Raw genomic sequence first — 72,089 nt, 5'->3', positions numbered from 1 at the left:
CATAGTTCCATGAAGTGATGATAGAAAACCATAGATTGAAGTATACTTTCATACCACACCCAAATCTAGATGCCTAAGCAACCAAGTAAGAGAAACCCTCATCATTCATGCATGAATTAGACATGAATCAAACATACACATCAATACAAATTCTAAGTGGCCATAGCAAGAAGGATTTGAGCTTACCTTGAATTCAATCCTACACCTCTAACAATTTTGCCAAGCTTCCTTGTGGAATCCCTTCTCCCCCGATTTCTCCTCTTTTCCCCCAAAAATGGTATTCTCGTTTGCTTGTTTTTTTGATCAAGGCTCCTAAAGGCTTAGATATATATATATATATATATATATATATATATGTAAGGCATAAGTAAGGCATATAAGACAAAAATGAATCGTTTAATTATTCCAAAATTAAAATTTCACGAACATGCTTAATATTACCTAAAAATCATGCTGATTACGGATATATAATCAATTTCAGCTAATTAAGCTGTTAAGGCTTCCAATTTCTAATTCAAACGCGTTAATGGTGACAGATAGTTTCCTTGTGAGACAGATAGACATTCATAGACATGGATTTCACTTCCTTAATCATAATTTTTCACGGAACTACACAGTAAGTATTTAAGAAATCATGTACGAGGGTCGGGTTATTACATTTTGGCTCACCCTATGTGGGAAAAACAATTTAGGTGTTGGTGATATATTTCCGCCAAGGTAGTGACTTGGAAGGATTTGGAGCAAGAGCTTCTCTTTTGGTGTAATTAGTTTGTATAGCCAGGGGTTTTAAATGTATTGGACTTAAAGTTTATTTTTGTTGTAACCAAGGACCTACCTTGGGAAGTTGTAAGCTTTTAGGACATTTAATATTTGTTTCACTTGTTGTTTCTATCTCATGCTGTGATATATCGGGGATAGACTCATGAATGTATAATTGCATATGTCATTTTCTTGTACAATTAGATTATACATAATGAAAGGATTTTACACTTTAATTCTCCTTGTCATTTATTTATTGTCTTGATTGGCATATTATTTTATTTCGAGGCGTTACAACTTGGTATCAGAGTGTACCGGGGTTGGATACTTTGGGTACGTGGAAAGTGGTTATTACCACAATGGATTTGTCTCGGTTGATAGAAACTTTGGTATGTACAATGTGTTTACATTATAACATGCTTATGTGGTATGAGATTTAATTTCTAGGATGTTTATTGAGTCTACGGGTTTCTAAAAGTCCTATTAGAAGAGCACTTGATCACTGTTGTTACTAATTGGAACTCTAGTAACGTCGCGGGACTGTCATTATCCAGAAAAGAAATTCGTATGTGTTTATGTGATAACGTGCTTATGTGGAGTGAATTACTGTTGTCCACTACTTTAGGACGCGAGTGAATTAACTTCGGCACATTTGTAAATGTGTTAATGTATTTTGTCACCTTCATTAGGATGTCAAGATGTGGACGTGGTAGTGATAGGCGTGGTAGGCCTAGAAGGCATAAGGTGTCTTTACTGGATGAAATTTCGACGCAAGAAGAAGAGGTTAGTCTGGTCAATGTGGCTGAACTAGTTGGTCAACAAGCCGTGGGTGCCTTGGCTTGCGAAATGGCCGGAGCATTGCAGGAGTCTATAGACATTCTCAGGGCTGAGAATCAAGTCCAGGCCCAAGTGTCTAAGGCAGGGCCGTCTTTCTTGAAGCGAGAGTTTTTCCGATTGAATCCGGAGGAGTTTCTGGGTGAAACCAAGGAGCTACTGAAAGCAGATGAGTGGCTAGAGCAGATGGTAAAAACGTTCGAGACGCTTGGCATTGAAGACGACCAGTTGAGAGCGACCTTGGCATCCTTCCAGTTGAAGAGAGGGGCAGGTTAGTGGTGGAAGTATGCGTGTGGGCGCATTGGGGTGACTTGGGAGGCTTTTGTAAGCGCCTTCCAAGACAAGTTTCAACCTCTCACGGTAAGGGAGAAATTGAAGGACCAGTTTTCCAAGCTGGTGCAGTTGAACACTCTGGTGGCAGAGTTTGAGGCCATATTCACTAGCTTGTCGAGGTTTGCACCAGAACTCGTGGCGACTGAGGAATGTCGTTGTATGGAGTTTGAGAAGAGGTTGAGGACTGGACTCATGTTCAAAGTGGCCCGGTCGATGATGAGAGATTATGGACGCCTTGTGGAGGCGGCGGCTCATCTGGAGACCGTAATGCAGATAGAGGAGGAGATGATGAGGGGCTCTAGGAGGAGTCAAGATGTTCAGGGGGACAGTAAGAGGTAGAGGGGTTCTAACCACAGCCATCCCAAGAAACACAGTCAAGATCCACATTTCCAGTACTGAGTTTAAGTTCTGTGAGAGGTGGTCAAGGAGATGTCACTTGTTACAAGTGTGATCAGTTGGGCCACAAGTCTCCAAGTTGCCCGCAGAAAGGAGAAGAGCAAGGATCTGCATCGTCTTCGACTCATTCTCAGAGCCAGAGCTAAGGGAGATACCATCCACTCATTTATTATCAATGTAGGTAGGCAGGGAACATGAAGAGGTTTTACCCACAGTTGGGTGGTACACCCGGTGCATCTGGTTCGAGGTAAACACAAAGCCACCAATCGACACAGTCAGCATAGGCCTCGAGAGCCAATCAAGAGCCACTTTGGCTCAGTCAGTGTATTAGGCTTATGCTCCGAGGGATGAGCAAGTTGAGCAGAGACCTGCAGGGCATGTGTATGCTGTTACAGCGCCAGATCTTGTACCAGCTCCTTTGGTAGTGAAAGGTACCTTCTTGTTTTGTAATTCAGTTGCTAATGTGTTGATTGATACAAGTGCATTCCATTCATTTATTTTATCTGTATTTGCATCAGTTTTGGGGTTAGAGTTGGCTCAGTTAGTATCTCCTATCTGTGTAGAATCACAAATTGGTGATGAGGTTGTTTTAAAGCAGAAGTGTCGGGGTTGTGACATAGAGATTGCCGGCCGTCGACTTCATTTTGCATTTGTGTTGATTGATATGTCTACCTTTGATGTTATATTGGGTATGGACTGGTTGTCATCCTATCGGGCTGTTATAGACTGCTACCGTCAGAGGGTTACTGTATGTACCTTGAGCGGTGAGTGCTTTTATTTCTTGGGTGACCGGGTTAATAGAGTCTTATTACCGGTGTATGAACCGCGTGGGCAGAGTGAATTTAGGTGCCTTCTTGCTAACTTCTTGAGTACTAAGTGTGATGAAGTCCGAGTTGAGTTGCCAAGGGTGGTTTGTAAGTACCCGGATGTTTTTCCTGAGGATCTTACTAGTTTACCACCTCACCGAGAGATCGAGTTCTCCATTGACTTAGTGTTTGGCACGACACCGATTTCTATGGCACTGTATAGGTTTGCACCTGTCGAGTTAAGTGAGTTGAATATTCAACTCCAGGGTTTGTTAGATAAGGGTTTTATGCGCCTTAGTACTTCACCTTAGGGTGCACCGACTCTGTTTGCCAAAAAGAAAGATGATGCGTTGTGATTTTGTATAGATGACTAGAAGTTGAACCGAGTGACTGTTAAGAACAAGTACCCAATGCCTCGTATAGATGATTTGTTTAATCAGTTAAAGGGGCCTTGTTACTTTTCTAAGATAGACCTAAGATCGGGTTATCACCAATTGAGAGTAAGGAAGGAGGATATCCCGAAGACGGCATTTTGTACGTGGTATGGCCATTACGAGTTTCTAGTGATGCCCTTTGGGCTAACCAATGCACCAGCTGTGTTTATGGATTTGATGAATTAGATCTTCCGTGAGTTCTTAGACTGTTTCCTCATCTTTGTGAACGACATCTTAATTTACTCACCTTCTGAGGAGAAGCACGAGAAACACTTACGAGTAGTACTTGAGTTGCTTAGAGCTGATATATGTAATGTTTGGAAAGTGTGAATTATGGCTAAGAGAAGTTCAGTTCTTAGATCATGTGGTATCTGGGGAAGGGGTAACTGTAGATTCATCTAAGATATAGGCAATGCAAAATTGGGAACAACTTAAGAACACTTTTGAGATTCGTAGTTTCTTGAGATTGGCCAGGTACTACCGTCGCTTTGTGAAAGATTTCTCTAGATTAGCATCACCGTTAACTAGCCTGACGAGGAAGGGAGTTAAGTTTGTGTGGGATGAGACTTGTAAGAAGTCTTTTCAAGAGCTTAAGGTTAGACTTACCATTGCTCCAGTATTGATTATTCCAGAGAGAGGTTTGAGTTATTTAGTGTATTGTGATGCCTCACGGAAAGGTTTGGAATGTATGTTGATGTAAGAGAGGAAGGTAGTAGTCTATGGCTCGCAGCAATTGAAAACACATAAGAGAAATTACCCTACTCATGACCTAGAGTTAGCTGTGGTAATCTTCGCCTTAAATATTTGGAGGCATTACTTGTACGGTGAGAAGTTTGAAGTATTTTCTGATCATAAGAGTCTAAAATATCTGTTTACACAGAAAGACTTGAATTTGAGACAGAGAAGGTAGATCGAGTTTATAGAAGATTATGATTTTGAGTTACATTATCATCCGAAAAAGGCCAATGTTGTGGCCGATGCGTTGAGTAGGAAATCCATTGGTAGCGCGGCTAGTATTGCCATTTAGGAATGGGAGATGTTGGGTACTATTGGGGAGTTTGACTCGCATCTTGGTGAGTCTGTTGAGTCAGCAACTTTATTTTCGGTAGTTGCACAACCTACACTTGTAAATCGAGTAATAGAAGCACAAAAGGGTGACCTTGAGGTGGAATCCCCAGGAGAAGATCTCCAGTGGAAAGGTAGAGAGGGGCTTGAATGTGTAGCCTAACCTGAGTGTGAGATACCGTGACCATTTGTTCGTGCCAGAGTCTTGCCGAGAGGAAGTACTCCGAGAGTTTCACCATTCATGCCTTAAGGTGCATCCGAGAGGTACAAAGATGTACTATGACCTTAGTTGCCAGTTTTAGTGGAAGGGTATGAAGAAGGATATGGTTGTGTTTGTATTGAGGTGCTTTACTTGTCAGCAAGTGAAGGCCAAACATCAGAGGCCAGCGGGTTTATTGCAACCCTTGCCTATAGCCGAGTGAAAGTGAAAGCATGTCACGATGGACTTTATTGTGGGCCTTCCAAGAACTCAACGGGGCAGTGATGCCATTTGGGTGGTAGTTGACAAATTGACCAAGTCGGCACACTTCATACATATGCGTGTGAGTGACTTGGTAAATTATCTAGTCGACCTTTACATTAGGGACATAATGAGATTGCACGGGGTCCTAGTGACGATTGTTTCGGATAAGGATCTACGTTTCACTGCTCGGTTGTGGTAGAGTCTACAGAGTGCCTTGGGCACGAGATTGACCTTTAGCACGGCGTATCATCCTCAGGCTGACGGGTAATCAGAGTGCACCATTCAAATTTTAGAGGATATGCTTCGGGATTGTGTCCTTGAATTTAAGGGTTCGTGGAAGAAGCACTTGCCCTAAGTGGAGTTTGCCTACAATAACAGTTTCCTGTCGAGTATTGGCATGGCACTATTTGAAGCCTTGTATAGTCGACCGTGTAGACCTCCTGTGTATTGGGTAAAGGTGGGTGATGCACCTATGTTGAATTCGGAGTTAGTCTGGGAAACAATGAAAAAAATTACACTTATCCATAAAGAGGTTAGTTATGACCCAGAGTTGCCAGAAAAGTTATGCCAACCGTAGGAGGAGACCTTTGTCTTTTGAGGTGGAAAACTATATGTTCTTGAAGATATCACTTAGGAGAGATTTGATGAGGTTTGGAAAGAGTGGAAAGTTATCCTTTTAATTCATTGAACTTTTTGAGATCCTTGAGCAGATTGGAAAGGTAGCTTATCGTTTGGCCTTAGCTCTACAGCTTTCCGGGGTTCATGATATGTTTCATATTAGCATGCATCAGAAGTATGAGTCGGATCCATCGCACGTGTTGGATTGGACCGATTTAGAGGCAGATAAAGATGTCTCATATGAAGAGAGACCAGTGAGAGTCTTGGACACTCAGGACCAAGTCTTGCGAGGCAAGACAATTCCCTTGGTTAAGGTATTGTGGAAATATAACAGGGTTGAAGAAACAACTTAAGAACGTGAGTTAGAAGCCCGTGAGAAATATCGGAACCTATTTGTTGACGTTTGAGCGTGTAATGAAATTTTGTTATGTTTTGAGAATATGAAACATTGTATATGTTCTATATGTTTTGGAAATATGAATTTAATGTAAACATTGTAAATGTTTTGGGAAAATGTGAATTATACTTTCTATGTTGGAACTTGTGTATCGAGTTGAAGAGAATGGATAACCGGAGAATGAGTCATGGTATTAGAATTGATTAACTATCATTATTGTGTTTGGTTTAAGCATAACTGTAAAACTTGATTTGAAATTTGAGGACAAAATTCTTTAAGGAGGAGAGGTTATAGCGATTTCCATTTTGACTTAACCCTTGTTGTATCCCCGACTCGAGTTTCATCGTTTCATATTGTCGTTTACCTTGTGTTTCCCTTGTATCTCCTTAAATTTGACTATTGGATTGTTGTGGTTGCGTTTGGGACAAGTTGGTTGCTTAGTTTTCAAACTCTTGTTTTGCTCCTCCGCTCGAGTGGTACTTCTTGCGCTCGAGCGGGCTTTGTGAACTCTTAGTATTTTTGCAAGTCTACAAAACTATTGTATTGAAAATGATTACCGGTGTAGATATGAGGTTCTGTGGTGTTAAATTGGTTGATTTTGTCACGTAGATTGGATTTTGGAAGGGAATGGAGTTTTGTCTTAAAATGTTTCAAATAATTATTTATATAAATGATGAAATTGGTATTTGGAATGTGAAATTGAATAGATATTATGTAAAAGGGTGGAATCGGATATGTATTACCTCCCATCTACGGAAATTTGGTTAATTTATCTGTTTTAGAGATTGTATATCTGTTTAGAAATATTTGTTTTGGGTTATCGGTGAAAGATAGCTATGATTGTTGTAGAAATTGCATGAGGATTAAGTAAATTGAAACTAATCTCTTATTGGTTGTCATTGAATATGATTATGTTTTAATACATTGTATATGTATAATGTTTGGGATGAGAAATATGATGTACTCCATGTTTTGGGATGAGAAAATGGATGGATTCCAGTGAATTAAGTTGGCCTGTGTGTCCAATGTGAAAGTCTCGAAAACCGTTTGTATATATGAGTGTCGATCCCGCGGATGAAATTTTCATAAAATGACAAATTAAAGTGTTTGTGTAATGATTGTATTGATTAAACACTGAGTTGTAACATCAGTTGGGTTGTTTGGATAACAATGAATGTGACTCATGAGTTGAGGCGAAATGAATTGACTTGAAACGAAGTGAGATAAAATGGATTGAGACATAAAACTTGGCATATTATGATCTTGCAAATTATGAATGATTTTATCACAGGCATTGTATATTTACATCATACTTATATCTTTGTTAAGATTTATAGATTATATTAGATTGTTTCTACTGGGCTTTGGCTCACCTTATGTAGGAAAAACATTTCAGGTGCTGGTGATATGTTTCTGCCAAGGTAGTGACTTTGAAGGATTGAGAGCAAGATCTTATCTTTTGGTGTAATTATTTTGTATAACCAAGGGCTTTAAAATGTGTTGGACTTAAAATTCATTTTTGTTATAACCAAGGACCTACCTTGGGAAGTTGTAAGCTTTTAGGGCATATAATATTTGCTTTACTTCAAGTTTCTATCTCATGCTGTGATATAGCAGTGATAGACTCATGAATGTATAATTACATATGTCACTCTCTTGTACAATTGGATTATATATAATGAAGGATTTTACACTCTGATTTTCCTTGTCATTTATTTATTGTCTTGATTGGCATATTGTTTTATTTTGAGGCGTTACAATATTTTTTTACAACTGGTCTGATCTATAAAAACCTAAAATTAAGCCTAACATAAAATAAAAATTAAATCTTACATCTAGATTCTCTCTCTATTTCATAATTAAACACAATTTTATTCCCAAATAAATTTAAGCATATCTATACTATATAAATCTCATAATTTATTATTTTTTATAATGATTCCATGATTTATAATTTAGAAAAAGAAAGATGAAAAAAATTATTCTTGTGCACTCTTTCTCTAACCAATTCTTTTTTCTATCCAAAAATCATAGTCATCATACATTATATTTTTTCCAAGCTATTCATGTCTTCCTCGCCCTATAAATATTACATTCAGGGAACGATGGGACTCATTAATTTTTTAACTTTCTTTTTATGAGACAATTTCGAGGTTAGTTTATATTTAATCTATTACAATATTTGAACAGACTTTTATCCTTTAGGTACATCATTTTTTCTTTTTTATCATTGACCTTTTTTTTATTTTTTATTTCATATTTTATGTGTCACTTCTCCTTCCTCTCTACCAACCGTTATCTATTTTTTGTTTATAACTATTTTTTATTGGTTAATATTGTTTTAGTAGAATTTTTATACTAAAATGGCGTGATAGGGTCATTTGTATAATAAAAAATATATCACTCATTATAAAGTGATAGATCAAAATTCAAACAAAATCATCATTAATAAGTTTTTGTATTGATTTTATATTTGTATATCATTATTTTTTAAAAAAAACTTATTTTGAATATTTTTTTGATATCATGATATGTGTTAATTAACAATTGGTGCAGAGCATTACTTCAAAGGCATATAATAGTTTTTCAAAGTTATAAAAAGAAAATATTAATTTTAATCATTTTTTTCAAAACTATTAAAGGTGTTATTCAATTATTTAATTATTTATCTTTAATATGTACAGTTTCTCTCTTTCTTTATGGTACTTCTCTCTCTACTCCACTGTGAGTTCATATGTTTTTAGAAAAAAATTATATGTAATTTAAATTTTTGAATCTTGTTATATAGGAAGTTAAAAAATAAATTTTAGAATTTAAAATATAGCTATACAAAACTATATCCTTTTAAATATAGCTATATTTATCTACTTTTTTTTTTCAAAATTTAAAATTGTTAAAATGAATATATTGTAATATCATTAATTTCTTCCTATTTTAAATTTTATTTTAAATCTTATAAGATTTGTTCAACGACTAATATTCAATTTTTGTAAAAAAAATTCAATATATTCCTTCCAAAAGTTAATATAGCAAGTCTACAAAATCATATTTTAAAATTCAAAATTATAAATATTTTTTATATATATATATTTTAAAAAAAGCATGATAAAGTATAAATAGATATCCAAATAAAATTATACTTATTAATAAACATGACATTAGTTTTAATTGTAATCGCGTCTTTTTAAAATTTTTATTCATTTTTTAACTTGTTTTTGATATTTCAAATTACATGTTACGTTAATTATTTCTTACTCATTAAGTTTTTAAAATTTCTTTAATTATTTCCCTTTCAAAAGCCAAAACAATTTTTTAAAATTCATATATTTTTATTCTAAAATTGTGAAGTATTAGAACTATGCCATTTTTTTTTATAACAAAGCATAATTTTAATTGTTAATTGTCAATACGACAATTTTAATCTATTTATACTATATATTATAATAAAACAAATATTTGAAACAAAACTCTTAAACTTATATATAAAATTTTATTTACGAGAGATAAAATATAAAAAATTAAATATAATTATCTTATTTTTGATAAATAGTATATTATTTTATCCTGTACAAAGCACAAGGGACCTACTAATTATAAAATTATATACAAACATATACGATAAATTATACCCAAAATTGTCGAAGGTAGAGGACCCACTGTTAAAGAAATTATCCACTCAACTTATTTCACTTCTATTTTTGTGATCAATTCGATAATTCATTTTATGATTATAAAATTATATACAGACATACATGACAAGATTGCTAAATGGAGAATTTTGGTTATACCTAAAACCATCTCTTTCACATGGGTGGATAGAGAAAAAGATACCTAAAACCTAAGCTTGTGATTTTGGTGATCTTTTTTATAGGTAGGAAATAAATATAGTGTGTTGGTGTAATAATTAAAAATAAATATGCACCAACATAGTAAAATTTCTCTATTCAAAATAAATTGAACTAGCAAAAGAAATTTTGAGAAATTATTACGTTTGATGGAGAAATCTACGTTTTCAACAGAGAGATTGATTGTTTAAGCTCATTTCAAAGGGATGTTTGGTGGAGTTTTTTTTAGCCAACTTATGATTTATGGCTTTTAAAAAATTATTTTGGACTGTTTGGTTAAACTTATTTCAAATAGCTTCTGATTCTAATAACTTATTTTAAGTCAAAAAAGCTGATTCTGAGAAGCTGTTCACCCATTGCTTCTGATTATCAGCTTCTGGTGTAGATATGTTAATTCACAGTTATACTTTTAGATTTTTTTATTTTTATTTTTTTAAAAATAGAAAAAGACGTTGTTATTTTTTATGAGAAATGTAGACAGGTAATGAATAAGAAAAAATAAAAGTTAATTGAAAAACCTACTTCACAGCTTATTTAACAAATACTACTCAACAACTTAAATCTATAATCCAACAGTTATACCAAATAGATTAACAGTTTCTTATTAAAATCATAATCTATAATCTGTTAAGTCATAATCTATAATATGTTTTAATAGTTACATCAAACAGTACCAAAACCAATTGATTTAACTTCTTTTTTTACTTGTTCCTTGTTCAATAACAAAGAAATTTGAATGGTTGTGCATACCTCAAATTAAAATTGAAATGATAGAAACAAAAAATAAAATAAATGGAACGTACTAATTATATTTTTCTTATACTTATAGGAGTGGTGATCAAGTGTTGTACTTTGATTCTCCAACTGAAAGATGACCATGACATGATTTATTCATGAGTTTGCAATAAGAAACATGTGTTATTGAAAATAGCCATTTTTCTAGCACATGCAAAATGGAACCTTCTATTCTTTTTCACCACCTACTACCAATTATTTGAAGTTTGAAGGTGTGTTCGTATCAAAAAATTAAAGAGAAATTTGAAGAGATAATAGAGAAAAGAAAGAAAAAAAAAAAGAAGGAAAAGTTAAATGAAATAGAAACTAGAAACTAATTTTTGTCACTTTTTCTCCAAGCAAAACCAACAAAATCTTTGATTGATTTTAAACGATAATGAAATTAACCAATCGAAAGTGATCCTTCATTCTTAAAGTTTACAGTTTTACATTCTCTATGGATTTCAATCCACGGCGGAGTCAAAAAAATTAAATCAGAGGGAGTATTTATTAATTACAATATTAAAAATTTTTACAAAAATATTTCACATAAATTTTTGCGATTGACTTCACGAAAGATATATATATATATATATATATATATATATTTTATTTGTAACTAGTATATCATGGACAATATATAAAATAAAAAGTCATGGATATAAGTTTTAAAATAAATTATATAATGATAAAGTATTTTTTTATACAAAATTTCAGTAAAAATTCAATATAATAGTAATACTACGTCATCATTGACATATGATATCACCAACCAATAATAAAGAAACACATAGAGGATAAACCTCACATGCTAAATGTAACTAACAATTCAATAAATTTTATATTTTCATTGAGATTAATTATAATTGCATGTTTACGATGATGGACATCACCATTATATTGAAATTTTCATAGATAATAATATGACTTATCGTAATATCTTTATTTTCAATAAAAAAACAACCATTATTATTCTTATAATTTTAAAAATGTCATTGATATTTCACTCTAAATAATATTTTATAATTTTTTTTATTTAAAATGTTTTCTTTATATTTAAAAAAAAATTCCAAAACCACAGGACACGTGACCCCTAGACCAGGTGTTACACTAATTTCAATCACACAATCATGTCTTGAATTTTTATTTTTTTTGAAATTCTCATCCTATCATATGGCAGGAAGCCCAATTGTATCGGACATTAGGAATCTTACATTGTGAAGGGGGTAGGTGTTATTTGGTCCAGCTTATTAGAATGAAAATTTGATAATCAGAAAGTAGAGATCAAAAGCACATCTTTCATAGTTTCTAAATAATCAAATTTTCTTAATTTATTTAAATTATTTTTGCCTAAAAAACTATAAGCAGAAACTATACCAAACAGTCTGACACAAATACTCAAATTAAAATAAACTATAATAATTCCTTATAATCCACATCAAACACCCGCAGTAGCCAAACTTCTTCCAACACCTGCGGTAGGCAAAGCATGGGAGGTAAATGTCAACCCCTCAAAGGCCATATGAGCTGGTAAGTAGATATACTCCCCCCCAGTATTGATGACAGTTCATGCACCTTTTCGTTTGTTTAGGAGTTGTTTGGAATGATTTAAATAAATATATTTTTTAACTTTTTATAAAATATGGATTGGGTTTAAAGTGATGTGGTAGAGAGGTAATGTGATTTAAATAAGATGATGTGATTTAAATGCCAGTTTGACACTTTAAAAATAATTTAAAAAGTCAAAAAGTTACACAAAAAGCAAAAAAGACATTTGCTTGTTTCCACTTTTCAAAAAACACTTATCAGAAAATTCTACTTTCTTATTTTTCGTGTTTTTTTGTTTTTACTGATTTTTTTTAATATTTTAAGCATTTTTTTTAAACTTTTTAGACACCTAAAAAGTAAGAAAATTGTAAAAAAAAAATTAAAAAAATTCACTAAATACCAAAAATACAAAAAAAAAATACAAGAATTCAGTACATTTTTTGTATTTTTATATATTTATTAATTTTTTAAAATATTTTTTCACAAATTTTTTAGTTTTTAGATACATCTAAGTAAGGTGCATCTAAAAAAGTAAAAAATAATGTTTAAAATTTAAAAAATATTCACTAAAAATAAAAAAATACAAAAACCATAAAAGTCAGTTTTCAAAAAACTGAATCCAGAAAACTCAAACCAAACACATTACTATTTACAAATAAAAAATATTAAAAAATATTTTTATATATTACAATACTACAAATGGACTGAGTAGCTGTTCTCAGCCATCTTGTGATAAAGACAGGCATTACATACACGCTTTGTTTGGGGCAAAAAAAAAATTATATATGTATAGTCACAAAAATGTTGGGCCTATGGGGGCCCACTAAGGACTCCCTTTTGACAATCCGAACGGTTCAACATATAGAACTCGTCGATTAATATATTTTTATAAAAAATTATGTTAATCGGATATCGTTAACTATATAATCAAATCAGTTTTGTATAAACAAAATGGATGGTGTGATAGTTAACTGTTGAAAAAAAACTAATCTGATCATATAACTATCGATATCCGATCAACGTGATTTTTTACAGGCATATAATACTCGACGAATTGTACATATTGAACGGTTCAAATTATTAAAATGGGACCCATGGTGGCCCCCACAGACCGACCATCACTATCCAAAAGTTATTTACCTCGAAGGAGTTGATTATTTTTCTGTATAGACATGCTGGGCAGCCGCAGGCAGCCGTACAATTAATCACCTTTCTTCCACTACATACTTTATTTATATAATTTTTTATTACACATTTTTTTTATAAAAAGACAAAAAGTTAACTCAAACATCCATCTTTTTTTCCTCAACTTTTTAGTTCAAAAAGACAAAAAGTACACTTATTTAGGACACCCCAAACAAGATAATGACTTTTTAACTTTTTAACTTTTTTAAGATATGTCAAACCTAACCTTAGTTCAGCAGTTTAGGAGGTGACTTTTGAATCTCGAGTTTATTTTCTTATTAGTTTGTGCAAAAGGGTTTTCCCTAGGATGAATTCTCTATTCTGAAACCAAAAAATTAAAATAAAAAGGAAGATATAAATAATATTTTATTAAAAACACTACAAATGAAATGAGATACGGATATAAATCTTTCACTTGTGTTAGATAACCTTTTGACAAAAACAAAGATGTTATAACAAATGCTACAATTCAACGCATAGTGCATGGCAACAAGTTCTTGTTTAGCATTTAGTGAGGGAAAAAAAATCAAAATTGAGAACATCATATTTATTTAACTCAATAGTTAGAACGTATTTTAATTAATATCATAATGATAATATGGAAAAAAATATATATATATTAAAAAGAAGAAGAAACAATTGCATCTCTGATAAATGCACAAATGAGTTTGCATCTATTACAAATAAAAATGGTGACATAAAACCCAATTTTTATTATCTTTACAAATTTAGTGATGTTTTGAAATTAGGTTATTTTAATTAAAAAGTTAAAAAATTATTATTAGAAATTCAATTTTTCTTTTCAATTTTGTGCATATTTTTTGCATAAAATGTTAAAAAAATTAATTAAATAATCACTTTTCAAAAAAAAATTTAATTACTTTTATTTTTTATTTTTGTAATTTTTTCAAAAAAAAAAAACAAAAACAAAAAATACCAAGTGTAAAATCTTATGGAGAGATACATGGAAGGTTGAGGGTTTGACCATAGTTACAGAGAGAGAGAGAGAGAGAGCTGTCATTGATGGTGATGGTATTTTGGAAAAGTTATTGTTTGGTTTTAGTACCATCATGTGTATTTTAATAATTGATAGAAAAGAAAAAATTTATAAGTTTATATTAAATAATTAAAAAAATATAATAAATTATAATTAATAAAATTATGACCAATCATGTACCAACTATTTTTCGGTGTTCTGAGTTTTGAAACCAGGTAAGTCAAATCAAATGCAGATCCATACACACATTTCCGAACCTTAAGCAACCCGAAACAAAAGTTTTTTTATTTTTATTTTTACAGCAATGCTAGAGGGCTATAAAATCAGTTGCTCAAATGGTTTAAAACTGCCAAAGCAACGCAAAATAACGTCACTTTGACAGTTTTAAGCCATTTGAGCCACTGATTTTGTGGCTCTCGAACATTTTCCTTATTTTTATTTTATTTTCTTTTAACTTGTTCAGAGGCAAAAATGTGAACATCTTTTCAAAGATTTGAACTTGTACTTCCATTTAAAGGCCCTAAGCAGATCTTAAAATCAAAAGCGTGGGATTTATGCATGCATCAGAGCTTTATAGTACAAACATTGACCCAAAAATCATGGGGAAACCACACGTGGGCAAGTTTGCATTTAAATTTTAAATTATTTTTTAAAAAATTTTCGTTTGTCTTTATTAATTTTTTTTATATATATTTTAATCAAATTCTTTTATTTTGTAAATACATCAAAATTATATACATCTAAAAAAATATATAGAAAAATCACTGAATATAAAAATACTAAAAATAAATGCAAATTCAAAAAAAAATGCACATAAATTTTTATTTATTTTTAGTGAATTTTTTTAATATTTTAGTGAATTTACTTTTTAGATACACCTAAATTAAGTATTATTAAAAAGTACAAAAAAATTGACTAAAATATGAAAAAAAATTCACTAAACATAAACGATAATTTATTTAAAAATAATTTTTAAAAAATCAAATCAAATAGAGCCCACATAGGTAAATTACACCCATCTCTATTAATGTTTAAAGAAAATACAACAACTCACAATTTCGATATAATTATATCGAACTCTCTTACAATTTTAATTTATATAATATTCAGTTTCATTTTCATTAATAATTCATTAGTTAAATGAATAAAAAATTGATATTGTCATATTTTATATACTGAAATGTATAAATTTATTTGTTTATCTTTATATTTTCACATTATTTACATTAATTCTGATTCATAGCTTTACTAAAAAAGAAATTAGTATAATTATACCAAAAATATGAAGCTTCTTGTATTTTTTAGGGGTGCAACTCGGGTGGGTTCAACCTGAGAAACCCGTGTCCAGCCCGAGTTTTTTTAGTGCTTGAACAATAATATCTTATAATTTGGACTGGCCTGGGTAGATTTTTTATGCCCGAATTGTAATTCAGGCTGGGCCTAGGCAGAGTTTATGGGTAACCCGAGCAACCCGAACCCAAATTACATTTAATATATTATATAAATTATATAATATATGTATAAATTAAATAGGCGGCCTTTAATTTCTTTTTTTGTTTTTTTTTTTTGGCTGCTCTTTGGCCCTTGGATTAGAATCTTTAGCAAATTTTTGTTTTTATGTTTCTGTGGTTTTGTTATATATATGATTATATAAAGAAGATGATTAGCAGCTGATTTATTTGGTGGCCATATTTATTTGTTTGTTTGCTTGTAATGCATTGATCTTAGATTTTCTTGAGAAAAGGCAAAAAGAAAGAGGCATATTATTATTTTTTGTTGGTGGGTTTGTTTGAGGTCATTTTCCTTTCAATAAAGTTATATGTGCTTTTTAACTTTAGTGTTTGTTGCCTTGTGAAATTCGGACAATTTAGACTAACCCGAGTTTAAATTATAAAGCTTTTCAGGCTTGGGTATTGCCAAACATAATTTGGGCTGGGCTTGGGCAAACTTCCAACCCGATTGAACCTGCCCGAATTACGCCCCTAGTATTTTTTTCCAAATTTCACTGGAAGTCATAATTTATCCTTAGAAGACATATTATTAGTAAGGTTTAACAAATCTCTTTTAATAGTTTTTTTTTTTCTTTTAGGAAAACTAAATATTACAAAAAAAAATTGATGTATTTGATGAAAATATTTAAAAAGTTATTTGTTTTAGTGGTAAAGTTGAGTGAGAGAGTTACTCTTTTTTTTATCAGTTAAATCAGCCATTCGCAGACAGATTTTTTTTTAGGATAAATTATAAATATATCTTTTAAAATTTGTTTAAAATACAGATTATATTTTGTGATTTTGAAAATTACAAATACCCCTTTGTCAGAATTAATTATTTAACAAAATTAATTGAAAAAAAAATTTCTAACTATTCTTCTATACAATACTAAAAATTAGTTGAATTATTAATTGAAATAAATTTCTGACATCATTAAAAATTATTAATTAACTTGATAATTTATTAACAAAAGAGACTATTTGTTATGAACTTAAAAATTTCAAGGTGGGAGATGATTTCCATAATCACAAAGAGCAATTTATATTTTAAGCAAATATTAAAATATGTATTTTTAATTTACCCATTTTTTTAATTGAAATATTCAAAAAGTGAGTACTCAAGCCATTGCCAAACAGGCAGTGGCTTTACTTTTTTGCTGCTTAACTTTTTGGTCTTGATTTGTTAATAGCCTACGGGAGGTTTAGTCACTCTTACAAGCAAGAGTCTTCTTATACACAGTACTCTCTTTATGTATAAAATATTTGTAAGTCTTTGTAATAACTTAGGAACTTTATTAGTACTAAAGTTCTTATTTGGAAACAAAGCAAAAGAAAATATTCTAAGCCATTTCCATAGGTATACCATGTGGGACAAAGCCATTTGAATAGCTTTTCTTTTTTTCAGAATAAATCAACTTTCAAGAGCTCTACGAAACAAATGGGTCACAAGTTTTAGGTAAGAATCTGAAATGGAAATGCCAAGTTGAGCATTTAGAGAGCTTTTCTACACCAACAAGTTTTAGGTAAGAATGTGAAATGTAAATGCCAATTTGAGCATTTAGAGAGCTCTTCTACACACACCACACATACACTCACTTGTCCATCAACAAACTGTAGCCATGTGCTATGTTAGTGCAGCTATTCTATTTCACCTTTTTCTTCTGTATCTGAGGCTCCCCTTCCCACCACCTTCCACTTTTCTATCCCACCATCAAAGTCATCATTCAAACAAATCCAAGGGTTGAATTCGGTGCTAAATGTATTTCTAAAACTCTGACCGGATTAAATGTTGTTCACATGTTACGATTGAATTTTGTTAATTTTTTAATTGAGTAATTCTATACAAATTAACCAATTTTTCTTACTAATGTGGCACTTATTTTAAAGGTGATCATGTTTTTTATTCTAAAGTTTCTTTGTTGCATAATACAATGTTAGTAAAAAAGTTTGTAAGATTTGTTAATTTGTATAACATTTTTATTTTCAAATTAATGTATAAAGACTTTCATGGAAACTTGTAGAATAACACAATAAGAGAAATGATGAAGGCAACTCTATAAATGAAGCTCTCCTTAGTCTCTATTAAAATATATGTATTATTGGCCAGTTATCTTTTCCTTTTTCTTTTTCTTTTTTTTAAGATAGGAGCCAGATATCTTTTAGTGCTCAAATAATTATACTATAAAAGTATTTAAGTACAATATTTCGGTCTATTCGCTTAGTATCAATGTAAAATTTTTCAAATTGAAATAGACTATACATTGTGAAAAACTGATCGAAAATCAAAATTTCAATCATTCTCTAGCGGTCAGTCCAGTTCTCCCATTTTTTTCGTCCTTAATCATTTATTCTATATTATCAAGGACGGAACCAGGATTTCATTACTAGAGGGGTCAAAAGAAGAATAATTTTTTTTGCCATAAACACAAAACACACATGTATATAAGATATATAAATTATATATATATATATATATATATAAAAGAATTAAATACCATAGAAGCAATTTCTAATAGGATGAATAATTTTATTTTATTTTTTAATGTAAAATACAAAGAAAACTCAAAATGGAAGAAGAATGACATATATATTTTTTTAAATTGGGGGTCATTTTATATATAAAATGATATATATATATATATATATATGTATATTTAAAAGTTTTATAACAAACAATAATGTTCACAGAAATAGGGGGCCATGACCCTCCCATAGTCTTCTCCTAATTTCGTCCTTGTATATTATGGGTTGGTTTGGGATGTTATAAAAAAGTGTACTTTTTGACTTATTGACTTATATGGATTGGGTTTGGGTTGGGTTTGATGTGATGTATCAGAGAGATGATGTAAACACTCTATTTGATAAAAACATTCTGACTCTTATTTTTTCAAGAATGTCCTCATCCAATGATTGCTAAAATATTTTTTCTCATTCATCAAACAGCTCAAAATTATTAAACGATTTTTCTCATTCATCAAACTACTTAAAAATTTAAAGGGTTAATTGCACTTCTAATTCCTTTAGTTTGACTCGAGTTTTACGTTGGCCTTTATCGTTTCAAATTAAACAATTTAGTCTCTACACTATAAATCTAGTTTCAATTTGGTCTTCTGCTCAAGTTGAAGGTTAAAAGTAATTATTTTAGGACATTTGTCGTTCTCTTAAAGTGTACACATAGAAAAAGTTAATAGAAATTTAACAGAATAACCAAAGTGAAACTGCACTAAAAGTGTATGAACCAGATTAATCAAATTTAAACTATACAAATTAAAATAAAATTTGAATCACACCCATTGTTGTATGAATATATGTAAACGGAGATGAGAAAGTAAACAGAAGGAAGAGAAGAAAGAAAATGCAAGTTGATGTACAAGTTTTTTAAGTCAAAATGAAATTGGAAAACACCTTTGAAAATGAATGAATATAACTTTGTTCTAGAGCCCCGTTAATCATCTTCCCCAACTGCAAATCAAATCCAGGGTGCGCGGGAACGAATCTTTAGAAATAAAAAGTCCAATGAGCTTAGCTTATTGTTTGTCTCGACCTTTCTTAAAACTCAAGTTTTGTTTATTTTATAAAAAGTACTGAGATTTTGTGGGAAATTGAAATTGTTATTTTTTTATAATGTTTAAGTTACTCCTTATATTTAAAGTAAGTAAAATAAGGTATGTGTTCTCCTTTATGATGGTCTGGTTCATTTTTTTAGTGACTGATAGTAGCTCATCTCAAGACCCCATCTTTTCTACACTGTAATATCAACTATTCTTCTCGTAGGCCTTGAAGAAAAAAAATGTATATGTAAAAAATCAACTTTATCAAAAATCGATAGACACACTAACTAATTGTGTTTTATTTTATGAAATTGAAGGTAAATATGATGTTAAACTAAAATCATTCATTTTATAAAATAAAATATGCTAAGTTGGTACACTTATCAATGTTTAAGAGTAAGCTATTTTTTTACATATATATTATTCTCTTTGAAACTTACAAGTTAAACAGTTCGAATTACTATCGTAGGGCTCTACGAGGCCCACAAAATAAAGTGTTATGGAGAAAATGGAGTCTTTGAGGGAGGTGCTCCCTAAATGGCCTCCCTAATGTGGAGAGTTGCATGTTGGATTGTGTATTCATTTTTTTATTTACTTTTTGCATTTTTGGCAACAAAATAATTATTTATTTATTTATTATTTACTATTCTTATAGTCAATAGGAAAATAATAGGAGGAAAAAAAACTGCATTTCCAGCGACAAGGCTCAAACCCCTTGAATTGGTTAATACCTAAACCAGTCATGTAAAGTATAACAAAGATACCAAGTCTCCACATTCAATCAAGAACTAGGTAGAAGGATCAAAAACTGCTAACTCATATGAGCCATTGACCCTTGCCAACTACTTTTATAGGTCATTGGACAAGATAAAAAGCTAGTTTTTGAATAACTGATTCCTAGTTTAGAGGCTACTGTACCGAGTTCTTTTGCCGTAGATGTTCCTAGTTCGAGCTCTGTAGTCAAGGACAAGGCCTTACTAGAGGTTATGACCCCATAAAAGATCCATTGTTTTCATATCATTTTCATCATTGTGAGAACAATTTTTGAAATCTTGAAAACAACTTTTCATAAGATAAAAATAAATAAATAAATTCTCAAAATAACTTTTGGAAAGTTTGACGAACAAATTTTTTTTAAAAAAAAATAGAAAACAGAAACAGAAGAAGAAAATATAACAGGAGAGCCCTAGGCCAAATCCAAGGGGGAAAAGGAGAGAATATATAAGAGTACCACAGCCCCTTTTGGCCTGTAGGGATCTCCTTTGGCTGGACACTGCAAATAAGTTATTGGACAAGGGAAGGACTCAGAGCAAGCGACAAGCCCTAAAACATTTTATTTACAAAGGCAATGCACTAAAAGTAGTTCAAATAAGATAATGAACTAGAGTAGGTAAAGCCCTAACCAAGAGGGACTGGACTATGTGGGGTTTGAGAGGAGATTTAAAGGGCATAGTCAATAAAGGAAGCTAAGTACTAATATAAAACTTGAATTCATAATGACACTCATGCCAACTTTTTCTCTCTCTTTCTGTTGTTCTTAAAGTGAAAGAGAAGCTGATGGAATTTTAAAAAAAGAAGCCGCAGATCTTGGGATATTGGTAAGCTATATAAAGTGTAAGCAAACAGTACATGGTCCCCCGCAACTTAGCTATACTTCCTTTGCATTCTCTTTGCTCTTCACTGCCCCATGCTCATTCACCTACCAATTGCTACTACTCCTAAGAATCCGAAGCACCTAATCAAGATCAGTAAGATAAAAAAATAAAATAAAATAAAATAAAACAAAAAACAAAACAAAACAAAACAAAAAAGAACAAATTCACACGAATTGTAAATCACGCATGCATAAGAACATAAGATTTGCGTGATTCATACTAAAATTAGGGCTACATCTACTATTGCTGAAATTTCATTATGATCAAGAAAGTTACAAGAGATGTAGAGATAACGACACCCTTAACTAGGGCCAGCCCTAACCCAAGGCTAGCAAGGCGGTCGCCTTGGGCCCCCAAATTTTGTCAAATTTAAGGGCTCTCAAATAATTTTAGCTCTTATGATATTAGTAGGTTTAAAAATAAAATTTCAAATTAATTAATTTAACTTCACAATCTAAATTAAAGATCCTTAAGCCTTCGTTTGGCATGCCAGGCTTTTTGGTTATTTTAGCCATAAAAAGACAAATAGATTTTTTAGCTTAATAAGACAAAATATCACATTTAACCCATAATCATTTCATTTTTTCTCTCACAAAAGTCAAAAAAATCAAAAAATCAACTCACATCCCAAACGAATCCTAAAGCATTTTCAAAACCATTTTAAAAATTCTTCTTTGACAACAAATTTTCGTTTTCATCAAATTTGATGAAAAACATGTTGCCAATGCTTTATCTTTTTTAATTTTCATCAAATACAAATTTGATAAAAAAAAAAATATGTATATATATGTAGGGAGTTTTTTTGATAAATCCATTTTCTAAGAGTTTTATTTTATCCAACCCATATTCTTTTTCACTATTCCATTAGGTCCAATTTCATATAAGAAGACCAAAATACCCTTTTCATCTACTTATGTTCAATTTAGTTCACATTATTTTCTTATGTTTCAATAAGTCCTATGGGTGACATAATTACCAAAATACCCTTAATGTGAATGTTCACACCGTCAATGTAAATATTCATATCATCAATGTGTAGGGGCCCGGCCCATGTCGATCCTCGTGGGTGCCCGGAAAAATTCGAGTCGGGCTGGGTCGAGCCACAGGCCAAAAAATAGGCCCAGCCCGTTGATAATATGAATATTCACATTGACAAGTTAACATTCACATTGATAGGAGTGTAAAATTGGCCTGCGGCCCGTGGGCGGCCCAAAACCAACCCGCCGCCCAGGGCGGGCCCGGGCCTGCCCGTTCACAATGTGAATATTCACATTGACATATTACCATTAACATTAACATTAACATTGACAAGAGTGTAAAATTAGCCCGTGACCCGTGGGCAGCCCGAAGCCCGGGCCCGGGTCTGGGCGGGCCTGGCCCGGCCCGGCCCGGCTCGTTAACAATGTGAATATTTATATTGACATGTTAACATTCACATTGATAGGAGTATAAAATTAGCCCGCGGCCTGTGGCCGGCCTGAAACCCGCTCGCGACTCGTGGGCTGCCCTAGGCGGGCCCGGCCCGACCCGTTGATAATGTAAATATTCACATTAATATGCTAACATTCACATTGATAAGAGTATAAAATTAGCCGCACCCCGTGGCTACCCGAAACTAGCCCACGGCCCGTGGGCTGCCTGGGGCGGGCCCGGCCCGGCCTGTTGACAATGTGAATATTCACATTGACATGTTAACATTCACATTGATAAGAGTGTAAAATTGACTCGCGTCCCATGGGCGGCCCGGGGCGAGCCCGGTCCAGCCCGTTGACAATGTGAATATTCACATTGACATATTAACATTCACATTGACATATTAACATTCACATTGATAAGAGTGTAACATTAGCCCGTGCCCCGTGGCTACCCGAAACACGCCCACGACCCGTGGGCGGCTCGAGGCAGGCTCGGCCCGACCTGTTGACAATGTGAATATTCACATTGACATGTTAACATTCACATTGATAAAAGTGTAAAATTGACTCGCATCCCATGGGCGGCCCGAAGCCCGTGGGCCGCCCGAGGCGGCCCGGGTTTGGGTCCGGGCCTACCCCGGGCAACGGACAAATTTTACACTCCTATCAATGTTAATGTTAATATGTCAATGTGAATATTCACATTGTCACGGGTCGGGCCAAGCCCGCCTCGGGCTGCAGTCGGGCTTCGGGCTGCAGTCGGGCTTCGGGCTGCCCATGGGCTGCGAGCCAATTTTACACTCCTATCAATGTGAATGTTAACATGTCAATGTGAATATTCACATTGCCAACGAGCCGGGCCCGCCCCGGCCCGAGGTCGGGTTTCGGGCTGCCCACGGGTCACGAGCCAATTGCACACACTTATCAATGTGAATGTTAACATGTCAATGTGAATATTCACATTGTCAACAGGCCGGGCTGGGCCCGCCCAGGCCGTGGGCGGGTTTCGGGCAGCCATGGAGCGCGGGCTAATTTTACACTCCTATCAATGTGCATGTTAACATGTCAATGTGAATATTCACATTGTCATGGGTCGGGCCAAGCCCGCCTCGGGCTGCGGTCGGATTCGGGCCGCCCACGGGCTGCGGCCCAATTTTACACTCTTATCAATGTGAATGTTAACATGTCAATGTGAATATTCACATTATCAACGGGCCAGGCTCGCCCCGGGCCGCGGGCGGGCTTTTGGCAGTCCATGGGCCGCGGGCCAATTTTATACTCTTATCAATGTGAATGTTAACATGTCAATGTGAATATCCACATTGTCAACGGGCCGGACCGGGCTAACCCCGGGCCGCCTATGGGCCGCAGACGGGTTTCGCACCCCCACGGGACGGGGGCCAATTTTACACTCCTATTAATATGAATGTTAACATGTCAATGTGAATATTCACATTGTCAACGGGCCGGACCGGGTCGGGCCCGCCTTGGGGTGCTATCCAGTTTTATACTCTTATCAATGTGAATGTTAATATGTCAATGTGAACATTCACATTGTCAACAGGTCGGGCCGGGCCCGCCCACGGGCCGTGGGCGGGTTTCGGGCAGCCACGAGGCGCGGGCTAATTTTACACTCCTATCTATGTGAATGTTAACATGTCAATGTGAATATTCACATTGTCAACGGGCCGACCGGGCCCGCCTCGTGCCGCGGGCGGGCTTTTGGCCACCCATGGGCCGCGGCCCAATTTTATACTCTTATCAATGTGAATGTTAACATGCCAATGTGAATATTCACATTGTCAACGAGCCGGACCGGGCCCACCCCGGGCCGCCCATGGGCCACGGGCGGGTTTCGCGCCGCCACGGGACAAGGGCCAATTTTACACTCCTATTAATGTAAATGTTAACATGTCAATGTGAATATTCACATTGTCAACGGGCCGGGCTCGCCCTGGCTCGCGAGCGGGTTTCGGGCCGCCCACGGGCCAATTTTACATTCCTACCAATGTGAATTTTAAAATATGAATGTTCAAGTCATTAAATTGCTAATCGTTCAAAAAATATTTATAAGGGTATCAAAATTAAATATAAGGGCATAAGTGTCCAAGAAAATAGTGTAAATCAAGAAAATGGACTTTATGGAATAAAACTATACATACATGGGACTAAATGGGTTAAAAAATTCCTTCATGGACTTCTTGGGTTAAAACACTTCTAAATTGGACTTATCAATAAAAATTTCATATATATATATATATATATATATTTCTTCATTGATTTAATAAACATTTGATAAAAAGGTGTGCTATTAGTTTAAAAAAAAAAAAAAAAACTACAAGTACTTAATTACCATTTTTCTACAATTGTTTTAATAATTATGTATATATTAATACTATATACTCTTAAAAATTAACTCAAAAAATATATTTATATATCTCATTCATTTTAAGCATGACTGACATTAAATTAATTTTAAATTTACGTTATACACCTTCAAAGTAAAATTTTGAATAAATAATTTTATTATATATAAAGGGCCCCAATTTAAGATTTCACCTTGGGCTGTAGAAATCTCAAGGCCAGCCCTACTCTCAACTATTCATAGAATTAAGGCAACAAGTCATAAATTCGATTCATAGTCGAGTGGTTAGTGTCAAGTACTACTTAGAATCCACACTACCCTAACAACCCCTTTCCATTTTTGTGAAAAGAAAATTTTTTAAACACTAGGGATTTTGCTTTTTGCTGGATATGCTCAGTTTAATTAAGTTTATGTTTTCACTGAGTTGAATTTGACTGGTCAGATGATGGGTAACACATGTATTCCTGCAAAATACACATTAATCTCAAGAACTTATACTTGGAAAGCTTCAATATACTTCAGCATTATATTTAAACACATATAAAATTTTCAATGAAAGCCTACGTCAATGTCAATGTCAATATCAACAAAGATACAACATTGAAGCTATCAAAGAAAGGTATAATTGCTTGAGGTTTATTCAATAAAAAAAAAATTGTTTCACTAATGATGGTTTGGTTATGAGATTTGAAAAATGAAAGGGAAAAAAAGTGTGAAACTAGATGAAATGTAAATATATTTTATTCACATTTCACTTAAATTTTTTCTCTCTTTCTTAATCCCTTCCCAAATCCTCCAACCAAACATAGCGTAAGTGTTTATAATTTGCCTAAATAGATGTAAATTTTAAATATTGATGGACAAATCAGCTGAAAATAAAATGAAAAGGAAACATAATGCTGTGGATAGGCTTGAATGAAGTAACAGTGGTCAGGTAATGTGTAAACATGTAGTTATGAGAAAAGTTCTTCAAATGTCTAGGAGATCCAAGAATGGACTAAACCAAACAATCAAATTCAGGTTTATGGCATATCAGCTCAAAGCTCAAGCACAGCATCTCAGATAGCTTCTTCTCAAGAAATCTTTTTAATATTGAATTACCAATTTTAAAAGATGAAGGGCAAATTACATATACACCCCTCGAGGTTTGACTAAATTACAGATACCCCCTGAGGTTTCGGAAATTACATCCCGCCCCCTGAGGTTTGTATTTTCATAACAATTTACCCCTGAGGTTTATATTTCATAACAAATTACCCCCTAATTTCTTATGCAAATATAGCATTCAGGGGGGAATTCGTAATTTCTCAAACCTCAGGGGGGTATTTGTAATTTAGTCAAACCTCGAGGGGTGTATATGTAATTTGCCCTAAAGAGGAAAGTATGTTAGGTTCAATGGAGAAGCCATACCTTGCATAGTAGGATGTCATGTTCATCTTGTGCACAAGATGATTTCAAGTTGGTTTTACTGAACAAGAGGAATTAAACTTGCACCATACATAGATTTGCAAAACATGAACTTGTTAGGAATTGATATACCTAACCAGAATCGATGTGAGACAAAACACAAACAACAATAAAACAGGAAAGGAAATTAAGCACACAAGAACACAAATATTTATGTGGTTCACTCAAAATACAGCTACGTCTACGGTTGTTGTAATTTTACTATGTATTTAGGGACAACAAGCAGCACTGTGTGAAATACCAAACGTAACCTTACCGCAAAGTTAGATCCATGATCGAGTGGTTAGTGTTCAGTACTTATCAAGATCCGCACTACCCAACAAAGCTATTATGTTCAATATATCTCCACCGGAAAAGCATCATCCTTTGTCATTTCAGTTACAAATTCTCATAAATAAAGAAAAAGATCATTATATTAGACCTAGAAAAAGGATAACTGATTAAGCAGTGAAAAAATTCTTCATACCTATCATTTTTCCTCCGCTCTTCATTCTGTAACAACAAATTATCAATCGGAAAAGAGGCAATTTACAAAAATACATAACATAAACCACAATTGTCAATAGTCATACTTAGAAAGATATAAGGGAGAACCAAATATGGAAAATGAAGATAATCATACTTATTGTGGTGATAAATCTATCCACTACAATGTAATAGGGAGCTCTTTTATGGCTTTGTACAAAAATGCTTTTATGGTTTTGTACAAAGATGTACGAGTCAATGTTCAAATTTCAGAATATAACCGGACTAAGCATAAGGAATCGAAGGGTGTGTTCAACCGCCACTCCCGTTGCTTTTTGTTAAGTGGTCTTCCTTTCCCTGCTTTTTCCCTATTAACCCTAACATCTGCTAAACCCCAGATGCAACAGTTGGTTTCCAAATCAAAAGAAACAAGCCTGAAAACACCATCATTTTTGGTGGAAGAACCAGTCACATCTACCTCACTGACATATTTCACATACATAGGGCGATCCTTGAACCGGTCAAGGTCTTGTGGAATGTGTACAACCCTTTCAACGCCCGGTGAAGACACCTAAAAAGAAACAGATTGTTTCAGATGCAATGGGTAATGAGCTTATAACAAGAATGTACGTATGGTCAATTTCAGAAATTATTCTGCAGATGTCATTGCCAATAAAACCTACAATTGATGGCACAACTTTAATTTAAGCAATTAAACCTTCTCTGTCTATAGGCTAAAGTCTCACATACAATGTCCTAGCCCACATATGAAGCACATATTCAGCCCAACTGAACTGCTAAATGTTATTAGGAAAAATTATAATGACCACCCTTGAGGTTTAGAAAAATACAATAAGCCTCACAAGTTTGGCATAATTACATTGTCCTGCCTTTTAGTAAAGCTAAAGAGACTAAAACTAATGTAGATGGTGTTAAGACACGGAAAAATATACAATTCAATGGAAAAAAATATGAGGACATCATTTTTTTTTTATCCATATAACTAACAAATTACTAATGAAAATGGAGCTAAGTATTATGTGAATTAAAACTTTAAGGGAGCCTAAAGTAATTATACTAAATTTGTGGAGCAAAATGTATTCTCTCCAAACCTCAAAGGAGGTAATTCTAATTTACTCATGTTATTCTTATGCTAGTAAGCATAAAGGGACATCTTTCCCAAACCACCAGTAATGGCTGTAGAATTGACAAAACACTGGGAGAGGAAGATCTATAAAAAGAAAGTAATACCTCCAGAGAGATGTTATTGGGAATAGATCCAGAAAGTTCAGCTTCATCTAACCGTTTTCTATAGGCTAACGAGAAAGCTTCAATATCAGTAATACTGGGGGAACCAGACCTGCGAAATATCACTGAAGATCAGAGCCTTCAAGAAACCTCACATTACGTGGAGAGGTTGGCACAATTTCAACGTGAATTCAGAAGTGGGACAAGATGGTCACAGGCACGTAAAAACAAAATCAAGACAATTTTTTTTTTTAAAATTAGATCTGTGTTGATTCAATATTGAAAATGGTTGAAACCATTTGAACAGGGACCATTGTTTAGAGCACTAGTAAAATATTGACTAGCATGAAAACTCAGCTTCAACTATGAGGTCAACCTCTTTATGCAAAGAAAGCCTGGTAAGGTCTATAACATCCATAGTTATCAATCCAATACCGGCCAGCATATCATTTTTGTTGTTGACAAGGCACTTATTCCATTTTGGATTTATCACTACAAGTATGGTACATTTATCAAAACAAGATATTTGCGCATAAAATTTAATGTAGTTAAAGATATACATAATGTTAAACCTAACAAGAATTGTTTAAGATCTGCATAAAAACTCATTTATCAAGCTAATAACATAATTATATTGCCCAATACAGATTCACTGTGAAATATACAAAAATATATCACTAAACTATAGCAAGCTTAAGTTCTCAGTACTTCAAAAAAGGATTTAAAGAACTTTACCATTATAAGTTTCTATTTAGTTTATTTATTACTTAATATATTAGTGGTTCAATTTTTGTTTAAATACAATTAAACTGACCTCATCTTGGGTATCAGATTTCTGGGGTATGGGCCAAAACTGTCAGTACAACCAAGACAGGCCAGTATAAGGCTTGTTAAATTAGTTGGAACAGTATTAAACTTTAATTGTACTTATCGAGAAAAAAAAAGTATTAAACTTTAATTGTACCATTTTTCCAGTGAAACTTTACATACAACCTGGGTGTTAATAACTATGTAACCATCGACCCCTCCAATGATCATAGCATTTGAGTTTGATGGGATCAAAACTTGGTTATGGCCTCGATCAGGATCATTTGAAAAAACGAAATGGAAAGACTTCAAGAATATAAAGAACTAGTATAGTTATTTGACAAATTTTGCCAAAATGGAAAATAGAATAGAAGAAAATAAACACAGCATTACTTTCTTCCCAACATGCATCCAATGAAATCCAAGCTTAATAGAACCAGCATTGGGCATACCAAACCTTCCAGTGATTTAGAGAATAAGGAAGGATGGGACAAAGGACCCACTTTGTGAAAGACAGCAGGAATTTACCACAAACCTCTCAGAGCAATTGTTATGCAAAGCCTATGCTCCTTTACTATTTTGTAAAGTTCAAATGAGAAATAATCAAAGTTCATTGGGAAAAAAAAATTAAATAAAAGAAAAAAGCAGGATAAATAACCTTAACAAAAAAAAGGAAATCCTTTAACAAACAGAAAGAGAAGAAACAAAACTTGTTTATGTAGATCCACGAGAGAGAAAACATTGTCAATTTGTCACATTTTGGACATATAATTCACTCACAAGTCATCCATTTCATTTGAACTCAAATATTGACCAATCTATTTTTAGGTTTGGATTTGTTACGAGCAAAAAGAGAGTAACTATTCATGTTCCATTTTTACCTCCTCTATTTTTTTTTCTTTTCTTTTTAACATTACATTAAAAAAGTCAATGTTCCATTTTTCTACAAATTTTTGGGAGAATGTGGTGTGAATTGCACATTGGCGGTGCAGAGTCCAATTTCATTTCTCTTCAATAGTGTCATAGATGCTTACTTGTTTGAGGACTTCTCAATGCGCACCCGAATGATGGAATTTGGTAATGTCTTAAAGGCATATATTTTCAAGTCACCATCAAATGATAGAGAAACCTCTTCAGCTATTGCTAATGCTTCTTTATCCCACAATGTCCCAGCAAGTGAGATTCCACCTCCTCCATCTCCATCCCCAACCTTCAAAAGAAAGGACAATGGTTACATAAAATGTCAACTTCCCTCATTTACTAGAAAATGGTAAAAATCATTCTACTTCACAACACTTACATAGGGTTCAACATCTTCTGGCAAATACTCATCCTCAAAATAATTATCATCATTCCCCAAGTCCCCTGTACAACAATAAGGAAGAGTGACATGGTCACCATAAATGGAGATGCTAGAAGAAGGGAAGACCTAAGCTAACATGAGATGCAACAATGAAAAAATATGTGAATTTATTTAATTTAACTGAGCATATAGCCCTTGATGGAACATAATGGCAAAAAAAGATTATGCAGCCAATGACCACACTTGATTAGGACACAAGGCTTAGTTTGGTTTAGTTAGTTTGATTTTGACAGATCCTTAAGCTTTTAATATGTGATTATCTGAAAACAAGAATAAATTCACTGCTTGAATAAATTGCTGAACAAATTCATAATAATAGCAGTTAGTCCTGATTCTGAAGCCAACCAAAATATTTATAGGGAAAAACATTATTTTAAAATGTCTAAACTGCAAACAATACATATCAAATGAAATGGTTCTGCAAAACCACTGGATATTAAGTCATATTAAAAGATCTCTTAAAGATTTCTACTCCATTTTTTCTTTTCAAAGAATGCAACAGAATCTTTTGCAGAACTCAAGGTTAAATACTATCCATCTAAACAAACATAACTTACCAAAATTGTATCACATGGGTATTATGTATCACATGGGCATCCATAATATCTTACACCTATCCATTCTAATGACACACCTCAATTGTATCATAAGGGCATCCATTGCTCCTCTCTTTTAGGTTAATCACCTTGAGTCACATCAAATAAATGTTGAACCACAATTTTAACTCCCCAAGTTTCAGATAGCGTTTCATAACCTTCTCTTATGATAAAAGCCTAAAATACCCAAGCCTTTTCCACTTGCACCATGGATTGACCCCTGTGCGAGTTTTTTAATTCATATTTTCTGAAATAAGTCTCCTCTCCAACCTTGACCCCCTAAATAAGAACTAATGCACTTGCCTGGTTAAAATTGATAACCCCAAAATTAAAAATAACAAAAAAAGAAGAAAAAAAAGAAAAAAGAAAAAAAAGGAGAACAAAATTTGAGGACTTGCTGATATTTTTGTACTCATTATGTATAACTCCCACAAAATTGGCCAAATATGTGTTAAGCTTAAGCTTTTTGGAAATAGGCCCAACAATGTGTAAGACATATAATAATTATTTATCTTTATATATGACATGATAAATATATAAAATTATATATTTTTTGAAAATTGATGTCTCGTGTGTCCGTACTTGTTAGATTTTGTGCTTTGAAATTTCATCCCAGCCTCAAAAGGACGAACATTGTGGAAAAGAAAGGAGGGAGTAACTAATTACAGAGTAGGCAATATTCACCCCCTCTGGGCACAAACATGCACACTTTCATAAACAATGCCCAACTTTATGAACCAAAAAAAAAAAAAAAAACAAAAATTCAATCGCCCAAAATACCATCAAAACAAACAAACAAACAAACTTGAGAACAAAAATATTCAGAAACTCGAAGGAAATATATGAGGGCAGTTAATCAAAGGAAGAAACAAAAGAATTTTTTGGTATTTCTTAAACAAAAGAAAGATAAGAAGTGATTACCATCTTCAAATTCATCGAAGAGGAGGTGGTCTTCGTCGTCCATTGACACTTCTTGGACGATGGTTGGCTTCAAAACTGGCTGGGAATGTGAATTTTTCTTCCCGGCGTGGACAACAAAGGACTTGGAGGGAATTTGGGCAAATGGGTATGACCAAAACGGGAAGGAGAAATCATGGCAAATCCTGAGAAAGCAAACATTGTTGGGCCTAGTTGCTATTGTTGAACCCCAAACCCCACCACAAGCTTCCCTCAAGCTCCATGCCGTTAAATCCATTTTCTTCTCTCTCAGTCCAAGTGTAGTTTTTGCTGAGGATTTATACGATAATTTTTATCTTGAAGATAAGAGTTTTTTTTTTTTTTGAAAAAAATATTATAATAAATAAAATGTGAATAAAAGTAAATTTATTTTAGAGAGACTTATTTTAGACACTTATGTAGGTTAAGTTTCGTGTAATTTTTTATAGAGTCTCAAGTCCTATTTAGATAGGAATGTATTACATAAGATTCTACATAAACGTAACGTGACGTGACACTTACATAAACGTAACGTAACGTGACACCTACATAAACGTAACGTAACGTAACGTGTCACGTAACGTAACGTAACGTGTCACGTTACGTTTCGCAAACTTAATGAATTTTTATTTTTTTAAATTAAATGTGAAAATGTTGTTGGTTTATGTTGGTGTCACGTTACGTTTCATATGTTGAATGTTGCCATAGATCATAGGTGTCATATTACGTTTATATAGATGTCATGTTATGTTCATGTAGATGTGATCTATAATAACATACAATTTCTTATATAAGTAATTGAATGTTGTCATAAATCATAGATGTCACGTTACGTTTATGTAGGTGCCACGTTACATTTATGTAGGTGCCACGTTACGTTACGTTTATGTAGATATGATCTATGGTAACATATAGAAATTTCATATTACCATAGATCATAGGTGTCACGTTACGTTTATGTAGGTGTCACGTTCCGTTACGTTTATATAAATATGATCTATGGTAACATTCAATTTCTTATATATAGTTTTAGTATTATTTATGATATTAACAATTAATATTGAGAGTAAATGTGTCAACAAACTTCCCACATGACTTATGGGAACGTAAGTTTTTTAGTAGGACCATATGTAACATAAGGCCTCGTTTGGCAAGAGGCTATTTTAGCCAATTAGTCAAAAAGTTACTAAATTAGCCAAAAAGCCAACAACCCATACCAAAAAGTCAAAGATTCTTTTTTCTCTCTACTTTTTGCACATTTTTTCGTAATTAGCCAAAAAGTCATCCCAAACATACAAGTTTTTTTTACCTAACTTTTTAGCCAAATAGCCAAAAAGTTACTAAATTAGCCTGTTCCCAAACGAGGCCTAAGTCTCTCAAACAGGACTTATAAATAACTTTCCTTTTAATTTATTTTATATTTTTATATTTTTTAAATCTATATCTAAATTTATGATTGTTTAAATTTTTATATAAATTCACAATTGAAACACAGGGACAATATCCTTGCAAATTTTACTTTTCCATTCATGCATCATTAATAAGGCTGACCGAAGTAAATAAGCAGAGAGACCAAAATAAAATTTTGATAAAAAAGGCTGACCGAAGTAAATAAGCAGAGACACCAAAATAAAATTTTGATAAAAATACGAAGATTAAAGTGAAATTCTAATAAAAATATAAGACTGCCAATAAAATAAGAAAAAAGTATAATATATGATTCAAATGATAACTTCGGTTAATTTTATTAATAATTGATAGATAAAGAGTTAACATTACAACTTAACTTAAATTATAAGAATTAATTATCACCACAATTAAAAGTGGATGAACCAAAATTAAATTTTAATAAAAACAAAGGATTCAGGCACCAAACCCATAGGAGAGTGTCAAAGCCCTGTTCGGCTTAAATTTTAAATAGAAATCAGTAACATTTGACCTGTTTGGTAATTATTTCATTTTTAATTTTTAATTTATATTTATAAAAATTTTAAAAATTGTCATCAAAATTTGTTTAATAATTTTTTTAGTTTATAAATGATTGTCTCAGTTTGTAAATTTAAAGAAAAAACATAAACTCAAAAAATGACTTTACGTTGATTTTTAAACAGAAATTAAAAAATTTGAATAACCAATTTTTTTAAAATAATTTTTTTTTCAATTGATTGTTTTTAACTAATTTTTTTTTCAATTATAATGTGTATGATCTCAATGTCATAAATAATAAAAAAATAAATATAAATATTTTAGGCATGAACAAACATATTTTTTATATTTTCAAACATTTTGTTCAAACCAAATGCATTTGTAGTTTATGTTTTTTTAAAAATAAACAAAAACCAATTTATAAGATTTTTATAAACATAAACAAAAAACGTAAACGTTACCAAACGTTACCTTGACACACCTTTTTTTTTTTTTTTTGGACAAAACATGTTTTAATGTTTTCAACGTTTATGGTGTGTTTGGTTGGAAGATTTGAGAAGGAATTTGAAAAGGGAAAGGAAAAAGGAGTATGAAACTATGTGAAATGTAAGTATATTTTATTCATATTTCACCTAACTTTTCATTTTTCCTTTCCAAATCTCTCCTCAAATCCCCCAACTAAACACAGCGTTAGTACACCAAAAAAATAAAAATAAAAATAAAAATTAACAAAAAGAATCAGTGAAAAATAAATTCATGTGGGAGCAAAACATTTCCCATTTTGAAAATGTGAAACATTTTCCTCACAACACCACCACCAACACTAACCTGCTACTATAACTGAGCTCTACATAACATACCACCACCGGTTAAATTAACTTCCTTTCAAATAGTGGGTGACATTTAAACCAGGATCAGCAGCAGCACATACACGCCCAAACCAAGCATTCCAACACATCCATATACGCATGACTATGAGCTAAACAGATACCATGCAATTCATATATTAGGTCATGCCAACACATTCATATATGCATAATCAAATATGCTAGAGATTCAAAAAATTATATAAAAAATTATCTACCAAATGCCTCGCATGGATATGAGACTCTCATGAAACCCACATTGTGTAAATTCCACACCCATGTGAGATTTGGTAGAACTTTTAATAAAATTTTTAGAACCTCTAGCATTACTCATGCATAATAATGGGGCACAAATTTAAAACTCAATTACAGAGCTCACTTATCCACCCCATACTAGGCAGCAGAACAAGAAAAAACCATAAGCCTCACAAAATGCTGTGCAAATGAATGACGACCTGAACTTGAAAATTCCATCAAAAAGCCAAAGATGAGGTTTGTAATGGGGAAAAGAAACAAAAGCTAAAAAAAATGAAAATCTCGTTCTAAAAGAAATTCAATCCACACCAGTGACACCCAAATACATGTCATCTAGAAGACAAGACCATGTGGGAATCAATTACGTCTGATCTGAATCAACAATAGACAAAGACTACAGTGGAAATCCACAACTGAACAATACCAGGGGATGATCAACTAACTCTGAATCTATCATGGAAATATGACACCAATAATGAGAAGATAAATCAACAGAAATTTTCCAGGAGAACAAGGACTGTAAAGAACAGTTTGACTGAAGCAAGAAACATGAGATGTACTTCACACAAAATAGAAAATGAAATAAATAAAAAATGGGGAGAAGAAAAAGGAAAAGACGATGATATGAACCCGTAGGTGGAACTGCTCGAAGGGTGGAGACATCAAGGTGCCCGCAGAGACACATAGCTAGATGGGTGCAAAGAATTCAAGCTAGACCAAAAAACAATGACAAGCTCCATCTTGATAGAGCAAAAGTCAAGCATGTATGATGCAGATAACTGAAATAAAAGCAGCATTTAGAAAAGATAACCACCAAGTACCCATCATCATTGTATCTTTAACAATATCTACAAGTAAGAGAGAAGTAACGCCTATCAAACTCCAAAAACATAAACTACACAAATTGCAAAAAATATTTAGAAACAAAAACATAAACTACACAATTCATGGAAGCTCCGGGAAAAAACCACATATACACAATGAAACTCAATGTTTAGCCCATCGAAAGTTTAATATAATGAGGGGAAATATCAGCAGCACTAGGTGTTTTAAGCACTCTTCAAAAATCTCTCTGTGTATGCCTGCAAGAGAAAAATCAAGCTTTAGTATAACACAGCATTTTACATAAAATAATCAACTTAGATTTATGTTTTCCTAGGAATTCAATATTTTTCACAAATATCAAATTCATCAGATATTATCACAAATAAGCAACTTAATTATGAAAAGCAACACCAATAGTGTTACTGGTTCACACGGGCCAAGTGCCAAATTCAAGAAAACAACACTGCCAATTTGCTTCTGCACTTAAACAAATACCTGACAAAACTCTACTGATGGCTGACAAAACAGATTAGACCTAGCAATTGAATGGACACAAGAACAAATTATCTATTGGGTTGACCAGCTGAACGTATAATCTGTCAGAAAAATAGAGACAGCCAACTAGGAACTCACCTCGACGAGTTTGGCAAGCTTGGGTTTAGAATATGAAAGATACTGATCAATTTTATCTTGCGTCTTCGGGACATTAACTCCTTGAATGGTACTGGTCACTTTATCAACCACCTTCTTTACAATAGTTTTGTGAACTTCCCTGCTCAGCTGGCCTTCCTTCCATTTGGGCTTTAAAAGCTCCTTAACAAATTCCACGAGTGCAATTTTAAACAGCCGCATTGCCTTTTCATCCTTCCCATTAGCGCCATCCCCAATGCTGGCATCTGCATTCACATTTTCTGCGGGATTTTTTTCCGGCTCTTGCTTGCATTTCTCAGCTATTGGTTTACTGTCTTCCTCGACACCTGAATTCTCAACTGGCTTTTGCTGTCTCAACTCTGGACTTCTGTGATCATTTTCCACAGGACAGCCATTATTGTCGAGTTTGTCACTGTCAAGACCAACAGCGGCTGATGCAGTTGAATGTTCCAAGAGCATTTTGTTTTTCTGTTCAACAGAATTAGACAAAAACCCAGGTGGTTGGCTATAGTTGCCAGGCTTGTTAGGCTCTGTGCTATCACCTAAGGGGTTTTGGGACATTGTAGCTTTATCAGGCTGAGCATCCATTAAAGTAATGGGGGGAAGAAGGGTCACAGCATCAGGAAGAGAAGGCGCCAATTCTGTGGAATTTGGGAGGTTTAGTGCAGCATATAGTTGAGGGAGTTGTCCATTCCCAAATATCTGCGTCAGAGATGCTTGAAGGTTAGTTATTTGAGCAACCTGCTCACTGTCCACAATGTTCAGAGGCAAGCCGGAGTTCACCATTGGTTTGAGAGATTCTCCATGTTGAATCTGTGTCTGATTTTGCAGATTGGATGGAGAGAAGTTCTGTTGCAGTGACCAATTCGAATCAATATTATGTCCTTTTGAGGGGTTTATAGAAATCATGTGCTTACTTTGATCAACTCCACCAAAACTTGGCGGTTGAGGGCCAAAACTATCAGGATTTTGATTGAAATTCTGTACAGGCACAAGAGCAGGATGACTAGCATTTCCATAGATGTCTAGACTGTTGACTGAATTTAAATCATCTGCTTTTGCATTATTGTCCCTCATCTTTGTGTGGTGATGCTGCTGCTGAATCTGAGAATTTACAGGAAAAACTGAATGCATGACTGTGGTAGCAAGCTGCCGGCCTGAAGCTTCTTGCATCTGATTTTGTTCATGAACATTTTCAGGGATTCCATATGGAGTTTGAGATTGCAAACCATGGGAAGTAAGTCGGGACTCTTCCCTATCAAATGATTTTGCCACATCTTTTGATCCAGTACTTCCTATGTTCACAACATGACTACCACCCCCCAATTGACGGGACACATTTTCATCTCTGTCAACAACCTTATCTTTCCATAATGGACTGCCCCACATTCGATTCCCATTATCCAAACTATCATCAGCACATTTCTCAGCATTCATTGAATCAGTTAAATTCACATTTTCAACATTACCGATACACCACCCAGTGGATTTCGCATTCTCTGACACATCAGTTGCATCACCCCATTTGGGATCATTCCACTGTTTGTTCTTGTCATCCAAACAGTGGCTCCGTCTATCATCAGTCTGTTTCTCAGCAGTTATGGGACCAATTGAAGTCCCTTTTCCAACATCACCCCACCCAGTGGACTCTGCAATGTCTGAGACAGCAGCTGCTTCACCCCATTTTGGACCATTCCATGATTTGTTCATGTCATTAAAATCATGGCCCCTTCTATCATCAGCGTGTTTCTCAGCAGTTATGGAACCAATGGAAGTCCCTTTTCCAACATTAACCCACCTAGTAGACTGTGCAATGTCCGAGACAGCAGTTGCTTCACCCCATTTTGGACCATCCCACAATTTGTTCATGTCATCAAAATCATGGCCCTGCCTATCATCCTGTGGCATTCCTTCAAGATTAATGGGAGCAGGACAATCATGAGAAAACCTGCAGTTATCCCTTTGGCATTTCCCCATCATAAAAAACTTGCAAGGAGGATTGAAATTCTTGCGCGGTTGTCGCCTGTAATCATGATCAACAGATGAATGTCGATTGCCTCTTTCACTGTTATCACCAGAAGCATCGTGATGGAGATATTTGCATGATGATCCCCTCTGACACCTACCTTTCAGAAAATCATTACAGAGCATTGTAGATTTGCTGCTATTCATCGGACGCTCATCCTTCTGTCCATCATAAAAATTTCCTCCACGTTCCTCTCTAATTCTCCATCTTTCTGCTTGGTCTCTCTCTAATCGTCCCCCATCCCTGTGACTGAGGTTGTCCTGATGAAGGAACCTACATTCATTGCCTCTCCTGCATTTACCAAGAGTAAAGTCTCTACATGGTTGAGATGATACCCCCGATCCACTTCTTCTGTCACTCGATCTGTACGACTCTCGTCTATAATCACCAAGTGGGCTCCTGCACCTACCCCAGTTCCTGTCCCTGCTCCTGCTCCTACTTCTGCTCGTGCCTCTGCCTTGGCTCCGGCTCCTACTCCTGTCCCTCGCTCGGCTCCTACTCCTGCTTCTGCTCTGGCTCCTGCTCCTCCTGTACCTAATGAGGATGATAAAAATAATCAAAGTTCAATTACAAAAACTATGCCAACTAAAAATATTAAGGAAAAAATGTGGGAACTTTTTTTTAGGAAAAAAATATAAGAAATAGAAACGTATTTATATAGTATCAAAAAATAAATTAAAAAGCAACATTTGTAAATACAAACTCTCTTGAAAAAAGAATAACATTCACAGAAATTGAGTTTCATTAATCAGGTTTATAAAATCACAAACCTGCGTGACTGGTTCCCACCATTTTCAGGGTAACGGCTATGGTTTTGCTGTTTCCATCCATCAGACCCTGGAGATAGATGATAGCTCTTATCCTCATCCCGAGCCTTTCGGATTTCTGGAATATCACTGAAGTCTCTGCTTTCATCCTTCTGGCCATTGTTTCCCTGTGAAGATTCCCAAGATAACCTCCCAGAACAATCTTTTGACTTCAATGCATTGTCAACTCCCAAGTCAGGCAACTTTGAATCATGACTAACATGAAGATTGGAATAGTTTTCATTCCCATGACAAGCATTCTTTTCATTGATTTGAGCAGGAAGCTGAATGTCTTCTTTGCTATCCCACAGAGATTTACGTTTTCTGGCACTCCCACTCATCGTGTACCCTCGTTAAGGTATGCAGGCAATAGTTTATCTTTCAACCAAGATGCAGCAGAAGCTGGACAAGAAGTAATGATGAAAATAAATACTAAAAAGACATTAAGAAAGTTGTTTTCGATTTGCTTTCCATGGTTTTTTCTCTGGGATGTGTGTGCTTCTGCTCAGATTTTCTGAAGAACTTCCAATCAAAAACCCACCCCCAAGCAACATTCCAACTCCACGTACAGACAAAGAAGAAAACAGTGACTTAGTCTTAGAAATAATGACAGTCTTGAGGTTATTTAGCCATTCATAAACTCAAGCACCACAAACAGAATACTATTTCCATCTAACCAAAGAATGCAAAATCCATAAAAATCACCTAGAATATAATAAGAAGCAGAGAATCTAAGTTCATCAATGAGAAGATTCGCAAACATAAATGTCAACATAATCCAAAAAGTTGTTCCTAAAGGTTATGCGTCCCTTTTGTCATATGCAAGGAAGGTATGCTAACAAATTATCACAAGACATCCATGATGCACCATTCTTATTAGGGTAAACTTCCGCTGCCTTAATAATCAATCCCAAAGGTAGAAACTCAAGACTTCGAGGAAAAGATACAGAGCAATCATTTAGAGTTTGTCTGATCCTGCTCACTTTGGAATTGTCGTTTCTACAATAGATGCTGACCACAGAAGATCATCCATCAAACTAAACCATCAAGTATGATATTATTATCTAAACTGATATAGTGCTTGACCTGATCACAGGTACATAGCTTCATGCTTCATGATGATGACCAACATCTCCAACAGCAGTGAGTGCTACTTCCATCCCCCTCAACAAACCTATTCATGAGCTAATTCAATCTCCAGAGGTCCTAGTGTTGGACAATCTTAGGTGTACTTTGCATGTGATACTGTGATAATATGACAGAACCAGAAATAAACTAATATGATGCAAATCAGAAACAGCAGTAGAAACTAGAAGTAACACCAAAACTGGAGAACAAAATTAAACTTGCAAACATGTTTTTCCAGAAAAACACAACAGATCGAGGCTTGTATTTGACACAATGCCCTTGAGACAAAAGTCGCCCCTCGTACTTAAAAGTTTGATGAACGTTGCCTCCCAAAATACAATGATCTACAACACACAGAAGACAACACTTCAATCTGTGTCTAGCGAACCAACACAGTGCTTACACAACTAGCTCTACACTATTGACATAAGTACATTAAACTCCCTTTTAGTATGGTTAAGTGACCGAAACTAATGTCAATGGCGGGTAAACACTGAAATAAACAAACATAAATATATATTTTAGTAGGAAGGAGATGATAACATCATTTTTCATTCATATGATATTTTATTTTTATTTTTTTTTGGTACATCTTCCATATGATTAATGAATCTAAAAAAAAAAGACCCAGTGTTATGTGAGTTAAAACCTTGTGAAAGGTCAAGGTAAATTTGTCAAAAGTGTGAGGCTATCTGTATTTTCTTCAAACTTCAAGGGAGGTGAGTGTAATTTACTCTAACAAATTTTACTCAAAAAAATAATAGTCTAACGGCCCGACCCGACCCGTACATGTGCCAAACCTAATTCTATTTGGTGCGACACGGTGACATGCACGCTCACAAGCATCATGAACTAACATTGAACGAGGTCCAACCTCACAAACTAGGGTGCCCCTTGGGGCCTAACCCCATGTACAAGGCTAGAGTATATAAACATCATAAAAAGTGCCCTATTCTACCAATACATAACTAGGGGTGTGCGCGGTGCGGTTCGGGCGGTTTGAGAGTAAAATTATAAACCGAATAGAGGATTGGCGGATTAGCAAATTGCGGTTTGAAAAGTTTTGGGCAGATTGCAGAAAATTCTAACAAATTATAAAGTCTTTGCATAATATTTTTCACATATATAACACAAACTAATTTTACATAACATTTTTCATATATATAACTACTAATTTGTAAAAAATTTCACATATTAAATCTCTATCACACTCGTTTTTAATTTAATATTTCATTATAAGTTAAAAAAATATAGGATAAATTAAACTGACACCCCTGAGGTTTAGTCCAATTACATCCCACCTCCTGACGTTCTGAAAATTACATTCTCACCCTTGTGATTAATAGTCTCATTTCACAAATCCCCTTGTGCTGAAGATCATGGAAAGAAAAAAAAGAGCAAATCTGGAATTCACATGAAGCACATTTAGAGCATCAAGAATTAAAGATTTGGAATAATTTTGAGTCTTCATGTCATTATAGTCGGTTTTCGTGATTAAGGGTATAATAGTAATTCCAATAATTGTTGGACATAGGTTGTAGGGATCACCTATGGGTTTCATTTTGAGTCAAGTTATTAAATGGGTCTTATATATAGGTTTTATTATGTCTAAAATAATTTTAGTAGTCAAAAGTTAGGTTTCTTATTTTGATATTGAAGTAGAATTAGAAGTCATTAAAGTTTCCTATTATAATTGAAGTATAATTGGAAATCATAATTGGTCTAAATTTAAAATATTGGTAGTTGCTAAATATTTTTAGTTTCTAAATTTAAGTAGTAGTCCTTATAGAATTAGGAGTCTTTAGCCTATAAATAGGCGTGTAATCTCAATGATTCAATAGAAAAGTTAATATTATGAAAATTTAAAATTATGTTTGTGTAATTGGCCTATCCCTTGCGAGGGTGAAGCACTTCTCTCTCTCTCTCACTCTCTTTTCTTTTTCTTCTTCTTCTTCTTCTTCTTCTTCTTCTTCTATCAAGCAAGGTTACTGGCTACGTCACTCTTCACAGTGTTTAGAACAACCACCCAACTATCCCTTAATACTTGTGTTTTCATTCCCAAAAACCCTACCTTTTTACAAACTCTCACTACTTGTAAGAAAGTAATCCCTACTCGTCCTACATCACCCTGCTTATATAAAAGGCAATAACTCCTATTAGAAAAATAGAGGAATTTATATTGAAAAAAAAAAAGTAAAGCAAAGGAAAGGAAAAAAAAAAAAAAAACAAAGGAAATGAAATGAAATGAGGCAAAGCAAAGCAAAAAAAGAGAGTGCATGAGTTCAATAACAGGGGGGTTAGTGTAATTGCCAAACGTCAGGGGGTGATATGTACTAAACCCAAACCTCCGAGGCTGTAAGTGGTAATTTACCCAATATATATGTATTAATTATAGTAAAGCGGAGCAGTTTCGAAGGCAGATTATAAATTTTAAAGTTTAAACCGCGGCTAAAGGATAGAGCAGTGCGAATTGATGCAGATCGGTGTGACTTTGACGGTATTTTGCACAACCCCTACCCATAAACTTAGAAAATATGAGGAAGAAGAACTCCGAAAATATGAGGAAGAAGGAATATATTTCTGTTATATTCAAAACTTCTTATTTTACAAGACCAAATGACACTCCTTATATAGGAGATATTACAAACATCATTATAACCCATTATATGCCACTTACATATTATATATTACCACTATCTACCACTATCATATTATATACATGCCACTATCTACCACCAACACCACTATCATATTCTATACATGTCACTATCTACCACCAACACCACTATCATATTCTATACATGCCACTATCTACCACCAACACCACTATCATATTATATGCATTAACACAAATTTCCAGCACTCCCCCTCAAGCTGGTTTGAAGATATCTTCCATAGCCAGCTTGCTAGTCAGCTTATCAAATTGCTTCTTGTGTAGTCCCTTCGTTAGCACATCAGCTAATTGTTCACCTGTTGGAAGGTAGGTCATACAGATTATGCCAGCATTGATTTTCTCCTTGATGAAATGTTTATCCACTTCTATATGTTTTGTGCGATCATGTAGAACTGGATTATGAGCTATAGATATAGCTGCTTTGTTGTCACAATAGACCTTCATAGGTGTCGGGTGAGAAAGCTTTAATTCTTCAAGAATTCTTTTAATCCACATTACTTCACAGATTCCATGGGCAACAGCTCTGAACTCTGCTTCTGCACTACTTCTAGCTACCACATTCTGTTTTTTACTCCGCCATGTAACTAGGTTCCCACCTACAAAGGAGCAGTATCCGGATGTTGATCTCCTGTCTGTAACACTTCCTGCCCAGTCTGCATCTGTGTATACTTCAACTTGAAGATGTCCATGTTTCTTGAACAGTAAGCCTCTCCCTGGAGTTCCTTTCAAATATCTTAAGATCTTATAAACGGCCTCAAAGTGCTCTACCCCTGGTGAGTGCATGAACTGACTTACCATGCTGACTGCAAAGGCAATATCAGGCCGCGTATGAGACAAGTAAATCAATTTCCCGACAAGTCGCTGATATTGTTCCCTCTCTTTGACTTCTTCAGCCTTAGCAGCTTGTAACTTCAAGTTAGGCTCGATCGGAGTCTCCACCATCTTACAACCAAGCATACCTGTTTCTCCAAGGAGATCAAGAACATATTTTCTCTGATTAACGAATATACCTTCCTTGGATCTTGCAAATTCCATTCCGAGGAAATACTTGAGAGCTCCCAGATCCTTAATGTGAAATTCTTTTGCGAGTTTCTCTTTGAGGGCTGCTAACTCTGCTTCATCATTACCAGTTAAAATGATGTCATCAACATAAACAATCAAAATTGCAATTTTACTGTTTTTTGAATGTTTATAAAATATTGTGTGATCTGCTTGACTCTGCGAGAAGCCACAACTGATAACTGCCTTCCCAAAGCGTTCAAACCACGCTCTTGGTGATTGTTTGAGTCCGTATAATGACTTGTTCAATCTGCATACTCTGTCGCTTCCAAGTCTCTGCTCAAATCCCGGCGCTAGGCTCATGAACACCTCCTCTTCAAGATCACCATTGAGAAATGCATTCTTAATGTCAAGTTGATGTAGAGGCCAATCTGAATTTACTGCAAGAGATAACAGTACTCTGATGGAATTTATTTTAGCAACAGGAGCAAACGTCTCCTGATAGTCGATCCCATAAGTTTGAGTGAAGCCTTTAGCCACCAGTCTCGCCTTGTATCTCTCAACGCTTCCATCTGCGTTACATTTTATCGTAAACACCCATTTACACCCAACTGTTTTCTTGTCTTTGGGTAGATCAACTATCTCCCAAGTACCACTTCTCCTTAAAGCATTCATCTCCTCCATGACTGCTAATTTCCAATTCGGATCATCCAATGCTTCCTGTATATTTCTTGGAACAAACAAGTGTGAAATCCTAGATGTGAAAGCTCTATGGTTTTTAGACAGTCTTTGATAGGAGAGGTAATTTGCAATAGGATGTTTAATGTAATTTCGGACACCTTTCCTAATTGCTATAGGAACATCAAAATAGAAGGAATAGGATTACCTAAAATTTCGATGCCAGAACTCGGGTGGACATTCGGGTCATTAGGATGGACATTCAGGTCATTATTCTTCAGATGAAATCGCTTCCTAGTATAAACCTGAAGCTCAGGATTTAGATCATTTTGTAGTACTTCTCCCCCTAAACAAGAATCTTCTTGACTAGGCACCATAGAACTTGGTTCTCCTAAGTGATCATTATCAGACAGATGTGGTTTTTGTGTAGGATAAATGACATTGGGGAGCGGGATAGAAATATCCCAAAAACGATCTTCTACTCCACTTGTCTCCCCCTGAAGAGAAGTGTTGGGGAAATAGGATTTTGTTTCCACAAATAACACATCCATACTCACATGAAATTTCTTGGTTTGAGGATTGAAACACTTATACCCCTTTTTGTTTGAGGAATAACCCAAAAAAACACATTTTATAGCACGGGAGTCAAGTTTTGAACGAAATTGACTAGGAACATGAACATAGGCAGTACATCCAAAAACTTTGGCGGGTAAATCAGAAAACAACCTCGTGTCAGGAAAAAAAGCTTTAAGACAATCGAAAGGTGTTTTGTAAGTTAACACCTTTGTAGGCATCCTATTTATCAAATAAGAGGCTGTTAAAATTGCTTCACCCCATAAATATTTAGGAACATGCATGTAAAACATTATAGCACGTGCAACTTCAAGTAGATGTTTATTTTTTCGTTCTGCAATGCCATTTTGTTGAGGGGTATCCCGACATGTAGATTGATGAAAAATCCCTTTTTTTTCCAAAAACTCACCCAACTGCTCATTGAAATATTCTGTTCCATTATCAGAATGTAAAATACCAATTTTGGTTTGAAATTGGTTTTCAATCATATTGTAAAAATTTGTGAATAAATTTTTCACGTCAGATTTTTTGTTCATCAAATAAATCCAACATAAGCGGGTATGGTCATCAATAAATGTAACAAACCATCTTTTACCAGAAAGAGTAGTGATTTTAGAAGGGCCCCAAACATCACTATGAATCAAATAAAAAGGTTTTGAAGTCTGGTAAGGTTTTGGCAAATAAGTAGAGCGATGAAATTTTGCAAAAATGCAACTTTCACAATGAAAAGAAGAACAATCAATCCCTTTAAATAATTCTGGAAATAAATGTTTCAGATAAAGAAAACTAGGATGTCCTAGCCTATAGTGCCATAGCATTATTTTTTCTCGAACAGAGATTGAACTAGTACTATTAAAACTCTGAGCTTTTTTATTACTAACAGGTACTTCATCAAAGTAGTAAAGACCTTCAAGCATCCTAGCACGCCCAATCATCATCCCCGAGTTCTGGTCCTGAAATTCACAATGGGATTCAAAAAATGTAACACGACAATTAGAATCCTTAGATAGTTTACTGACAGACAAAAGGTTACAGGCTAAGTTGGGGACGTGAAGAACAGCATTGAGATTAATTTTCTCAGTTAGTTTAATAAATCCTTTTCCTGCAATAGGTGAAAAACTACCATCGGCTATTCTGATTTTGTCATGACCAGAACAAGGGAAATAGGTACTAAATAAATGGGAAAAACTAGTCATGTGATCGGAGGCACCGGAATCTATGATCCACGGAGAGAAGTTTAGGCAAGAGAAGACTTTAGGATTTTTACCTGTTTGTGCCAACAAAACACTAGGAGTACCGGATGAGGAGTTGGATTTTATCAGCTTTAAGAGTTGATCAATCTGCTCTTTGTTGAAGGGACCTGAATCGGCTTCATTAGCGGTAGGAAAGCCACGATTCTTCTCTCCTTGTTTGCTACTTTTCCAGTTGACAGGTTTGCCATGGATCTTCCAACACGTTTCGCGTGTATGGCGAGGCTTGTTGCAAAAATCACACCAGACCCGTGGCTTATCATCAAACCTGCGCTGGTAATTTGCAGCCTTGTTGGCCGCAGCATCGCTAATTAAAGCAGAAATTTCAATTGATTCACCAGTACCTTTTTTCTTAAGCATGACGCTCCTTCGGCTCTCTTCCCTTCTGACTTCGGCAAATACTTCGCCAATGGATGGGAGAGGAGGTCTGCCAATAATTCTTCCTCGCACTTCATCGAACTCAATGTTGAGGCCGGCAAGAAACTTGTAAATACGGCTGTCTTCCACAGTTTTCTTGTGGTGGTTGCAGTCGTCAACCGATTTCCATTCGTATGTGTTGAAGATGTCAAGATCCTGCCACAACCTTTTCAACGAATTGAAATATTTGGTGACGGAATCATCTCCTTGACGAATCTCTCCCAACTTCAAAGTTAATTCGAAAACTTGAGATTGATTTCCTAGGTCAGAATACATCTGACTAACATTATCCCACAATTCTTGTGCAGTAGGATAGCACATGTAATTAGAGCTTATATCCTCCTCCATAGAATTGACCAACCATGTCATAACCATGGAGTTTTTAGCGTCCCAACTGTCGAACAGCGGATCATTAACAGCAGGAGCCTTCTTGTCACCAGTGATGTAACCGATCTTTCCTTGCCCACGGATATACATCCGGACAGATTGTGACCAGCGGAGAAAATTATCACCATTTAGGCGGATGGTGGTGATTTGGACAGAGTGAGAGTTGGACGTTTTCACCGGAATGGCAGCGGCAGGGGTTGAAGTGGTTTCGGACGTGACTTCCGACATGGCTATGACGGTTTTAGGGCTGCTGCGTTTTTTGTTGCTCTGATACCAACTTAGAAAATATGAGGAAGAAGAACTCCGAAAATATGAGGAAGAAGGAATATATTTCTGTTATATTCAAAACTTCTTATTTTACAAGACCAAATGACACTCCTTATATAGGAGATATTACAAACATCATTATAACCCATTATATGCCACTTACATATTATATATTACCACTATCTACCACTATCATCATTATAACCCATTATATGCCACTTACATATTATATATTACCACTATCTACCACTATCATATTATATACATGCCACTATCTACCACCAACACCACTATCATATTCTATACATGCCACTATCTACCACCAACACCACTATCATATTATATGCATTAACACAAATTTCCAGCACATAACTACCATTCTCAAATGGTATACTCTGAGTCCATTTCTAATTCACCTACTAATGATTTGATTAACCCAATACATGTAATTAATCACCACATGAAGGTGAACACATCACTACTTGGACCCACCTAAAAGGAAGTATGGACCCTGCACATAAACATAAGCTAAAAAAAATAAAAAATAAAAACCCTTAATGGTTCAAAACCATTTTCCAATAATACCCCACACAAATGAAAGATGTAAATACAGACTAGAAGAAAATAAAATTTAAAAATATCCTTCATATGGAGAGATAGCTTTTGGCCTTGAACCTTCCTTTGTGAAAGACCAAGGACAGAGCTACAGCTATGGTGATGCCACTGGAATTCCAAAAATGTTTACAACATTCAGAAGTTTTGAATTTTAACAAATTGAACCCAATAAACAAAAAACTTATTTTGCAGTTTACAAATTGATTCGGTACAATTAAAAATAGCAATCAGATTTATACAAAATTTTCAAACTTCTAGAAGAAAAATACAATACAAACTAACAAATTTTATAAAATTTTCTTACTAATTGATATGTCATGCAATAATGAATTTTAAAAACTAAAAGGTGCCACCATATCATGAGATTTATTAACTATTTTATCGAAGTGATAATATTAATGTCCCAAACTTCGTTTTGTTTGCAATTTGACTAGTTTGAATTAATTTTGTCAATGTGATTGAAAATATATGGAATTTATATGGTATCATGTGATCTTTAATGTTGATAGTTTGTTTAGAGGTGACATTAATGATAACTGGTTAAATGACCACACTCATTGTAATTGCTAGCTACGCCACTGTGAAAGACTATCGCATTTACTGGCAAATCAGTAAACATAATGTCTTGACTGTTCAACTATTTGTGCAAACCAAGATAATGGACTCCACACAGAATATTTCTAGACATAGGTTGGTTCTCATGGTTGTGTTCATTTTGACTTTGAACAACTCATCATTTTTCATGAGTGCTCTAAAGCATTTAACCTTCTCAATTCTCATAGAAGCAACCCATTTACACTCATAGGTGATTCTTAATAAGAGCATCCTGCTATACCCCACTTTGGTTTCCAAGATCTAAGAATCATTAAAAGCATAGCTTACCATGACAAACAAACACTGTAGGCATCACTATTTCATTATGGAAATAAGTTATTAGAAATTATTTCCTTAGTAATCTCGATGAGTCGCACACAATTCAATTGTCCCTTTAGCTCTTGAGATCTCTATTCAGTTAAATTGGGTTGCCATTATAGTGACTCTCAAGCAATATACTTTAGTCTTATTCCCCTCAATGAACAATTCACTTGCTCTCTAGTCAAACCTACGAATATGCCATCGATGGTTTTAGGTCCTATCTTTGACCTTTTAGGAGGAGGAACCACCACCACCTTTGCTAAACACCAGCATAATTTTTAAGAATTTATAGGAAGATTTCCAATCTTTCTATAATTCTCATAAGGTGTCTTATTGGTTTTCCAGTGCAGTATCTTATGAAGGATGCAACATGCTAAAAGCACTGCTTTCCCCCACAAATTCTGAAGTAATCCTGAACTTAGCATTCATCATCTCTTTGATAGTTATTCCTCCCTTTAGCAACTCCATTTTGCTTAAATGAATAAGGTGCAGTGGTTTGGTGAATAATACCATGTTGTGAATATAACTCACCAAAAGGTGATTTATATTCACCACCTCTGTCAATTCTCGGCAACTTAATCTTTCTGCTAAGTTGATTTGCAACCACATTTTTAAACACATGGACATTTTGAAGGCTTCATCCTTGATACTTAATAAACAAACATAACAGTATCTTGTGCAATCATCAATAGAAATAATAAAGTACTTTGTATATCCTCTACTTTGAACAAATTTTAAATCACAATATCATTGTGAATTAAGGGTTGGTTTGGGATGTTCTAAAAAAGAGCACTTTTTGACTTATTGGCTTATATGGGTTGGGTTTGGGTTGGGTTTGATGTGATGTGTTAGAGAGATGATGTGATTTAAATAAGATGATGTGACTTAAATAAGATAATGACTTTTTAACTTTTTATATTATTTAGATCATGCCAAACTTGACCTAAGTCTAAAGACTTAGTACTTCTTCCTATTGATTGGAATGAAGTTTTCATTAATTTTGCTTCTACAGAAATTTCACATCTAAGATTAGAATCAGGGTCAAATTTAGGCAAGCAATGTATGTTAAATAATCTACTTAGTCTCAAAATTAACATATCCTAGTCAACCATACCATAAATTAAAAAAAATGAAGCATATAAACAGTTTATATACTCTAAATATTAATAACAACTGTAGGTACAATTGTCGTTACATTCACCTTAAAAAATCAAATCGCTCAAATACCCGTTGCCACGTACATCCCATTGGGTAAAAACTTGTTTGACTCAAAGACCAACCTAAACCTATTTTTACTCAATAGTGACCCAAGAACTAAGTTCTTACAAACGTCTGGCGCATGCAACAAATCATTGAGAGCGAGTTCCTTTCCTGAAGTCATCCTCAAGACAACCTTTCATTGCCCTTCAACTTTGAAAGTCGAAGAGTTGCCAATGAAAATAGTTCTCCATTGTCCACCACTTGATAGAAAGAGAAAATCCTTTTGTCTGAACATGCAACACATCATTGAGAATCAGTTCCTTCCCTTAAGTCATCTACATGACAACCTTTCATTGCCCTTCAACTTTGGAAGTCGAAAGTCACCAATGAAAAGTTGTTCTCCATTGTCCACCACTTGATAGAAAGATAACATCTTTTTGTCTAAACAAATATAGTGAGTAGCTCCAGTATCTACCTACCATTCCTTGGGATTTCCAACCAAATTAGCTTCAAAAACCACTGCGAAGAGATACATGTCAGACACACTAGTAGAAAGGTTGTCAACTTCGGTCATATTGGCCTAAGTAAGTTTCTTGCTAGAACTCCCTTACTCCTTGCGCTTGCAGACAATCCTTAACACAATGCCCTATCTTGTCAAGTTGTCATAGATGTAGCACTTGCCTTTGAACCTCTTGGTGTCCCCCTTTTAGTGCCTTGTTTGGGACCATCGCCAGCAACTTCCTTTTTCTTATCGTTGTAGGGTTTCTATATTTGTTCCACTACATTGGCTTTGGACTCCATGTATTGATTTCCCGCTTTTTTTTCAAAAACACAATTGTCTTCCTTCATCCTCAACCGTATAATCAAATCTTCTAATTTCATATCCTCACACTTATGCTTCAAGTAATTTTTTAAATCCCTTCAGACTAGTGGGTAATTTTTCAATAATTACGACCACCTAAAAAGATTCACTCAAAGCCATACCTTTTGCATGGATGTCAAGAAAGATCCATTGGAAATCATCGACTTGACTACTGACATTCAAATCCACCATTTTTCACTTTAAGAATCTATCGACAACAAATTTCTTCATTCCGACATCTTCTGTTTTGTACCTTTTATCCAACGATACCAATAATTCCCAAATTTTTTTGATCGGATTATACACATTACATGATGTGTCATCCAATCTATTGAGCATATAATTCCGACATAAAAAATCAAAATGCTTCCATCACTCCACCGCAGTAACCACTTGCCAGTTGATTTCAGTCTCTTTCAGAGTAGGAACATCTTCATAGAGAAATTTGGCCAAATTTAGTGTGGTTAGATAAAACTACATTTTTTGCTTGCCATCTTATTGTTGGACACTTATGTGTACTTTGTGTGTGACACTGTGATAATATAACAAAAATATAAAGAAACTAATACAAAGAAAATCAAAAGTGGAAACTAGAAAAAACACTAGAACTGGAAAACATAATTAAACTTACAATGATGTTTTTCCAAAAACAGAGTAGGTAGAGGCTTGTGTTTGACACAATTTCCTTAAGACAAAATTTGCCCCACTCTATGGTGCTCACAATTTTTATAAAAGTTTGCCTCCCAGGATACAATGATCTACACCACAGAAGATAGCACTTCAATCTGTGTATCTAACAAACCAACAGAGTGCTTGCGCTCTCTTATAGAATGTATTGATGCAAAACCAGGAAGAAAATTGAATGCTAAGAATGCAGCAGAGGACGGTGTTCACAAATGAATCCATGCATGTTCAGATAGCCATTGGTAACTGTTTAAATGACCTGAACCGTGAAGAGATAGCACCTTTCCATGGAAGAGGTGCAGCGACATGCTTTATCTGGGAACAACTTCGATTCTAATGGTTCATGTTTGACTCAAAATGGTAACCAAATAAACCGGTAAAAATTTATTAAATAAATTTTATCCAGAAAGATAATATACTCTAATGATCCGACCCAACCTGCAACAATTTGGTGCGTGGCAAATTTGTTACCTCATAACTATGGAACTAACTACCAAATGATTTGTAGCAAACCAGACGGGTGTGAAAAAACAGGATTTAGATATTAAAAAATTATGTATCCTCGAGTCTCAGAAGGTTGCTAATGTTTTTAAAAATTTGACAACCACGACACCTGATTCTTGATATGTAACGCTCAATACTCCTGATACCATTACACCGCAACCGAGAGTCAATTTCTCACTCACCTACTAATGATTTTGGTTAACCAAATACATGTAGTTAATCAGCACATATAGGTGAACATATCACCACTCGGACCCACCTAAAAGGATGTATGAGTCCTACCAAAACATTACCTCAAAATTTAATGGTTCAAAACCATTTTCCAAACACTTGAGAGCAGCAAAGAATTGAAATTTGGCAGCCTCCATCATTCTGATTACAAATGGGCACTAATGCATTAACAAAAAGTAAGCAAGGCATAGATGGCACTAGTGCCTCAATGCCCCTCCCATGTGCGTACAGTTATACAATATAAAAAACAAAAAGATGATACATGAAATAAACCTAAACAAAATAAAATAAAAAGAGCAAAATTGTTGTCTTCTTGTGAACTCTACAAAGATGATAGGTATCAAACCAAAACATTAGATGCCCAATGATAACTACAAATATGAGAAGCCCGGATTTTATTAGAGAAAGAAAACAACAACAACAAAAAAAAACAATTTTTTTCACTCACCCACGGTGAGAGGGTTTGGTGAGAAGCTTCAGAGAGATACAAGTGATATAAAAGGAAGTTGAGGTCATAATTGAGGGAGGATTTAGTAAGAAAAAGTATTGTGAAAAGAAAGAAACTAATGTAGAAATAAGGTGGAGAGAAAAAGACTAATAGAGAAAGTAATGAGTTACTATAAGTTCACTTCACCTTGAGACAAAACTAATAGGGCCAAAAATTGTATACTTGTAGCAATTTTAGAGAACATATGGCAGAACATTTTTTCATTAAAATCCAGTGGGAAGAGATGCCCCCACTCACCCTAACGTGCACCCACCCTTGTTTGCAACCAATTAGCCACCATGTTCTCTCTCTCCACCACCACTGCCAACCAAGGGGGATGAAACTTTGTAAAGAAAAATGATTTGAGTGCAAATAGTGGTGGCCATGGCTCTTGTTAATGGAGGGAGTCATGATGAAATTTATTGCAAAAGGAGAAAGAAAGCAAAAATGGTGTAGAAAATGGGTTTGTTGATGGTAGAGGTGTTTAAAAAACCAAATGATCTGATCAAACCAACTGATCCGACTCAAACTGATGGCTCACAGACTGTTTTGCACAAACATACAGTCGGAATCGGGCGCTGAAAGTCTAGAAATTCAAATTTTGGTTCGGCTGTCGGTGCCCAGTTATTCAACCCGTAAAAAATCTGACTGACGGAATAATTTGGGCATTATTGTTTAAATAGTTGTACATGTGGCATATTCTTAATAACTTATCATTTAAGGCCACCAGCTAAATCTCACGTTGGAATTTGATACTCATTTATCACTCATCCATCAGCAGCTTTATCTAGAATTGACTAGGAAGTTAGAAAGTTAGGAACACATCTCTCTCTCCTCTCTCTATATTCTCTGTATCTATATCATTTGCCTATATCTTTCTATATTTTCTCTCTCTATATCACACTCACCTACATATTTTCCTCTCATTCTCCGTCACTGGCAAAGATGAGATAGTGTGCCAACGCCAACGACGACAAGATCGTAGCAGTGGTGACAAGATCAAAGTGGTGGTTGGTTGTGAGATCGCGACTATGGTGATACAATGGTGGTGGTATGGATCTGTTTTGCCTCTTCCTCTTCCCTTCAACCCCTACCCCTTTTGATCTCCTTCCCACAAAACCTCTTTAATCTCTCCACTATCGAAACCCCTTTGTTTTGAGATTGAGATCTTTTGATATTTGAATGGAGGGTTTTGTTTGCACCGACCGAAGCCCAACCGGTTGTTACACCGCCCGAAATGACCAGTTTTGAATCATTACTCTGTTGAGATCTTCTCCTAACCGAAATGGTCGGTTTGGTTGACGAATTACTGGTAAACCCAACCCGGTCCGACCCATCCGGTCCTGTCCCATCCTGTGAACAGCCCTAGTTGATAGAGGTGGAATAATTCAAAATTAAGGAAGGAATAGTAATTGAAAGATTTCCATCAATTCACCAACTCAATAGGGCCATATGAAAGAGCATAAATGAGAGAGGGCTACAATTGAAACTATAGGGGGTCAACATAAAGTAGCATACCATCTCGAAAATCAAGCTAAATTACCCTTTCGGAAATTCAAAATTATAAAAATTTAAGAGTTTCTTTCTATAAGTAAAGATAACTCTTTCATTAAATGGTGCCAACAAAAGGGGCATAACAATATATACAGAGTCTACAGACCATATACAACCAAAAAAGGGGGGAAAACAAACGAAAACAAAAACAAAAAGAAATCTCCCATATATCTACAGGGATATAAATGTCACAAAGAATCAACAAAAAAGAAATTAAAGAAAAGGAAAAGTACCCCTCAACCAAAAAGACATAGAGACTAGCACTATACCCTTCAAGCCAATAATCAGGCACTCTACACCTTCAAAGGCTTGCCAGTTCCTCTCTTTCCACAAGCACCACATCAAGCATGTGGGGCTACCTCCCAAGACTTGGTGTAACTCTGATAGGACAACCCCTACACAATGCAAAGAGCACCTTGACTAGCACAGGCACACTTAACACCTAGAAAACACATCCCTAGCCACTAAATAATGCAACGAAAGATTACTGACACTTCCCCCCTGCACACTTGCGCATGTAGCATTAATCTAAAAGGAATTTCAGAATCCTCAGATCATCTGTCAGCAGAATAGCCTGCCAAGTTGCCATTCCTGCAAAGAAAGTAACCTTTTTTGGTGGGCTGCCATATGAAGTTGCCATCCTCCAAATCCCTTTCCAAGGAAAGGCTACATCCCCAACCCTAACAAGCTTCCTATAAAAGGAGGCTACCGCAAACATAATCATTCTAAGCCCTCCCCAGACCAAAGTATCATCCTTACCTTCTGGGACCATCCTGCACTAAAACAAGTCAGACTGCCTTAATTGACCCCACTTCCCAATCCTCAAAAGACCGGATCAGCAGGTTTCAAACCATTCCCATAGAAGAGGAGAACCAACAATCCCTTACTGCAATATTTGGTCTAGCCACAATCCAATCAAAAAAATTGAAAATCACCTTCAAAGGTTTCTAATTGCATCATTAATCATGCCAAATATCAAATTAACTTCGAAAATATCTATTTAGGAAATTTAAGATATTTTACCTATATCATAACTACACTTAGCTACCCCAAGTTAACCCAAGTCAAAAATATTCCTATCCAAACCCATTTATTATTACTAGGTTCAAATAGTTTAATGCAAACATTATATTTGAAAGGAATAAAAGATGAAAAAAATGGTAAGAAAGTACTCTTTTGACATCCAATGACTAGCTGTGTTTTTCATTATCGGGTATTATAATGTTCTATCTTGTTTATGAAGTTGTATACAAAAAAGGAGTCAACTTCATCACATCACTCATGAAAGTGATTGACGACCTTTGCAAGCCTTTTCTCTAGTGAACAAACCAAGACCCTCAAATCATCCAATGATGGCACAAAATCCCGTTCAACATATTCATGGTGCTCATTCTAAGAATTGTAAAGCATTACCCTAAGAAACTATGAAGCACGTGTATGGGCACTAGTATGGGTATGTTCATACAATATAAGACCTAGGGGAAAAAATTATTTTTAATTTGGAGAAGTGATATTAAAATTAGGTAAATGGTTTAGTTGGCCAAAAGTAAGGAATAAAATGAAGTTAAATGTCATTATATTAAAGAATTTACAAACCAAAGCTTAGTTTTAAAATCATACCAAGCACAAGAAAAGAAAAGAAAAAAAAAAAAAAATTCCAATGAAACGAACTTCACTTCTATATAAAAAGAAAATACTATTTTAGCTGAGGTACGACTTGGTACATTCTGGGTACCTTTGTGGTACGTCAAAAATTGAGGAAAAATATTGGTACATGTTTTGTGTACCCAGTATGCATATATAAGTACCATGCCAAGTACTAATACCCAATACAAATCTGGTATATGTACGACATGCTTTTCAAAATACACATGCTTCGTAGATGAGCATAAAATGCATCACAAAATGACACCGTGCCTACATTGGTGGTGTCAAAAACAATAGAGCATATACTCCCTACACACAAGGTACAAAACGCATCTTTATGCATAACAAGCTTATTTCAACCAACTTGAAAAATGTGTGAAATGCTGCATGAACTGACCAGTATCAAAGAAGGGCGGCCACTTTAGGAACACAAGGAAGTAAAATATTAGGCTGCAAATGAACCAAGATGCTCATGAACAATTTGAGCTCATTCAAGTTGTTTGTTACATAAATGAGCCAAGGTTAACTTAGAATTGGCCAACACTAGCGTGGCTAATTTGTGAACACAAGCGAATTGGTATGTAAGGCGATAGTAAGATGAGTGCAAGGTTGGTGAGACTTTTCCAACAATGACAAACAACAAAACTAAATACTTTACTAGAATGAACAAGAAGTTGACACTTGCATGAGTTATGGAATGAAAAGCATTAGAATTTTACTTTTTAACTTTATCAAACAAGTCCTTGTTTCCACTTCTCATGTACAATTTTACTATTACGCTAAGAAAGTCATCCTTAAAAATTATTTAGCACTACAATCATAAAAAAATTGCTCACTTTGTACACACTTTTACTTATGGTTTATTTTTGATCCTCTATCTATCTATATATATAAATAAACATACCAATATATGTAGGTATAAGCTAATAGGCGTTCTCTTTCAACTGAGTTGTTTCATGTTTCAAAATTGTATATGAGCTTGAGGCAAGACAAACATGTAGGGGTGTTTGAAAAACCGGATAATGTGCCAGCCGAATCAGACCAAGCTGACTCGTTTTGGTCGGTTCTCACTAAATACGGTCGGCTACGGTTTTGGTTATGTTAAAAATTAATTTCCCAGTTCGGTAGCAGTTTACAAATTATGTATATTGAACAAAACCGAAACCAACCTATTTAATGTTCAAGTTTATCAAAGTGTTGCTATAGTCTCTCACACACCAAATCACAACCTTAAAAGTGAAAAACTCCCATATTTTGTTTGATACATCCATCCTGGAACACCTGTCTGAAAAGTGTTTTATTGGTCTTTATAAAAATAAATGTTGAATATTGGATGGTAGATGGTAGATGGGACATTTCACATTTGTTTGTCATACTAGTAAATCAGAAGGATGCGTTTTCCATTTCAAATAGCCTGATGTAGCATTTTACTTTCTTTGACTAAATGAGAGGATCACCAATGTCACTACTATTTTAATTAATCCAGGTCGAATATTTTGAACATTGAAGCGTACTAACTATAGCTTTATGTTTTGCATGATGTTGTTGATTGGTTGTTCATAAAAACATGCCCAATTGCAAAATGACCAAACCAATTGAACCAAACCGAACCGCCACAATGCATAACGGTCTGGTGTGGACTATAATTATAAACAGTCTGTTTCGGTTCTTGCTAATTGCAAACCGAGAGGATCGGTGTGATGCCAAATTCTTCATAAAAGCCAACCAAACCGAACTGTTTATACCCTTGCAAGCACGAGTTTCACTAATTATTGATGAGCTGAGCATGAGTTTCACTAAATATTGATGAGTTAAGCCTGAGCATGGCTTAGCCAAGTTGGGCCAAACACAGGCCAAGCCTGAGCATGCATCTGGTGTGACCGAGCCAAGCGCAAACAACCCCAAGCTCAGCTCGGCTCAGCTAATTTGCACCCCTACGGAGTAGTAAAGTTTGATCCATACAAGATGATGCCAAATGTCTTGAAGACAAGTACACAAAATTGCATCCATCTACACATGTGAAAGACAAAGAAAAAAATGGATCAAACAACTATAATAGATGAATCTAATAAACTAGATGACTAGATTTACGCAGAAAGTATGCATTTATAACTTAATTATAAAGATAGCAAGTTGATTATCATAATTAGCTGCATTATTGGCCATACAGCAAGTGATGGAAATCACACTTGCCAACAATGTTAAGGTGGTGAAAAGGGTTGTCATGATGAACTCAGAAACAACTAGACTGGACAGCCCTACAACAAAAAGCCTTACCGGCTTCTAAAAGGTTGAATCTGTTATGCATATACGAGTGTGTATGTGAATATATATATATATATATATATAGAGAGAGAGAGAGAGGGAGATGCTCTTTAAAATTTCAATTCTACTTTTATCTAGTTGGCCTTCCACTCCGTCAAACCGGCATATTTATATAACATAAACCTGAAACAAGTCAAACCATTCTGAAACTCAACATGGCCCATACCATAATAGGATTCAAATATCACCTCTTAAAACATCTAAACTAAGGAACTACAAGAAGATCCATCACAAATTTATATTATTGCTACAACAACTATAAGAAATAAAATCACATATAAAATATATATTCTATTTGTGAAAGGAAAACAAAATAGAGATGTTAACTTACAAAATGTCCAAAACAACAAAATAGAGAGAGGGAAAGGAAAACAAATTCTTTCAAACTTTTAAGCTACAGAGAATTCTATCATCCACATGAGATGATTTCAACCCAGTTAGCAAATCAAAGTAGTTGAATGATTCAATTTTGGCAAAAAAGAAAGAATGAAATATAATCAACAGTTCTTATTTACAGCTTCTGACTAGTAGCATGGCACCTAGTTTCACATTTCACACGCCTGTCAAAGGAAAATGTGAACTTATTCATGAGATTGAAATTATATTCAACCTCACAATTTACTAACACTTTCCCACAAAATTTAACCCACTGAATCAGCAACACACATTCCACATCGAAAACATACAAAACCAAAAGACACCCAATTTAACAATAGTAGCTGTAACCATCATTAACTAAAGTTCAAACCAGGCCCCATCTCAAATCCAACAAACAAGCACCGAGAATTACAGATCCAACACACCCAAAAATAGTAAACAAAGGAGAAACCAGAACTCCGAATATTTCATTTTATTATATACTAAGGAAACAACGTTCTCTTACTTTCCTTCATTTTCCAGGCAGCCAAACAGAGGGGTAACGGTAGACAGAACAAACACAAACATTACATTCTGAAATATTATTGACTTACATAAAAATAAAAATAAAAATCTTCAACCAAAATTAGATTGGATTTCACTCTATAAACACGTATACATATAAATAACAATGCAAATCAATCAATTAAAAAATACACGGCAAAAACAAAACCCTAACTTGTATGTATGAAGATAGAGAGAGAGAGAGAGAGAGTCTGACCTCAGAGTCGTGTGGATGAGAGAGAATCGCATAAGGGAAATTGAGAAGAAACCCTCGCTCTCTCTGTCTCTCTCTCTCGAGTTCTTCAGTGTTGTGCGTCAATGGAGAAATTTTTACTACCAAGGGTTGGATTTCTCATTAGTACTAGTATTTATTGTCTGTTATGGTATTTGTATTTATACCGTATTGGCTATGTTTGGATACATTACAATTCTATGTCAACACCGATTAGTCTATTCTACACTTGAATTGCTAATCCCGATGGGGGTTTTTGGTTATTTTGGCATAGGATTCACTGTGTTAGTTTCAATTTTTTGAATTTAATTTTTTAAAAATTAATTTTTTTGTTTTTCATATTATTTTATTTTTAGTGAATATTTTTAATTTTTAAGTTATTTTTTTACTTTTTTAGATATATCTTATTTATTTGTATCTAAAACGTAAAATATTTAAAAAAATAATAATTTAAAAATCAATAAATACACAAGAATAAGAAAAATATATTGAATTTTTTTTATATATATTTTTGTTATTTAGTGAATATTTTAAAGATTTTTTTTCACAAATATTACACTTTTTAAGTGTAATTATATTCGGTATATCTAAAAATTTAAAAAATTGCTTAGAATATTAAAAAATTTAGTGAAAATAAACAAATACAAAAAAGAAAAAAATTTAATTTTCTGAAAAGTGAATCTTAAAAAAAGCAAACCAAACAAACTGATTGTTATCTTGTGATAAATTGTGGATAAAATTATTCCCAGTACGTATGATGAAAGAAATTCAAATAAGTTAATTTGAGTCATAAAATATGAATCAAATACAAAATAATTTTACTTAGTATAAAATAATTTGGTCTTGATATTGACTTAGGTCTCGTTTGCGAATATGCTATTTTAGTAATTTTTTACATTTTTGACTAAAATGCCATGTAAAAAAACCTAATATGTTTTGGATGACTTTTTAGTTTTTTACGAAAAGATGTGTAAAAAGTAGAGAGAAAATATAATCTTTGACTTTTTAATATGAGTTATTAACTTTTTAATTTTTTAATGACTTTTTAATTTTTTAACTAAAAAAATTACTTGCCAAATGATGAATGTTTATTTCTTTTTGCTTGAAGATAAGTAATTACTTGGCTCATCTCGTTGAACTTGGAGAAATATATTATAAACCCCAATTTTTTTCTTCATATTCGTTTCTTTTCCCGTCCTCCACCTCGGCATAGCGCTTAACTAACTTTTATTGTTCAAATAGTGTCTTGGTTAATTTTATGGATGGATACAAAAAAAATAAAAATAAAAATTATGCACAAATTCAATCATTGTTTCAATCTCTTATTTGTGATAAGATTTGAAGAATCAAAAATATTAGAGACCTTAAAAATTCTACCAAAAGTTTTACCAAATGTCTCATATGGGTGTGAGACCCATGTGAGACATTTGGTAAAATTTTTGATAGAATATTTGAGATTTCTAACATTACTCTTGAAGAATAGACCTTATTAAAGTTCAAACCAAAAGTCTATGGAGCTATTTTACATTTATGGGGGTAGATTCTTATTGTGAGATTACTTCGCCTTGTTTTGTTTGTATTTTAAGATATAATTTTTAAGAAGAATTTTTAAAATTTTGTTTGGTTCAAAATTTTTGAAAAAGAAATTTCAGAATCAATTTCTCTCTCCTCTCTCCTCTCTCATTCTCAATCACTTTTTCTATCACACACATCTACTCAACTATAACAAAATATCAAATTATTCCAAACTCCTAAATTCTAAAATTATTTTCAAAATATATAACTAAACAAACCAAAAAAATTTCTCTTCTCATAATTTTTTTTTTAAATTTATTTTAAAACACAAACCAAACACACCATTTGTGACTTAATCAGAGCCTTGAGCGTTTGATTTGTTAATTTTGGATTTTTTTGTTTGATTTGTAAATATGAAGAATAAAAGTTTTGACCAATTAAATTAACATCACTTAAGTGTTCAGAAATTTGACATGTGTATCTATCTTCAAAATATTTATGGCATAAAAGGGCATAACAATATGGATAAATTATTTATAAGTCTTATTTGGAAGATTTATATAAGATATGATCTTATAAAAAAAAACTTATAACTCAACAGGTCTTGTAATTTTCTTGTGGACACATCTACTCTCAATCTTAATTAATTAATAACTTGATTAATGATAATACCATATATGGAAAATCTAATATTACCATAGATTGTAATCATATGTATATGGTTAAAAATTTAAAATTCAAAATAACTTAATTAATGGCAATACCATATATGAGAAATCCAATGTTACCATAGATTGTGATCATATCTATGTAGTTGGAAATTTAAAATTCAAAACGTAAATGTAACATGTAATATCTCAAACCCAATGTGACATAACATTCCCACATACTTCTGAAATTCAAAATAACTTGATTAGCAATAACAATACCATATATGGGAAATCTAATGTTAACATAGATTATGATCATATCTGTGTGGTTGAAAATTTGAAATTCAAAACATGAATGTAACATGTAACATTCTAAATTCAATGTGACATTCTCAAACCCAACGTGACATTCTCATATGCTTCTGATCTCAAACCCAACGTAAATGTAACATGTAACATCCCAAACCCACCGTGACATTGTCACATGCTTCTCATCCTAAATCCAACGTGACATTTCAATACTCCACCGTTGAATTATGAATAATGTAATCTCCTAAATGTAATATGTAACATCACAACTCAACCAATGTATTAAACCACCATTACCCCCAACCCAGCGTAATTTCAACATCGAACAATGGGATTTAAACTACATTCAATTACAAACCCAAATTCTCAATAATTTTGTGCAACGTACTGTGACATATATGTAAACACTAATTACAACACAGACACGATACACATTCAAACACATATACAACTAAACAAACACACAAATGTCATCCACTACATAGTGTATATGGATTAACGTTACACACTAAATGTAACATACATCGTAACATGATCATCCAGGTCGCAATGTACAATTGTCATCCTACGACGTGGTTCACATTCAACATTCAATTAACTACCAAAACCAAATACCCCTAACCCAACCCTTCAACCATACACACCACCACCACATATCGAACATATCAAAACGCATCAACCATCACAATGTCAAATACACACATTCAATCAAAACATTGGCCAAAGTGTGTCTATCAGTGAGTGTAATAGATTGTTAATACCCTATTAAAGATGAACAATTCACACTTTAACAAACAACAACACACTTCAAAAATAAATAAATAAATAAATACATCTTCCTCTCAATCGATTGGAGTCGAAATCTGGCGAAGGAATTTATACAAAACCTTCAATCTTCATTATATCATCGACCATATCCACTGGAATCCTGGATTTACACAAAACCTTCAATCTTCAATATTTTGAAAATGCACTGGAATCCTACGATCAAGGCGAAAAAAACTCGCATGATCGTTGCCTATACACTTGTCTTTCTTAAAAGCCTTCCTAAACATGACATGATGAATGAGAAAATAAGGTACAATATGAAAACAAATTAGGGATATAATAGTACACTAATATAATTTATTTACAACTCATAAGACCTTATAGAACACATTCCTATTTAAATAGGATTTCAAACTCTAAAAGAATATTTATAGGACTTCACATTAAATAAGTCTTTCAAATAGGATTTACAAATAATTTTCCCTAACAATATTTGCTTTTATGAGAAAACTTAAGAATATAACCAAAATGTACTCCTATTTCAAAAGTCTGAAAAACATACATGTCCTTTTCTTTTTCTTTTTTTTTCTTTTTTCATATTTCGAAATTACCCTCTCAAACTTATTAAATATCACACAGTAACCTACATCTACCGAACAACCAACCACTAGAGGTGAGCGCGGATCGGTTTGCGGCCACGGAACCTCCAATCCGCCATCCGTCCACCAGATTGGCGGATTAGAGAAAATCAATCTGCATCCGTCTATCAATTTGACGGATGTGGATTGAGCGGATTAACGAATAGATACGAATTGATTTGGCAGTTTAAAATTTTATAAATTTTCAATATAATTCAACTTGTGCACTTCCTAAAAAATATATATATATATATATATATATATTACAGTCATTGACTTTAAAAAGTATTACAATCATTGTATACATCATCCACATATTACAATCACAGCATGCCCCATCGACATAAAATATTACAATTTGTGGTTCTTACAATATATAAACAATTCAAACCATCAAAACCATGAACAGAGCAATAGTAAAGATTATTTGCCTCTGTATTGTTACATCTATATCTGTTTTTAAAAACAAAAACCAATCAACATATATCATTTTTTTTATTTATTATTTTTAGAGTTAGATTTTAAAACCAAAAAATATAGATAAATAATATATTTATTTTTTTCAATTCAAAAGATATATTCAAGTTGAAAACTCTTTTTCAACAGAATATATTTAATAGAATATTTAAACTCTTTTTCAATTGAAAATACAAACAAAATATCTAAACAAATTGAAAATACAAAGTCTTAGAAATTACTAGGGGTGCTCGCGGTTTGGCGGTTCGGTTGCGGCTAAAGAAACCTCAAATCCGTCATTCGTCCAAAACTAGACGGATTGAAAAAAATCAATCCGCAACCGTCCGTTAGTCATCACGCATCCGTCCAAAATGCGACGGATCAGATCGGTTTGGTTCGGTCGGTGGGCAGATCAGTATATCCACTGCTCACCCTTACCAACCACATTCCAGAATTCAAATATCAAACACTTTCAAACATTATAATATGATCATTTTTCTTGTCTCTTCCATTACCTTCTCATAAACGGTGAGAAAGATAAACTTTGTCATATTCAAATAAAGAAAAATTATGAAAATATATAAAGAAAATAAATATTTTTGCAATTGATCTATTTTGAATGAGTGGTGATAATTCAAAAGTAGCCTTATTAGCAAGCTGATGGCCTTTTGATTGTTTTTTTCAATTGGGTTTTGTGTATTAATAATAGACTTTGTTTTAGACGGTTCAGGACAACCATTGGTTACAACTATAACAACGCTTTCACAAATAATAATCAACTTTGCTTTAGAGAGTTCGGAACAATTATGTTTCACAATCTAAAATAAATTTTATTGTCAGTATTACACACTCTATTTTGAATGTTTCATACCACGTATATTACATAACCCATTGGTTAAACATTAATATAAAAGCTTAAGATAATATGTGAAATTTATCGTATGTAATGCACATGCACCTCTAGTAGTGTACCATAAGAATCTTAGGAAAGGTTCTCCATTCCTAGTTTGAAAAGCCCTTACATAGCAACTATATTTTTAATTAGATTAGAAGAATAAGTAAATAAAAGTAATATTTAGATTTCAATTTTAACCTTCCATAGTTTTATTGTAAGAGGTTAAAAGATATATAAAAAAAAATGAAAATATCAATGCTCTAAATAAATTAAGCCCAACCTGTAAACTTAAATTTCATAACATGAAACTTCATGTTTCGGATCATCTACCATGTATATCATCAAGAAAACAAGACTAAAACGACATACCTGAATCCATCGATGAACGGTCACAAAAGTGATCTCTTTTGTCTAGATTGTTTTATGGAATGTTTTGAAATTCATGTCTGTGTATCTCATGCGGGTATTTATCGGTCCAAAGACATGATTAAGACTTGGCAGAATTACACACACATTTTGTGGTGATAAACATGTGCCAATTGTCAAGGAAACCTAATGTGAATAATAAATCCATCAAAAGATAGATTTGTTATTTGACATAACTTATTGTCAATGTTTGATCATTACAACAAGAATACCACTTACAGTTAATATCACTACCCAAAGGCTTGGTATTAATGTTGTGCTAGGTATCTTGAGATGTTGTCATTAAATTAATTTATTTAGAGATTATCTGTTTGGTAACTTAATGTGAGTATAATTGTTTATTCCTTTTATTTTCTTTTCGATTCAGCTTTAATGTCGACTACTTCAATCTCTGCCAACATGAACAATGTTCCAATGTTAAATGGAACAAACTTTAAGGACTGGAAAGAGAACATATTGATTGTTCTCGGCTGCATGGACATAGACTTGGCATTAAGGATGCCAAAACCGAATGCTCTCACTACACAAAGTACTCCTGAGGAAACTGTGTACTTTGAAAAGTGGGATCGTTCTAACAGGCTAAGTCTTATGATCATGAAGCGGATTCCAGAAGTTTTTCGGGGTGCAATAACAGAGGATGTTACCGTTGCCGGTGAATTTCTTTTAGAAATTCAAAAGCGTTTTGCTAAAAACGATAAGGCTGAAACAAGCACGCTTTTAGCAAGCTTGATTTCAATAAAGTATAAAGGCAAGGGTAATGTTCGCGAGTACATCATGGAAATGTCTCATCTTGCTTCAAAACTTAAGGCACTAAAGCTCGACCTATCTGATGATTTGTTCGTGCATTTAGTTCTTATCTCTCTTCCTGCACAATTTAACCAATTTAAGGTCAGTTATAACTACCAGAAAGAGAAATGGACTCTCAATGAGCTCATTTCATTTTGTGTGCAAGAGGAAGAGAGATTGAAGCAAGAAAGGACTGAAAGTGCTCATCTAGCAAGCACCTCCAAGCATACGGGCAAAAGAACGCATAAGGGAAATGAAGTTGCTATTCCTCAGGGTCCGGAACCAAAGAAACAGAAAACGCAGGATGGTTGTTTCTTTTGTGGCAAGCCCGGACACAGAAAGAAGGATTGTGCCAAATACGTCGCCTGGCGTATAAAGAAAGGTCCATTTCATGTTTTGGTCTGTTCTGAAATAAATTTAGCTTCAGTACCAAGAAACACTTGGTGGGTAGATTCTGGTGCTACTACTCACATATGTGTTTCTATGCAGGGTTGCCTGAACTACCGAAAGCCAACTGATGCTGAAAGATACATCTTTGTGGGTGATGGCAAGTCAATAGAAGTGCAAGCAATAGCGCACTTTAGATTATTACTGAAAACTGGTTATTATTTGGATTTATTAGACACTTTTGTTGTACCGTCCTTTAGACGGAATTTAATTTCTGTTTCTGTATTGGACAAATTGGGATATTATTGTTCTTTTGGAAATATGAAGTTTAGTATGTCTATTAATTCCAATGTTATTGGTACTGGTTTACTTAATGTGTTTGATAATCTATATTTGCTCGAAACTATTGCATCTTATAATGCAACCTTGCACGTGGAATCACGAGGTACAAAGCGTAAATTAACTAAGGAAAATTCAGCCTCATTATGGCACAAACGCCTAGGTCACATCTCTAAATCTAGAGTTGAGCGCCTTGTGTCTGATGGAATTTTGGACTCTCTTGATTTTTCAGATTTTGATGTCTGTGTTGAGTGTATCAAGGGAAAATAGACCAAAATAAAGAAATATGGTGCCCATAGGACTATAGATGTCTTAGAACTAATTCATACGGACATTTGTGGCCCATTCCCTATGGCGTCTTGGAATGGTCAACAATATTTTATCACATTCATAGACGATTATTCCAGATATGGGTATCTATTTCTTATCCATGAGAAATCACAGTCTTTGGACGTATTCAAAAGATTTAAGGCCGAAGTTGAGTTACAACTCAACAAACGGATTAAAAGTGTCAGGTCTGACTATGGTGGTGAATACTATGGCAGATATGATGGATCAGGTGAACAACGTCCAGGACCGTTTGCAAAATACCTGGAGGAATGTGGAATCGTCCCACAATACACCATGTCAGGATCACCTAGCATGAATGGTGTATCTGAGAGACGAAACCGGACTCTTAAGGATATGGTAAGAAGTATGATCAGTCATTCTACTTTACCAGAGTCCCTCTGGGGTGAGGCTCTAAAGACAGCAACTTACATCTTAAATCGGGTGCCAACTAAAGCAGCTGCAAAAACACCTTATGAGCTTTGGGTTGGGCGAAAGCCTAGTCTAAAACATTTGCATGTGTGGGGGTGTCCTGCTGAGGCGAGGCCTTATAAACCTCATGAACGAAAATTGGACTCTAAAACCATTAGTAGCTACTTTATTGGCTATGCCGAACGATCACAGGGTTACAAGTTTTATGATCCCACAAATAGGTCAATATTTGAGACGGGAATTGCAACATTTTTTTAGGATGTTGAGTTTGGGGGGAGAAATCCGGTTAGAGACATTGTCTTTGAGGAGGAAGCAGGAGTAATCCCATTTCCTACTACTACTTTTGACCAATCACAGGTTCCTATACCTGTCATTGCTCGAGAAGTAATTTCGAATCCTCAACCAGACAATGTTGTTCAAGATAATATAGTTCAAACCCCCATTCAAGATGAGGTAATTGTTCCTGAGGAACAAACTCTACAACCTCAACCTCAAGAATCTGTGCCATTAAGGCGATCCACCAGAGAAAGGAGATTTGCATTTTCAGATGATTATATTGTATATCTCCAGGAACATGAGGTAGAAAATGGAATGTCGAAAGATGATCCAATCAACTTTCGTCAAGCCATGGAAAGTTCCAACTCTCATAAGTGGATAGAAGCCATGAATGAAGAATATAAGTCTATGCAAGACAATAAAGTTTAGGAACTTGTCTCATTACCAGTTGGTGCGAAGCCCGTAGGTTGTAAATGGATATTTAAAACCAAAAGGGATTCAAATGGTAATGTGGAGAGGTATAAGGCACGTCTTGTAGCCAAAGGCTTTACTCAAAAAGAAGGAATTGACTTTAAAGAAACTTTCTCTCCAGTTTCTTCGAAAGATTCTTTTAGGACAATTATGGCGCTTGTTGCATATTTTGATCTTGAGTTGCATCAGATGGATGTCAAAACAGCTTTTCTTAATGGTGACATTAAAGAAGCAATTTATATGGTGCAGCCAGAAAACTTTGTGTCAGGAGACCCAAAGAATATGGTTTGCAAATTGACTAAACCCATCTATGGACTCAAACAAGCTTCTCGTTAGTGGTACTTCAAATTTCATCAAGTTCTCACTTCGTATGGTTTTGAAACTAACGTTGTTGATGAATGTGTGTATCACAAGTTCAGTGGGAGTAAACACATATTTTTGGTTTTATATGTTGACGACATATTGCTTGCTACAAACGATATAAACTTATTGCATGACACCAAGAGATTTCTATCTAAGAATTTTGAAATGAAAGATCTTGGTGATGCTTCCTTTGTATTAGGAATCGAAATACTCGAGATCGTTCTCGGGGTATTCTGGGATTATCACAAAGGAGCTATATCGAAAAAATACTCATTAGATTTGGCATGCAAAATTGTAAATCAGGTGAAACCCCGGTTGCTAAGGGAGACAAGTTTAGTCTCAGCCAATGCCCGAAGAACAGTCTTGAAATTCAAGAAATGCAAAAGATTCCTTATGCCTCAGCTGTAGGGAGTCTAATGTATGCTCAAGTATGTACGCGTCCGGATATTGCGTTTATAGTTGGCATGTTAGGCAGATATTTAAGTAATCCTGGCATGGATCATTGGAAAGCAGTCAAGCGTGTTATGCGATATTTACAGAGAACAAAGGAATATATGCTCACATATAGGAGATCGGATAAGTTAGAGGTCATTGGATATTCCGACTCCGATTTTGCTGGATGCCAAGACAGTAGGAAATCCACATCAGGCTATATTTATCTGTTAGCTGGCGGAGCAATTTCTTGGAGGTCTGCAAAGCAGACGCTCATAGCTTCATCCACCATGGCTGCAGAGTTTGTAGCATGTTATGAGGCATCAAACCAAGGGATATGGCTGCGGAATTTTGTCACTGGGTTGCGTATTTTGGAAGGCACTGAAAGACCACTTAAGATATATTGTGACAATAAGTCTGCAGTTTTATATTCCAATAACAACAGGAGCTCGACAAAATCAAAGCATATTGATATCAAGTTCCTAGTTGTAAAAGAAAGAGTGCAGAGTGGACAGATTTTCATAGAGCACATTGGGACAAACTCCATGATAGCGGATCCACTTACGAAGAAACTACCACCCAAGGTCTTTCATGAGCACACTGCTCATATGGGTGTTGTTCTATTTGAGAACATTCTGGTTTAGTGGGAGTTTGTATTTATATTACTGCTTTATGTCAGCCTTGAGTTTTATCTATATAATTAGATTAATTTCTGCAGAAATGAAGTATTCAGTTTATTATGCTCTGTTACGTATTGTGAAGTATTGATCTCAATAAAGTTAAGTAGGACCAGTTGGACATAGGCATGTATGGATCACATCACATGTAATTTCCATGCTATGCATCCATGATTGATCTATGTCATTTAGCTATATTTGTATACGTGACCATCGGTGGGTCGAGTTACGATTGATGTAACGAAGACCGCTTTGATCCTATATTAATATAGTTAATGGACAAGATTGTTTGGATACCCTCAAGTTATGATAACAAATTTCTGAGCTCACTAAAGTTAAGCACATTTTTCAAGATACATATGTGGTCCAGTGGGAGATTGTTAGATAATGTCTCAATGGGACCACATAATTAAATGTGGTATTATCATTTATAAGAAGCCTACAATTTAAGTGATTCAATTTAGTTAATAGGCTTAAGGGTATATGTGTTATGGACCTAATGTGTAGATACTAGTTGTATAATTTCTATTTCTATGAGGGGCAGAAATAGAAATTAAAACATATTGGTTAAAGTTGGTTTTCATTACCTTTCAGTTTTAAAACCAATAATGGTTAATTTATTGGTTTTCATTACCTTTCAGTTTTAAACCAATAATGGTTAATTTATTGGTTTTCATTACCTTTCAGTTATGAAAACCAATTACAACCTTTAAAAGGTTATGGTCCCTATTCCTTCCTAAGGTGAAAGATAAGAACACTGTTTTGTTTTTCTAAATCCTCTCAAGGAGAAACATAAGGCACAAAAGGGGAAAGGATTAGAAGGCAATAACATAGTCAATATCAAAGGTTTTATTGACAATCAGACTAAAACGACATACCTGAATCCATCGATGAACGGTTAAACGGAAGCGTCTGATTGTTGGTTACAGCTGTATAGCTATTTCCCCCAGAAAATATCTCAATCCGGGGGATATTTTGTGGGGGAAGACTTGCCTCCTTTTCCCCCCACCTTTTCCCCTCCTTTGCTCCTTCCTTTTGGTCCAAGAAGCAACAAAAAGCATTGGTCTTGGGGGTTAGAAAAAATTGCTCCAAGGATATACATACATATCTCCATCCATCTCTCTCGTTTTCCTTAAAAAAACTCCTAAGTTCTACCTCATTTCTTCATCACCACCAAGCACCATCACCATCACTCCATTCCAGCAGCAAGGGGAGGAATTCCAGCAGCTTAGAGTCATCAAAGTTGGTCCAAGAAGCAACAAAAGTATTGGTCTTCAAGGGTAAGTCCACTTTCCCTCTTTTCTAGCTCATTTTTGCACCATTTCTTAGCCATATGTGCTTACTGATTTGAGCTCCGACCAAAACTAAAAAGGTCATTTTTTTGAGCTCATTTTATTGTTTCATTAAGGGCTCAACCCTGTTTGAGCCCCCCATATTGCACTTGCTTCAATATCCCTCATTGGTCCCCTTTTCTTGCATGTCTTGGCAGCCCATTATGCTTCCATTTTTGGGCATTTTACAGAGCTATAAAAAGTCTTATTTTGACCTTCTTAACATGTTTTATTAAGGGTCTTTGCTTGTTTGATGAATGCTTTGTATACCTCATGTTATAGCCACTTTTTGAGCCTCATTTTGCATTGCATTTCTAGCATGTTTGTATAACTGATTTCGGGGCTGCCATAAACTGTAAATGTGCATATTTTTGGTCCCTCTTCAATGTTGTAGAAGGGAATTTTTCAGTTTGGGCTGTGCATATACCACTTGCCTCTTTGGCCACCTTTTGGCCCTTTTTCTTGCATAAGAGCTTAGCCATATCTATGTTTGTTTTTAGGGTTTTTACAGTTCTGTAAATTTGCTTATTTTGGGCCCCTCTTCAATGTTGTTGAAGGGCCCTAACCTGTTTGAGGTCAGAAGCTGTGAGTTGCTTCATAATCTCATATTTAGGGCCATTTTTGCATGCCATTGTTGCCCTATCTTTGTTGGCTGTTTGGCCATGATTTGTACTAGTAAAATGCTTATTTTGAGGCTGCCTTGCTTCTGTCTTTTCATCTCATGTACCAATTATGCATGCTTTGTATAGCTGTAGTTCATTCTATGCGCCTAATTTGCATTTCGGGAGAGATTCCATGCATTGGGTATCATTTCGTCTCGTTTCGGGGCTGTTTTGCCCCTCATTTTGCTACTGAAAATTGCATGTTTGCATATCATATTCCATGTCTTTGCCA

General features: G+C 34.5%; 3 protein-coding genes across 10 annotated transcripts; all 3 read right to left on the bottom strand.

Annotated features, from left to right (window-relative positions):
- Positions 1-26,924: 26,924 nt before the first annotated feature.
- Positions 26,925-32,102, bottom strand: LOC114265458 (uncharacterized). Its single transcript, XM_082876967.1, has 5 exons — positions 31,798-32,102; positions 30,218-30,282; positions 29,952-30,127; positions 28,114-28,222; positions 26,925-27,433 (listed from the first exon to the last, which is right to left on the bottom strand). The coding sequence occupies exons 1-5, from the start codon at positions 32,069-32,071 to the stop codon at positions 27,125-27,127; spliced, it is 933 nt and encodes a 310-aa protein (XP_082733093.1). The 5' UTR covers positions 32,072-32,102; the 3' UTR covers positions 26,925-27,124.
- Positions 32,103-35,655: 3,553 nt separating this feature from the next.
- LOC114265457 (zinc finger CCCH domain-containing protein 55) lies at positions 35,656-59,851 on the bottom strand. 8 transcript variants are annotated; one of them, XM_082876962.1, is made up of 6 exons: positions 59,703-59,848; positions 57,985-58,249; positions 51,764-51,890; positions 39,132-39,569; positions 36,318-38,895; positions 35,656-35,941 (listed from the first exon to the last, which is right to left on the bottom strand). In XM_082876962.1, the coding sequence occupies exons 4-6, from the start codon at positions 39,506-39,508 to the stop codon at positions 35,909-35,911; spliced, it is 2,988 nt and encodes a 995-aa protein (XP_082733088.1). In that variant the 5' UTR covers positions 39,509-39,569; positions 51,764-51,890; positions 57,985-58,249; positions 59,703-59,848; the 3' UTR covers positions 35,656-35,908. The 8 variants fall into 8 exon arrangements, with proteins under 8 accessions (XP_082733088.1, XP_082733091.1, XP_028062080.2 ...); XM_082876965.1 differs by lacking the exon at positions 51,764-51,890 and adding an exon at positions 36,180-36,219; XM_028206279.2 differs by lacking the exon at positions 51,764-51,890.
- On the bottom strand, positions 45,918-47,263 carry LOC145794031 (uncharacterized). The gene is made up of 2 exons (XM_082876966.1): positions 46,487-47,263; positions 45,918-46,172 (listed from the first exon to the last, which is right to left on the bottom strand). The coding sequence occupies exons 1-2, from the start codon at positions 47,259-47,261 to the stop codon at positions 46,138-46,140; spliced, it is 810 nt and encodes a 269-aa protein (XP_082733092.1). The 5' UTR covers positions 47,262-47,263; the 3' UTR covers positions 45,918-46,137.
- Positions 59,852-72,089: the final 12,238 nt, after the last annotated feature.

The sequence above is a fragment of the Camellia sinensis genome, chromosome 6 (assembly GCF_055761805.1).
Source record: "Camellia sinensis isolate YWXY chromosome 6, ASM5576180v1, whole genome shotgun sequence".
In the NCBI taxonomy this organism is placed as follows: Eukaryota; Viridiplantae; Streptophyta; class Magnoliopsida; order Ericales; family Theaceae; genus Camellia; species Camellia sinensis.
The sequence above is the reverse complement of the archived record's forward strand: the minus strand, read 5'-3'. Positions and strand labels throughout refer to the sequence as shown.

What these genes read in the sequence shown, in the direction of transcription:
- LOC114265458 (XM_082876967.1), bottom strand. Translation starts at nt 32,071, where the DNA reads ATGGATTTAACGGCATGGAGCTTGAGGGAAGCTTGTGGTGGGGTTTGG. An exon ending in ATTGAGAAGTCCTCAAACAA is followed by an intron (nt 28,223 to 29,951) that starts GTAAGCATCTAT and finishes GATATTTCGCAG; the next exon opens with GTCTGGTTCCCCCAGTATTA. An exon ending in CCAATAACATCTCTCTGGAG is followed by an intron (nt 27,434 to 28,113) that starts GTATTACTTTCT and finishes GTTTCTTTTTAG; the next exon opens with GTGTCTTCACCGGGCGTTGA.
- LOC114265457 (XM_028206278.2), bottom strand. Translation starts at nt 39,508, where the DNA reads ATGAGTGGGAGTGCCAGAAAACGTAAATCTCTGTGGGATAGCAAAGAA. An exon ending in GGTGGGAACCAGTCACGCAG is followed by an intron (nt 38,896 to 39,131) that starts GTTTGTGATTTT and finishes CATCCTCATTAG; the next exon opens with GTACAGGAGGAGCAGGAGCC. An exon ending in AGCTTGCCAAACTCGTCGAG is followed by an intron (nt 35,942 to 36,317) that starts GTGAGTTCCTAG and finishes TTTCTCTTGCAG; the next exon opens with GCATACACAGAGAGATTTTT.
- LOC145794031 (XM_082876966.1), bottom strand. Translation starts at nt 47,261, where the DNA reads ATGGTTATGACATGGTTGGTCAATTCTATGGAGGAGGATATAAGCTCT. An exon ending in TGTTTTGTTGGCACAAACAG is followed by an intron (nt 46,173 to 46,486) that starts GTAAAAATCCTA and finishes TGTGAATTTCAG; the next exon opens with GACCAGAACTCGGGGATGAT.